At 38.1% G+C, this 72,089-nt stretch overlaps 4 protein-coding genes across 4 annotated transcripts; 2 read left to right on the top strand and 2 right to left on the bottom strand.

Annotated features, from left to right (window-relative positions):
* The first annotated feature begins 36,406 nt into the window (after nucleotides 1-36,406).
* Nucleotides 36,407-39,286, top strand: LOC139729192 (fatty acid-binding protein, intestinal-like). The gene is made up of 3 exons (XM_071640121.1): nucleotides 36,407-36,457; nucleotides 37,166-37,383; nucleotides 39,071-39,286. The coding sequence occupies exons 2-3, from the start codon at nucleotides 37,207-37,209 to the stop codon at nucleotides 39,284-39,286; spliced, it is 393 nt and encodes a 130-aa protein (XP_071496222.1). The 5' UTR covers nucleotides 36,407-36,457; nucleotides 37,166-37,206.
* Nucleotides 39,287-45,146: 5,860 nt separating this feature from the next.
* Nucleotides 45,147-46,481, bottom strand: LOC139729197 (4-galactosyl-N-acetylglucosaminide 3-alpha-L-fucosyltransferase FUT5-like). The gene has a single exon (XM_071640126.1). The coding sequence runs from the start codon at nucleotides 46,479-46,481 to the stop codon at nucleotides 45,147-45,149; it is 1,335 nt and encodes a 444-aa protein (XP_071496227.1).
* Nucleotides 46,482-55,272: 8,791 nt separating this feature from the next.
* LOC139729191 (3-galactosyl-N-acetylglucosaminide 4-alpha-L-fucosyltransferase FUT3-like) lies at nucleotides 55,273-58,213 on the bottom strand. The gene is made up of 2 exons (XM_071640120.1): nucleotides 57,915-58,213; nucleotides 55,273-57,247 (listed from the first exon to the last, which is right to left on the bottom strand). Exons 1-2 carry the CDS (start codon nucleotides 57,975-57,977, stop codon nucleotides 55,910-55,912), a joined length of 1,401 nt encoding a protein of 466 aa, XP_071496221.1. The 5' UTR covers nucleotides 57,978-58,213; the 3' UTR covers nucleotides 55,273-55,909.
* A 6,694-nt stretch (nucleotides 58,214-64,907) lies between these two features.
* Nucleotides 64,908-68,716, top strand: LOC139729213 (3-galactosyl-N-acetylglucosaminide 4-alpha-L-fucosyltransferase FUT3-like; the record flags this gene model as incomplete). Its single annotated transcript, XM_071640144.1, has 2 exons — nucleotides 64,908-64,979; nucleotides 67,571-68,716. Coding segments are annotated over exons 1-2 (1,218 nt in total), but the record flags the coding sequence as incomplete, so codon positions are not given.
* Between the last annotated feature and the right edge of the window lie 3,373 nt (nucleotides 68,717-72,089).

Raw genomic sequence — 72,089 nt, 5'->3', positions numbered from 1 at the left:
TGGGACCAATATTTAATTAGTGTTTCGCTTTCCACTCTACTTTCACATCAACATAATGACAATCATAACTATTACGCTGCTTTTTTCGTTAACGGATGTATATTGAGATATCGGATCTGGCTACTGTAATATACTTGTATTAAAACAAAAGTGTGGTACAAGTTTGTCAGAGGCAATTAGGGATAAGAGGAAATGAATGAAATTACGGTGTGTACAAAAAATAGATCATATTTATACGCATTTTATCTTTCAAGGTTAAGATTATGCTTCAATTATCGTTAAGATTATTGCAGTTGGTTTTGCGATATAAATTGCTCAAAATAACGCGCATTTGTTGGTGTGAGTCATGATGGCTAATAAGAAACCACGGTTAACCTAACTTTCAGACATTATAATTAGGATAAATGCATAATGGATAGATTAAACGACTTATGTTTCATGCAGTGAGCAATGAGGACGATATATATTAAAGTGGAGATGTGAATCCATAACCAAATATCCAAGCCCCTTCTTATACATAGACAATTCTCAATACTATTGTCCGGATTGGACATTGAAATTCCTACAATTTCAATTCTCCTTGTTTTACTCAACTAGGTATTATTTTGGAAACTATCACTTCTTGAAGTAACGGAAATATCACAATACAGATTGAAGCCCAAAAGGAAATATATGATGCTTTATACAACCTATATAAAACACTAGATGATTATATCATCACCTTTTAATTACAGAGCACAGTCTTTTGAGCTGAGACATAAACATTTAAGTATCTCGCCTTTCAGGAAGGAAGGTGAGAAATAAAGTATCATTCTTCCTATTTTAAGCCTACTCCTCACTAGAATTACGTGCTACGTGTTATGATTGTGAGCTACACCAAGGAGATAGCGACAGGAGCCCTCCTTGCTTGTACCTACTTAATCTCTATACTTGGCTATATACACCACTTACCGGTGGAGCAAAAATCACGCCTTTGGTGAACAAATTTTTGCAGGAGGTTGAGGAGAGCTAGCCTATTATTGCTTTTACAAATGTCTCGTCTAGTACCTCCTTATACCATGCAGTACCAATCGTACCAGGGAGGTGCCACCTCCCTTATACCATGAAACTATACGACACCAGTCCTGTGTTGTAGCTCCATATAGTTATACAATATGTACCTCCTCCGTTGAACGAAACATACCCATGCCCAAAATGGATTTTAGCAAAGGTCATACCTTTGAGTGCATTTCGAATCACAAAGCCACAATCGTCATCTGCTTCTTCTTCTTTTTTTCCTTGCGGTGAACGAGATCACCATAATGGGTATGGTTCCTCTGATGCGACTGGCTGGGGCACGACATTTTCATATGCTGCAAAGATTGTGAGAGCTATAAATTATTATAATATACGATAGGGATAGTGACGTATATCAGTTGCCCAAAACTCCCTGAAAGTGAGTTGATAACAAACGCATCACATCTTGGTGTCGTGCACCGACTCATGATAAAAGAGGTAATATACTGCTAGTCCCACATGAGGCTGCATCTGGTCCGAGTCAAGATACTGTATCTTCCCCCGTCATTACACTTTACATGTGATGCCTTATCACGATGAAAATGAACTACAAAATAATCATGATGAAAGAAGAATTTACATTAAAAAATCGCAAACATAAAATGGTGGTGATAAGCACAATCAGGGTATGCAATCATTACTTTCTCACTTTAAAAAAATTGTATTCTGACTTAAAAATTCACATGCAGCATGCTAAGACATTAGTAATCACATGTGGTAAGACAATAGCTAATTTCTTCTCATTTACTGTTAATTATTAAAGTTTAATTACCAAAAAGTCCCCCAAAACCCACGTAATGCGTCAAAAAAAGCGTTTTACAACTTACGTAAAATCAAGATTTGAGGTCCATATTTTAAGTCTACCCCTATGTGTTTGGTATCAAATTAATGGATTTTTTCCTGGCATTGCTTGCATGCAATAAAAAACAGTGGTTCTTTCAGCTGGAGAAAGTTATAAGGTCTGAAGTCCCATCCTGGTAGGAGTGTAATGCTGGCTTATTTTTGTGACATTGTGACCTTTTAACCCATACTGTACAGCTATACATGGAGAAACAGCTTATTTTTCTGCTTTTCCTGAAAGTATACACACTACAATATGGTGCGCTGTTTGCCAATAAATGTTCAGTCAGTTTTGAGTTTTGAGCCATTTTCAAATGCTGAGGAAAATAAGTGCAGCCGTTTTTCAGTATTTTCAGTGAGGTATATCCTAATTTGACTACTTAAAAGAATCTTTTCCCCTTATTGAATATCCTTGCTTTTTAACCATGAATTGTACATATGTAGAAATCTATTGTGTGAAAATTTTAGCAAATTTGAGCAATAGGAACTTATTTTTTATATATTTCTACAAATTGCTGAGGATAAAAAAGACCGATACACGCCCATGTTATACTGCATGAAGGTCATATGATAAGTCTTCAGTGTTCATATTTCAATGCTTGTTCAATTTCTAAAGATATCATCAGCAAAAACATAGTATTTTGGCTTAATATGTCATTGTTTACGTGTCACAGCTTGGCTATCAACTCAAGTCATCATAAATCTCATATTCATTCTTCTATCTGTGTTTACAAATATGAGAATTGATCCAAACACTGTGCGCACATTCAAGGTCAAACTGTACAGATAATATTATTTTTTGATGAAAAATATCATATCTTCCAAAGTACCAGCCCCAATTTCATAAAAATTTGTACTAATGGCCACTATATGTCTGTTACCTATTCCTGAAAGTTTCGCCTCTTCACTCTTTGGCAAAAATGAAATGTGATAAAATATGTAAAAGTGGTTTTATTTGAATTCAAAATAATGCCTACAAAATTGATCATCCATTTCGAGAAGTGAAATATGAAATTTATTCATATTTTGTGATATGTCATGGCTATATGCTGGTGGTGAATGAAAGGGATATTTATCAGGAATATCTAACAGCAATATCAGATGAAAAAAACATTCTCCTTTTTTTTAATGAATTTTTCCAATATATTAGTCATTTCAATGTAATTCGACACCCCTAATTGAAATGCTAATTTATGCGCAGTTTAATGCAAAATTTTGACTAGCTTTCTTTACATGAAATGAAAATTTGAACACTAAGCTACAACAAACAACAAAAAAAAAGCATTTTCAACAAGTTTTTTCATTTTTACCCTGTTACACAATTGCATACCCTGATTGTGCTATTGACCTGTTGAGAAAGGATATTCCGACTGAACAAAAAAAAAAGTGATAACCACGACGTTGATTAAACTAAAGATAAAAAGCGAACGTCCATTAAATGATTCCCAAGTGGATAAAATTACTGTTGCTTATGAATGCTCGATTGTGAACAGCGACCGCTAAAAATGGAAATCAAAAGTGCTTTAATTTAAAGTGCTTACCCCATCCACTGCACTTAATTGAATACACCATGTGAAAATTTATGGCCTAACACAAAATCAAATGTTTATATTCTATTTTGAACGTTGTGATTATTAATGTGGGTGACACAAAATGAATTTGAAAAAAAAATGTAATCATTTGACTGAGTCACTCCACCGCTTCAATAATACACATAAAACGAAAACGGTTGAAAACTGAACAAAGTTGACGAAAAACCTGTGCAATCGAGCTAGAAAATTCAGAAAAAATATTAACCGTGCAATATACTTGGTTTAAATGATGTGATCGATAAGCATTAATTTGATGTACTTCGCGTTGAACCTCAATTTGGTCTAATTTATCTCCTCAATCCACTTCTAGAAGTTGCCTAACAAACGAATAATAAGTCTCACACCTGTAAAACAAAATATATTTGCCGTGGTCCCTTCACGAATTCGTACCAAAAAGAATGAAGTACACGAGACAGATTCACGAAAAACTGGGCATATGAGTTATATATGCATTTTTTTTTTTTTGCGACTAACGAGGGAGAGTTCTACAACATGTCAGATGTTCCCATCAAAGAATGTGAACGAATTACATTTATTCAAGCTGAGGTACACTAAATATTGTGGAATTTCTGAGTGAAACAGCACGTAGTCTCGCTCTGAGGACTTCAGTATACGAGTGCAGTGTTTGAGAAGAAGAAGAAGAAGAAGAAGAAGAAGAAGAAGGACAAAACTGGACAAAACTTTGGAAATCTGATGACCGAACTAAAACAAGCTTATTTACTTGGAGACCAACCAGGAAAGAGGTTGAATCTTTTGTGTATATCATAGAAAATGTTATCATTTTCAATCGTAGTAGACGCCTCTAAGAGAATAATCATTCGGCGTGATCAATGAGACCAAAGTTCACATGGACTAAACAGTAATGCATGATTTTTTTTTTTTACATGAAATTGCCATCTGCCATGTGTACACTATAGGAGAGCGTCATGTGTACATCAAGGCGGGAAGCGAAGGCGGGAACCCTCGAACGAGGGAGGTACTATAGGCAGGCTCGATATCCGTAGTATATTACTACCATTACATGAATTAAAATAATTGACAATATTGGTGCAAATTGACAGCATATACTGTGCTACCTATATGTATGAGGGCACTATAGTCAGCTCGATACGCAACTATACAATCTTTTTTTCTCTCTCTATTAGCTACCATACACGCTAGAATCCACTTGGGCAGACACTATATAGTCGCTAATGTTTCAGCTGGAATGGTGCACAGACTTCCCCTTGAAGGGTATGGCAGAACAAAGAAACGAATGTTGGATTAAAGCCAGCTTCAATACAGAGCTGTGTGGATCACAACATGTAGGCAGTCACCAAGAAGGTGAAAAGAAACTTCGCCCCACCCACCTGCAGTCACACAGCGATGGTGAATATCAGGGAGAGAAAATGAAAGACAGGAGATAACATAATACACGGATAGATAGATAGATAGATAGATAGACAGATAGATAGATACACACAGTATATAATCATAAAGATATTACACGTATTATAGAAATACAGAGAGAGAGAGAGGGAAAGAGAGAGAGAAGGAGATCACTGTGCGTCACTTACACATTCTGATAATGATCATCGATTTTGACCGCTGACTAACAGTTTACAAAAGACTGACCTTTTAAACTCTTTCTGTATGATGGAAATATACTTTTTTAATAGTACATTTCCGTACTTTCCTCAATTTCGGGGATATCTTTATCTTGATATTTGCCCCCATTCATTTTCAATTTCTTGCAACCAATTTATTTCTATCCGTCTTGCCTGAAATAATATCCAAAGGACATTTCGAGCTGAATTATGTAGCTGGAGAATTACGAATGCATTCTAACATAAGTACATTGACCTTTTGAGAGGACTTTAACTTCCGAGTTATATACTTTTATGACTTTCATGCAAATAACTTCAATCTATTCCTTTTGTCAACAACTAGAATTATCACTGGACATTCCTTGCTGAAGAACTGACTAGAAAATACTTTTTTTTTGGGGGGAGGGGTGGTTCGGGTAGGGGCCGAGGAGGGTGGCGGGAGTGAAGTAAAGTTATCTTTGATCTTTAATAATATTTCATCAAGATCATCTCGGGGAAACAGTAATTGTCAATTTCTAGACAAAGTTAAAGTTGACTTAACCCATGTAAGCTAAAGTTCATTGACCTTTGACCATCATGCATCACCGTGCACCTCATCAGATAGCATTTAACCGGGCCAGGTACATGGTGACCTATCATATTAATTCAGCGGTTTTTAATCAAATCGTGAAAGCGAGATGTAAAATGGGACGGATGGACGGAGTGACAATATGCGTGTATACATACAGAACATAATGTCTTCGGCACCTCTTGCAGTGAATTTTTACTAAGTGTACACGACAAGTCTGAAGTCAGCAATATAAATGCAGTTGATGGATGTAATATTATCATAATAGCCCCATAAAACTGAAACAAGATACCGCAATGTTTAGGTACATATTAATATTGTCGGTCATGTGCCTGCATAATTATAATCATATTGAAAGGTTTGGCAAGATACACCAGTACTCATAATGGAGCTCGCATTTCCCTCTGTTGTCACATGATCCCAGGCAATGCAGTGCGATCTTCATCACCTTATATACAAAGCGCGTATTTATATGTCAGGAGACCATTGTTCAATAGTGTTTCGCTTTCCACTCTACCATGTTTCATATCAACACATAATCATAACTATTACGTTGCATTTTTGTTTTTGTTTTTGTTAACGGATATTGAGATATCGGATCTGGCTAATATACTTGTAAAACAAAAGTGTGGTACAAGTTTGTCAGAGGCAATTAAGGATAAGAGGAAATAAATGAAATTATGGTGTGTATTTCATCTTCCATGATGGTTGATATTTAATATGCTTGAATTATCGTAAAGATTACTAGTACTGCAGCTTAAGGCAGTTGGTTTTGCGATATAAATTGTTCAAAATAACATGCATTATTTTGTTAGTGTGAGTCGTTAAGGCTATGATATACCAATAAGAAATCCGCGGTTAATCCGACTGCTATAGACATAAAATGCAAAATAGATAGATTAAATGACTCATATTTCACGCAGTGAGCAATGAGGACGATAATAAGAGGAGATGTGAATCCATAACAAAATATCCAAGCCCCATCTTACATAGACAATTCTCAATAAATTGTCAAAATTGGATATTTAAATTCCTACAATGTTGGGACAAGTCTGTTTCCACAATGTACCAGGAGGAAGAGATAGGCAAGTTTAGTGTTGTAAATTAATTCACTTACAAACTGGAGTATCCATAGGCCGATGCATGGTTTCTTGTATGGCTTCGCAGGGAATGGGGGGATTCTTTATCTATAGGCCTAATGAAATTTAAGAGTGAATTTCACATGCTGGTAAAACGCATGATTCTTATTGAGTATCATTTCAAGTGACAAAAGAGAAAGAAGGAGAAATAGAAAGCAGACATTGGTGTTGGTCCTGGTGGAGGATATGACTGAAGTTTCTTGAAATTGTTTCTATGGCATATTGTAATTATGGATAAGCTGCATCTCATAATTCCACATCAGACATGTATTCAAAACGCACTGGAAATACCGGGATCTCAGTGGGATCACAGCACAGCTCCCCTTTATACGATAACAAACCGTGTAGCCTTCATTCATAATCGAACAACAACTGAATGTCCACGTAGGGCCTAACTACACAGCCCAATCGCTGTATATAAATACAACATCTGGTCGGGCTACGCTGCGTTCGGGCCTATAGTGTATACTCGTAATGCACAGCAAACATATGGGGTATACATAATTATTTACTTCTTCATCGCAGTTGTACTTGTACACCAGTTACAACGAAGTTCTCCCACCCCAGACAGCTATAGATAATCAGAACTACAGTCATATAATACTTTATAACAGCATTGGGAACAGACTGACATTGCATTGCTTTTAAAAAGAACGTTAACGAATAACGGGACTATGTCTATGGCCACGCCAAAGGACCATTGCACTAAAAAAGGCCTAATAGTAATACTCGTGAAATAGGCCCCACCACTGCATGTCTCCTTAGAGAAATATGCACTTAATGCAGCTCGAAAAACGGCATGTTTTATCCGCACAACATTGACAAAATTATGATAAACGGTATGTTCAGTGTGCGGCATATCATAATCTACACCGTGTAGATAGATATACCCGGTATACCCGCAGTTCTAAACGAACGCACAGACAATGTTATATTACAGACACTCACCCTTATGTTTGCTCGTAGACGACACGTGCGTACTATACTGTACGTACACTCTGAAGATGAACACGATTATTATCAATTATCACATCGCTGCAGATACATTGTACCGTCTACGTTGTAGAGCCAAAAATCAACGTGTAGATGAACTAAGAATTGTACGATATCAGGTTTAGTTTGACGTTATAGATCAATAGGTGGAATATAATAGTGGAAGATACACGGACCTATATCTCTTATGGATGGGCGTCTGTGAGCGTACAGTGCCTTATGGCGCGGAGCGTTGGGTGTGTATGCTTGGCAGTGCTCAGCATTAGCAAGCGCGATAGTAAGCAGCGTTGCCAGGTCCCAACAGAGCAAAATCACCAAAAGACAAGTGAAAAATCACCAAAAGCCATAAAAAAATTACCAAATTTGGAAAAGCGTAGGCAAGGCTTCAATTTCTAGACAAAATTATTTTAATAAACCTTTATCAAACACTCTGCGCGAATCTCGGTGCAATTTATGGCGCGCCGTATATAGTCACACACACTAAATGCAAAATGTGTACAATGTGTAGACTATGGATATATGAGTGTTAGTGTGTGTTGAGTGAAATAAAAGGGCACATGTTATGTTTCTACAGGAAAATCAGGGGAAAACTTTGGGCAAAATGCATTTTTATTTTCAATTAGGGTATCTAGTGCGGTTATTTTTCATTCGTCTCAAAGTCACCAAAAAATTACCAAAAATCACCAAATTTTGATTTGGTTACCAGGCTAAAATGTTGTCACCAAACAACTTCAAAAATCACCAGATTTCACCCTTTTTGGTTACCGAAATCACCATCTGGCAACACTGATAGTAAGTGCGCTGTATACCGTATACAAGCATTCCTATTCGTTCTTGTCGCGCTTTGAAGAATATTACTACGTACTGAGTATTCCCCGCTCGGTGATACGTGCGTTACGTACATGTATATTTAGGCCTGAATGGGTTCGCCCATCAGCGATGGGAAAAAATAATACTGTATCTGTCTCACAGTTTGTTTGTTTGTTTGTTTGTTTGTTTGTTTGTTTGTTTGTTTCCGGCATGTGTTCACTATGTACTGAGTCTCAAGTATGGAGGGAGATTCAAGGTTATACTTAATGTGGTATCGCCCCTAGGCCTAACACCTTGGGGTTTCCCCTCGTGTGTTAGCTTATCTCAGTTCAAATGGTGTTTCCTAGCTGGACGGTGTCTTCCTTACCTGTGCGGTACAGATAGCTGCCCTACTTTGGCAAAAGGAAGCAAGTGACATCGAGTGCAAATGCTACTAAATAAAGTAGATATGTTTTTGGGTAGGCCCTTCAACATGGAAATTCGTGATGAGAGATAATGTCTTTATTCGTGCAAGTTGTCGTATGGTGATTCATTTATGACAATTCGAAGAATTTTGATATTCCCATAGAAACTCATTATTATGTTCCTTAGGGCCTACTTCCTTTTGCCAAAGTATTATAGATTTGTAGCATAACTAGCAAACATGAAAAATCCGCCGAAGTCTTTTAGATTGTGTGCAAATATTGATAATTTGGCAAAAGAAAGCAAGTGACAATTCATATTATGAGGTTGTAACTTACTTCCTTTTGCTTAAGTATTTCAGATTTTAGCCAACAGAAATCTGGCAAAAGGAAGCAAATAATAATCAAATATCATGAGAATGTTACTTGCTTCTTTTTGCCAAAATATTAGCTATAAATTTGTAGCAAACAAAAATGGCAAAAGGAAGCAAGTGACAGTCATATCATAAGAATGTTACTTCGGCTCCTCTTTGTCAAAGTACATGTATGTTAGATTGTGCGCCGGTAAATATAAATGATTTGGCTAAGGGAAACAAGTGACAATGCCTCAAATATGCCAAAATCAATTTTAAAAGTCAATATTCGTAAAAGTGTCACTTGCTTCCTCTTACCAAAGTAGGGCAGATAAATTTATAATGGAGATGGACAAAAAAAAAAGGGGGGAGGAGAGCAGCGTGGAAGAGGTTATCCCGGCTTTCCCAAACGAGGTAGGTTCATGCATTTTTAAAATTGAAATTAAACCATTAGTGCATACTATGAGAGGTATATATTTCAAAAACTAACCTTTAGAGCAATGTACATGATTCCGTAGATTTTATCATTATCTCGACATACTGACTTTCGCTTGTGTTTCGTCATCTTTCGTAATTAACATGTTGTACTAAATGCTTATATTACTTCTTTGGAGCCTACATCCTACAAGCAATGCTTTTTAGTAGGTTCCTCATATCTACACATTATTATATTACATGTCCTTATACGTATTTTGTGAAATTATGTCTAAAATTGACTGTTGTATCAAACATACTTTACTCCGAAATCAAATGGAATATGAAAGCTGAATATGAAATGTGGAATATGGAACTTGAATTTAAAAAAAAAAATGGCTACATTGCCAGGTTCACTTTTTTTTTCTCGTCCGCGTCTTCACTGTGTACCATGTCTATGGGGATAGACAGAGGGTGGGGAGGGGGTATTCCACCTTGGCTGGGGAGGGTTACCGGTGCATTCCCTTGACCCACCCTTTCAAGCAGGCTCCCTCCCCATGCACACTTCAAAAGAAAAAAAAGTGCCACGTACCGGCCCTGTCATTATAGGTTATTTCCTTCTGATCATTCTTTTCGAGGTATAGGCCTTTGATATTAAAAAGTGAGTCAGAATACTCGTCATATTGTTGTGACAAGCAGTTTCCCGCACTCACCCACTTATGCTTATCTTATGATTTTTATAGGGAAAACGCAGAAGAGCCCCTCGCACAGCGAACTTTTCGGACACAGTCCAAGAATCCCATAGAGTTCGCCTCCCCCCCCCCCCCCCCCCCCCCCCCCCCACCCCGCTGTGCGTTCCCAATGGATATTTTGTACAAGATATTTTGGCACGCCGTATACTATAGTACTTTCATGATGACACACTGAAACTTGAGATAACGCCGCCCAGAGAAAGGACAAAAAAGTCCAGAAATAGAATTAGTAGGGTTATATAACATTCTAATGAATTTTGTTGGGTGATGGGTAAAGACTGCGTTGTTTTGCATGAAGAATTAATAATTGCTAAATAGAATTTAATGTGACGACACTCCATCGCACGAAGGAACAAACGCAGCTGGACAGTAGAGGGCGCGATTCCAGTCAGTTTGTACACCACTAAGCTGTGAGTCCAGCCGTGTAACAGACTGCAGGTTTGAAATTCTTTACGTAGATTTCACACTTTAGATTATTTTGTGATCAGTTTGGTGACTTTGGAATATACAAAAATGTAATTCACTGTTAATCCGTGGTGATGTTTATATCAAACTCATTGTAATTAGGCAATGTCTCTCTACCAGTTGATCATGTATAATGGTGTCGATTTGTCAATCTACTGAAAATGATAAACATGTACAGTGTTTGAGTGACTTTGACGAATAGTGACGTATTTACCCCCAGCATAATTATGCCAATCAGTTTTGTAGAATCCAAAGAAAAAATGAGTTCTGCAAGAGCCTGAAGAAAGTAATGTATTCGTCCTTCTTCATCTCAGCCACACAATCGACTTTGAAGTAGCCACTCCTATGAATTATAGGGTCTACCTTTGCTCAAATGATGGCTAAGACCCTGTCACACCTTTCCAGGCAAGCCTTGCGTGTGACTTGCGGAAAGCAAATTTTGCTACCATGAGATCCCCGCAGATATCCCGCATGTATGACATTACCTAGCACGTATCTCGCCCGTATTAAGCCCGCTGAAGGTGCGCAGACAATTCCTCTTTTCCCGCACACCTTTCCGGAAAAGCTATACTCGGGCTTGTTGCGAGAAGGGATTTTCCAGCACGCAAGAGAATTTCCCCGGGTGGACAAGAATGTTTGCGAGTTTCGCACTTGTTTCTTACCTACTAGACGCGTGAGCTACTTATCTTCTACTTGCGTGTATTCCATGTGACCTGCCTGAGAGCTTTGAAACCGATCGGTTTTCTGTTACGAGCGACTTACAGGTACCGAGAAGTACTTACGTTGGAGTTGATTGAGAGGTGCTGCCGGTAAGGGTCTCCTACTGGTGTTCTGCGTGTACGTCTTCGAGCGAATCCCCACTAGTCACTCGGAACAAGGTTTGAGCATGACCAAAACTTTTCCCGGTTGAGTCGCGGGGATGCCCGGAGAGGTCCATGCAGAACGCCATAGGAGGCCCAGAGCGGCATCACCTCGCAGGCATCTCCCACGCAGGTACTTTGCAGTCCCCGTATACAGCCAAGATAATGATATTCTGTGGGACTTTTGCCATTCCTTCAGAGGAATTCTTTCTCAGCTGCCAGCACCCACGCGACTAGAACACAGGTCACACGGTATACCAGCAAGCACTCTTTTTTAGTAAGACACATGCTCTGACTCGCCCAAATCCTTGTCCGCCCTCAGAAACTGTCCGGTATAATCCTGGAAGAGAGCCTTAACATGGTTGCGAGTAAAAAGATTTGCGTGCGCACCTCCAGGCGACTACGAGTGAGATACGCTCTTGGTACTGTCATGATCGGGTCATCTGCGGCGACCTCTGGGTAGTAAAAATTATTCTTCACAAGTCGCACGCAAGGCTTGCCAGGAAAGGTGTGACACGGCCTTTACTGCGTGTGGGGATTGGGGATTTTCCAGCATGCGGAACAAGTTCTGGGGGTGGAAAAGGATTTGGGTGAGTTTTGCATGCGTCTTACCTGCAGTAACGCGTGGTACGTAAGTTCTTCTTGTGGGCATTATGTGTGGCCTGCGTGTCAGGCGACGGTGAGGGCTGACAACTCAGTGAATCCTGATGAAGGACTATCCATTTGGCAGAGATCTCACAGAATGTCATTATCTTGGCCGCAGCCGACTCTCAACTAACCTGTCCGGCAGGAATTAGGCAGTAACTGAACCTAAGCATGCAGGCAATTTACCCTTATATCTCGCCCCGCGCCTGCAAAAATGACCAGGTACACGGATGTTGGCAGTATCGACACCTGTTCCAAGTAAGTCGCGGGGACTGGTCGCTGAGGTCCACGCAGAACACAAGTAGGAGGTCCGTAGCCGTAGCACCTCGCGGATAATTCCCACGCAACTTGCCCGCAGCTAGACCGTGAGTCACGAACCTAAGTAGCACACGTTCAGCAAGAAAGTTCGCACGCGAGGCTCGTCCAAATTCTTGTCCGCCCTCAGAAAATTATCCTGCTTGCTGAAAAATCCATACACCCAACAAGTCCGCGTAGCGGAAAGGTGTGACAGGGTCATTTAAACAATAACAAAGCAAGTGCCAAAATGTGTCTCGCCCATTCGCTAGAAGAAATTAATGTTTTTCTAACTCCCGAAGTTCATTGACCTTTGACCTTGTGGTGACCTGAAAGTTCGTTGTCCCCTGTCTGTGACCTTTGACCTTGTGATAATTTGCTTTTCTTTTTCTTTATGGTTGTCATTATGGTTGTCAATGTCAAAGTAAAGGTTGTTACTTGGAAGATATACGAGTAATTGTTACTGTGCAGGCCTATAGTGTAATACTTGCGGGCGCGCTGGTAGAATGGCTTATGTTAGTGGATTAGATTCCCAACTCCGTATTTACATATTTTTCTTAACGTAATCATCACTTTACAAGTTGTTGTTTGTTTTTTGGTTTTTTTTCTTCAAGTAATTGATTAAGGTAGATAGATGGTTTGGGCAAAGATGACGTCATGCTGTAGAAATTCGATTTGATTGGCCTTCAACATCTGATTTTAGGTCAATACTGCAACATTGTATTGTCTTCGTTCTCTCTTTTGTCTATCCTGAGTTTCCGTATTTACAGCTTCGGTTTGTTTTAATCACGTGTATTCTGTTTTCTTTCTTTGTTTATATAACTGTATAGGAAGAGTTTTATGGCAAAACAAGTTGAGATATGTGCTGTAAAAGCTGCTAAAAACAAAAACAAAGAACATGATGATAAACTATGAGATTTTCAAAATCATAATTTCAAGAAAACATTATTTCTTGTTATGTTACAAGTGAAGTTTCACACGAAAGACTTTAATTGCTATTTAGATGTTTAATAATGGCGCTTAAACTTTTTTTTTTTTGGCGCTCAATTTCTTCATAAATTTACTTATCTCTTTATACACCACATCTCATAAACAAAGAGGGAAGAAGAATTGAGTACCCACATACCCCATTGACTGAATATTTGTCTTGCAGTTTTTCTTATTGTGCGATGGTGGACCATTGGTTTACATCATGCATAATTAATTCGTCCGTAATTGCACTCCGTTCTCAAATATTACCTAAAATCTGTCATTATAAGAAAGAATGTACATAGCGCTCTCAATTACTTGAATAGAATACATTCCATTCATTTTAATTTGTTTATCATCATTCTAATGGTTTATTATTAATCGACATGATTATAGAAACGGGAAAAAAGCAAAACAAAACAACACTAACGGCTCGCCATCTTTAAAGACGAATTAACTATTCGATTAAAATGCTCATTAAAGGATTGAACGCTTGGAATAAATGGGAATAATGACCGTCATCAGTTTATCATCAGTCAGAATATAGGTCTTAAGGGCAAAACCAACCAAACAATACCAAAAGGTCATCCGACTTCAAACACGATGAAAGAGGAAAGAATCTATTTCACTTAGAGTGATGGCTACATATTAATGCAAATTAGTGTACAATAAACAATATAAGAAACAAATTAAAACAAACATACCATAGAGAGTCACATTTTACTTTAAACATGGAAAATGCTGTTTAGCAGTCAGCAAAATAGTTTCCCTAGCATTCAAAATGGCGGCTGTCCATTTATATAATCATGTCTTACACCTACGGTAAATTTTGCATGAATTGTGCACTTTTTTTTACGAGGAAGTCAGTATGTGCAGCAAAAAAAAAAAAAAAAAAAAAAATCTGACAAAATTAGGTTCCCTTTCAAAACATGCTTATACACGAAACGGTACCACAAAATGGTGTTGACACGAGAAAAGGCAATTTTAATTTATAATGGGCCTACTGATGAGAGTTTTACACCTTTAAAGTAATTACATTATTCACATAATTTCGAAAGTTAAAACGCTTTAATAAACTTGCAACATATCCCATTATTAGATAAGTACTGTAGATGAAACGTAATCACTAATACTACGTGAGTTACATTGCGATTGTGCCAAGATAGGGCACTGGGTATCTAGACTTTAAGACACAACCTCTTACTTCATATTTTTGCCCTTTCTTAGCTTTCGCTGTATAAGGAGCGTGCATCTCAGAAAGGAATTTGTTCATTTCCTGCCGGACACTAAAAGTATTACCATATAATAAAAAAGTCTTTAGTCAGTTATTCTTTTCCAAGGAAACTCAAATTCTGTTCAAGTTTATCTTAAACAGAGAAAAAACAAACAGAATTAAAGATAATATACGTATGATAAAAATCGAAAAAAATATATTCATGGGATTTAAAGTTTGCATATTTCGTCAGACTCATGAACATCAGGCCTACGTTCCTACAAACAGAACGGGGTGAGTTCATAGTTTCACAACTTTTACATACAAAGGATTACGTAATTTCGACCTCCTATGCTTTAGTGTTAACCCTTTTCGTGCTAGTGAGTCAAATTTCACACACAAAAACCTATGAACAGAAAATTACAGCGGGTAATAGATATACAATGTAAGTGTCGTAGAGAAAGAAATCGGCATGATATTACTCCTAATCGCGTAAATACTGTGTGGCTATACTTAATCTAAATTATCTTCTTCAGGTGCATGCACAGTGCAAGCTAACAACCTTTTATGAAGATCTTCTATACACACCATCCCCGCCCCGCTCCCCTCCCCTCCCCCCCCCCCCCCCCCGGCAAAAAAACAACAACCCACAACAACAACACAAAAATCAATCAACATCTAGGATACATTGAATACCACTACAGCTTCTGTCATGTATACCAGCGCTTTTACGTGTGCTTGCATTGCTATTCCCTTTCCAGTTTGTTGTGTTTGAACCTTACGATACAATGCTCCTCACATGTTATATCAAATATCCTGCATGTGCTCAGTTTTTTTTTTAGTGATTTATGTGAAATGTGGGAAATTACGTTTGTAAAACGGAAAATGTGAAAGTCATTTATGAAATAATAGTAACCTCTCCCCTCTGATTTCTTGTTTTTATGACCTTCTCGGCAGACGCAGAACCTTTTTCAGACCCTGACGGAAATTAGGATGCGTTGTGGCATAGAGAAATGGATTAACAAGAGAATTACAGTTTAAAACCCAATGCGTTTGTTTGATGACATCATGTGATATGCATGTAGGACAAATCGTAACAAGCACAGACGCGATAGCGAAGGGTAGCCAGAACACAACGACAACAGCAACATAGAGGAGAAGTTTGATTGTAGCCCGCATTGGATATCTTCTGGAACGTATTGGGGGCACTGGCGATGGGGGCACTGGTCCTGGGGGCACTGGTGCTGGGGACGCAGGTCCTGCGGGCACTGGTCCTGGGGGCATTGGTGCTGCGGGTACTGGTCCTGGGGGCACTGTTCCTGGGGGCATTAATCTTGGGGGCATTGGTGCTGCGGGTACTGGTCCTGGGGGCATTAGTCTTGGGGGCACTGGTCCTGGGGGCATTGGTCCTGGGGGCACTGGTCCTGGGGGCACTGGTCCTGGGGGCATTGGTCTTGGGGGCACTGGTCCTGGGGGCACTGGTCCTGGGGGCATTGGTCCTGGGGGCACTGGTGCTGCTTGGCACAGGATGCTCACTGGCTCTGATATGGCTTCTAGAAACTGGCGAGAGGTAGAACCTTGATGACCAGATACGGGGTGAGGAGTCCGTACCGGTCCTAAAGATCCAGTCACACGGGACGATTGAGTGGATAGCGAGTTCCAATTGCTGGAAGTGCCTGTCACTCGATTTGTGGACGGACGGGCGGCCTGTGCATTGTTGTTCTCTGGCGACACTGATGTTAAATTTCGCCTGACTACACAAAGCAGATCAACAGCAAGAAAGGCAAGGAGCGTGAAGGGCAGAAAAACCTCCAAACTTATCATGAAGTAGACCCAGGCAGGAAAAAAGAGGTATTCTATGATACACTGATTAATGTTTTCTATGACATTGGTAGCGGTAAATTTGGGAATGCCAAAAAAGACAAATGTGTACAATGCTGCAAACAATACCCAGCAGCATGGAAGGATTACTGAAATATGTTTAGTAGTGACAAAATTTCTGTATCGGGGGCTTCTCGATAGACTGAGTCGTTGAATAGATAACAGTATAATGCTAGATACGATGGTAATCATTGTGTCGAGATAGCTTACTGTGAGGACAAACTTGCACAGAGACGCACTCTGCCACCACATGCCCCGAGAAAATTCAACATAAACTAAGCATGGTACATTGACTATTCCCACCAAAATATCAGCATGGGATATATTAGCAATGACAGCGTTAGATATCTTGCTCCTGACATTAGCTACAGTCCAATACGTTGCTATGACAACTGAGTTGACGGCAACAATCGCTACGGCCAGCAGTACCCCGAGGACCAGTCGAAGCCTATAGAGGGCGATATTTATGTCCTTTGCCTCATCCAAACTGCCGGCCGCTGACATGCCTGATGAAGAATTCAACAAAGCCGTGCTTTCCATTTTTTCCCTGCAGATTATTACAAGAAGGAAAAAACACAACAAAACAGAGCCATGATATAAAAAGCAAAGACAGCATTAGCTTTAAAGCACAATGCTATTTTCAATGATATGGCTATCTATATAATAATTGTGAGTGTGAGTGATTTGTATATTATACAGAGCATATAAAAAGGTAATCCAACTTAATAAGGCTACCATGTCAGAATTGTCAGCTATGGAGAGTGCAATGTTGATTTTGAGGAAATAAGAACTCTTCCTCTTTCCATTGATACCTAATAACGTTGACAAATGTTATACATGGCTGAGAACGCGAACTTTAAAGACAACAATGACAAAATTCACTTTTGAGTGTCACATGAAGGAACAGTGAAAGTCTTACTGAAGGGATGGGATCTGTCAATAAAAGAGGTCAAATCAACAAGCCATCCTATATGAACGCAGGTTTGTGTTTAACCCTATAAAGCCCAAGGGGGGGGGGGGCACATTGTGCCCCCCTACCAGATTTTCGTTTGCCACTCCTTCGTCCTTAATCCGATTTCAACCAAATTTGGTGACTTTTCCTAAAATCTTATTGTGAACAGTTTGATATATAATTTAGCTATATTTGATGTTGGTGGTTGCCATGGCAACCATTAAGTGACAACCATGTCAGTAAGATTTTGCATCTTTTTTCTGTTCCCATTTCATTTAACAGCATTACAGTGTGTGAAATGGGTGTTTCTTGGCTGAAATTTGTTGAAGAAGCAAAATTTGAAGTAAACATGGTCCTGGAAAGTTTTTCTTATTATTTCCTTTGTTTTTATGTGACAAAGGCATAAAACAATAGATATAATAGAGATAATTGAAAACAATAATATTTTCTACAGATTACCCTTAAATTTTGAGTTATTTTGATTCCTTCACCCAAGTTATGCCTCTTATATCACTAGTTTATCATATTATCAATTTGCAATCTCAAAATTCCACTATTATGCAAATATGAAATGTCATAACTATACATGTATCCATCCCAAACATTTCATCTCAGGTCTCATAATGTACCACTATGTTGATATGAATAGCGCCCCCATGTGGTGACCTTGAGAAATTTCAAATATAACAAATAATAAAATTTCACTTGCTTATCATTTGTGGCAAATATGAAAATGATTGGTCTATAATAAGACATATATAATGGGGATAAAGGAATTATACTGAAAAATCATGTTTTTAGCATATTTCCTATGTATTTCTTTATATTTTTGTAAATAGCACCTTCCATGGGTGACCTTGTGAAAATTCACATGTACGGTCATGTAGAGTATGAGTTACTCTACCCACGTACCAAATATGACGATGATACATCAAATAATAAAAAAGTTATATAGGGGGGCACAATGTGCCCCCCCCCCCCCCCCTTGGGCCTGCGAGGGGTCAAAATAGCTTGGGCTTAATAGGGTTAAGGGTTGTGTATGGGGTTTCTTTTAACATTTTTACGGTCCATAACCTTTAACATGGCCACCTGTCAGATAACATGGTCTGGTCACTCTAACTAAGGCCAACCCACGCAGTAAAAACAAAACAAAACAAAATACTGCAGTCCTTATGCGACCTTTTCTAGGTATTTGAACATGCCAATGTTGAAGTCGCCAACAATATAACATGTTTTGTTTTCCATGGTAATAGCTTTTAAACACGTTTCTATCTCTACGCTATTGAAATCACATGGGTTTGAATTTGAAGCCCTGTACATCACACCAACTATGATATTTTCTGCGTGCTTCAACGCAATTTCAATGAAAAAAAGTATCGTATCGGTAGACACGTTACAAAAACACCAAATCATCTCAATTCAATTGAATTGAATTCACTTCAATTAAATTCAATAATGGTTTAGATTTCAATCGTATTGCAGTCGGTGACTAACTTACACAATGTTACAGTTAAAAAAATATCTATAATACACATATACAGTACGGTAAAAGAATGATAAAATTACAAAAAGCATTGCCATTATGAACACACCATATTTAACCAGGATATGGACTCGAGAGGACGTGAGGGAGGGAAGAAAGACAAAGGTACTAACAAGGGGTTAGAGAGGCAGAAATGAGGGAAGGAGAAAAAGACAACGAAAGGGAAAGCGGGAGTCCTCGTAAGAAAAAAATTATCAAAAACATAATCACAATTAAGATATGATAAGTTCTGTCATTTTTATTCATTTCCTCCAAAAATTCAATAATCCCTTGAAATTAGTCATGCCATGATAGAATAAAAAGTGTACACAATAATTATAGGCACCGGAATGATAAAATTATCAACTGTTTAAAAAAAATGCAACAGATTTACAAATTCTACCCCTTAGCAGCCCCTCTCACCCATATATTTAATTTATCCTTACTTAACGGTGAGTTTCCAGACTCTTTTAAAATCGCCAAAGTTATCCCCATTTATAAAAGAGAAGATCCATCATTGGTGAAAAATTATAGACCCATCTCATTGTTACCTGCAATATCGAAAATTTTAGAAAAATTAGTTTATAAGCGTCTCTCCTCGTTTATGATTGAAAATGAAATATTAAATGTGAATCAGTTTGGTTTTAGGAAAGGATTTTCTACCGATTATGCTATAATTAAATCTGTTGATAATATTATTGATGCGCTTATTAAAAAGGAGCACATAATTGGAGTTTTTATGGATCTTAGTAAAGCATTCGACACTATTGATCATGACATTTTATTTGAAAAATTACATAATTATGGCGTGAGAGGGATTACTTTGTCATGGTTTAGAAGTTATCTAAGTCATCGAAAACAATATGTTGCATTTAAATCCAGTCATTCGTTCCATTTGAACGTGTCATGTGGTGTCCCTCAGGGATCTATCCTCGGGCCCCTACTTTTTTTGATTTATATTAATGATATCATTAATTCCTCTCCTCGTTTAAACTTCATTTTATTTGCAGACGACACCAATGTTTTTTATTCCCACAAGGATATTGTAACATTGGTGGATACATTTAACATGGAATTAAGTAATATTTCGAAATGGTTTAGAAGTAATAAGCTTTCATTGAATATTGATAAAACATGTTTTATACATTTTCATACGCTTCAATCTCAACCCACCCTTCCTCAAAGTATTTCTATTGATGATATAAACATTGCTGAGAAACATTCAACCAAGTTCCTAGGAGTGACCCTAGATAACAATCTAACTTGGAATACTCATGTCCAGAATATTATAACAGCAATATCTAAGGCAACTGGTGTGTTAAGGAGAATAAAATACTTAATTAATGATCAAACTTTAATGATGTTATACAACACCTTATTTCTACCATATGTAATGTACTGTAATATTGTATGGGGCAACTGTAGCAAAACCAAATTGAACACAATTTTTCTTCTTCAGAAAAAGGCTCTTCGTATATGCACATACCACATTCAAATTTTTTGGCTCACACTGATCCCATATTTTATCGCCTAAAAACCCTAAAGGCCCATGATATACATTCATATTTAACTGCTATATTTATGTACAAACACATTCGAAATTTATTACCATTTTTCCATAATGCCCTAGTTACTAATGATTATATTCACTCATACCCTACCCGTCGTTCCCATGATTTTCATTTAAGTAATCCAAAGCTTTTACTTGCTCAAAAGTCGATTAGACATCACGGTCCGGATACATGGAACACTCTTCCTGAAGAGTTGAAACAGTGTGCCTCCTTGTTTTCATTCAAAGCAAACTTAAAGAAGCATATTTTATCACAGTATACTTCAAATACGAATTAAGCCCGAATAATTTATATGACTTATGTTGGTCTCCCGATAGTAGCAACATCGTAAGTCATTCCCTCTTCCAGCAAACCAATTTTATCATTCCAAATCCCAGCCTATCTGCCCCTGTGCACTCTCAAGCACTCGCACGCACATTCACCACCTTCACACATCAGAGTTTATTTTCCCCTGCTATCCTCGCAGCAGAATTTGTATTGTTTACCAATTTACCTACCTACCTTTTCCTCGGGCCGGCCATCTTTTCAAGCAATGCTTACAATGGCGGCCCTCTGCATTATCATTTCCTAAATATAATATTGTTATTGTAATCCCAGCTGCATAGACATGCATACTGTAATATCATTAAATTCCTTTTATATCATTGTTTATGCAAGTCAAACGACTCTGTTTCAAATATACTTTGTATATTTCCCATGTTCACGATTATTCAGTTTATGTACAATGTATATTGATTTGCAGAAAATAAAGTATCTATCAAACAAAAAAAAAATTACTTAATTTCATGAAATAAAATTTTAATTCCTTCATAAGATTATACGCTCTTCCATGCATGTTACACGAGAATGTCTAATTACCTAAAAAATCATCACAAAAAAAAAAAACCATTTGAAACCTTAAGCCTTCTCAACCGGAACTGCACCACCCCTTTTATAAAAAAGAAATTTACGGCGCATTTAGGAAAGAAAGGGGAAAAAGAGAATAAAAAAGAAGAGAAGAGAGAAAGCGTGCAAAAGAACAGAGGGATAACCAAGGGAGAAAGAAAGAGAGAAAAAGAGGAGCGGGGGGGGGGGTGTTTCATCGACTTTTGTCAGCGCTGACAATTTCAGCAAAATTCTTGGTTTTGATTGGCTGAGATGCTCTGGTCACTGACTGTTACTATGGTGATTCAAGTTGTCAGCGCTGACAAACGTTGATGAAACACCCCCCCCCCCAGGTCTGGTGAAGAGTAAGAGTAGTCATTGTAAACAACGACTAAGGAGGAGTCAAGGGAAGACATGAATGACTTTAGAAACGGAGACAGAACAGTCTGCGCTGTAACCACTCACATGATATCAACATAAGATTCAAATATTAGCACTGACGTAGGGAAAACAGTCCGTGCATAGGGAGAGAGAGAGCGAAAAAAAAAACCACCCGCACATATGCATATCAAGCGTAGGCCTATACACACACATACATATCTACACGGACGTATTGCTCAAAAGACATTTATGAACATAGATGCGAAAAAAGGCAAAAGTATTGCAGAATAAGAACAATAAGCATTTGTCACAAAAAGGGAGAAAATGAGAGAGGAGAAGAGACGAAAGCTTTATCATAAGTGATTTCATTGTAGGAAGCGTAACTTAAACACAACAGGGAGAGAAAAAAGGCCAGTTGGTACGAAAAATGCGTTGTATAGGACATATTATTTGACAGTTGTAGTAGATCATACTTGACATTTCCAATGCATTTAGATTCAACATAGAGACAAACTCCTCCTTCTCTTCTTCCTTCACGTTTTCCATGATACAAAGATTAATCTGGCATTATTGTAAAGAGATGACACATTTCAGCTTACATAAGGTTTACGGAGCCGTTTGTGTTGCATTCTGAAAAGCCGGCCGGCAAGTTAGCGTCCATAGCAACTTCGTATTTAAGCAAACGCAATAATTTTTATCTACGCTTACAATGTTCCGTCCAGTCGTCATGTGAAGCAATCGTGCACACATTGTTGGCAGTTCTAATTTTGATTTTGCCTTCCTGCGTCTATATCTTGTTATTTGGTGGAGGATATTTTGTTCTCATCTTTCTTAGCAACTTTTGTCTTTCGATGATGAGATTTTCATGGATGAAGATGCCCGTGGACTTGAGCTCTGGAAGGCTTTCCGAAGTATTCAAAATGTCAAAAAAACGACCTCTGATAGCAAAGTTTTTCGACTTCAGCTTCAGTAGTGAGTATATGGCCATACGCACTCATTAAAAATACTAATTCAACATTTTGGGCAGATTTTATTCAGAGTACACATGACGTTCAGCTCCGTCCAGATTCGGCTTATATGGCAAGAAAAAGACGAGAAACTTGAGAATAGATTTCCGGCAAGGCAATCTCTCTCTTGTTGTTGTTGTTGTTGTTGTTGTTCTTCTTCTTCTTCTTCTTCTTCTTTTTTTTTGGTCAAACAGACATTCCTATATGCATTTCAGTGTATGCATTCTTTTCAGTAATGATCGTTAGCGATATTGTTAATTACCTGTAACTCAACAAGTTTAATTAAAACTTTAATATCAAATCTAAAACAATTAAATATCATTTCAATACTATAGTTGTTTATCAAAATTGTATGTCAGAGAACCATCGACAAATGTCTGTACAAGTAATCACGACGGAAAGTTGGACAACCTATGTCATATTTGTGGAAATAATACTAATGTCTGCAGCATAACAAACAAACAAACACACATACAAACAAACCAAAAGATTCATATCAAAATCGTCCTACTTTACAAATACACAAAATAATGTGCGTGAAGTAAGTAAAAATCCTTCCAAGCTTACTTGTAGTTCATCCGAAGTCGCCCTGGAGCTACTGCTAGTAATGTGGTGACGTAGAAGTCTATGAAGACGATGGCAATATCTGTCTTTTATATCGAGACAACCGAGTCGTATTCGTCTTTCTTATGAAAGAAGGTAAAAAAATTATAGCGACATCAAAAAGGAAGACATCAGGTCTTCACGAGATCCGGTCTGTCATCCACTCACTATCGCACATTTCCTCAGAATGATGATGACGGCTCAATTTTCAACTCTGTCTCTGTGTGTGTGTTTTTTTAATGATTCCGCGGCTTCATCAGCTGGTATCAGTGATTCCGTTGACATGGTAACCAAACTCCGTAAAATCCCTTAAATTGATACCTGTGGATTTGAGGGAAAGGCCAGGAAGTCATTTACCTCGCTCTCTCCCAAGTTACTACCAATTACATGTAGCTCTTCATGTCGACAGAGGAGATTGGAGCTAGGGGAATAACGGGATGGAGATGGAGAAAGTTAATCATAATAAAAGGGGTTCATTTTTTCTATTTCTTTTTGTTTTGGTAATACTATGTCCATATGGGTGTGTGTGGCAAAAGACTGCATTGTATTTCAAATAGGCATTCCAAGTAGAGATGTCAAACATTCAGCATAAAATTATGTTCAGTAGCAACGTTCATGTTAACCTTGCTCGTATATAGGCGCATAATCCCTTTACATAAAAGGGCCCTAAATCAAGTGAATATGAGAACGGACCAGCTTACAATGCCTGTTTTTCTGAGTAATTTTGATAATGTCCGGCTAATTGTCTCTATAAGCCTACAGAAGTGACAAGATTTTATGAATGTTAGAATAATTGTTTCTATCATGATCCATTTAAAAAGACGCCTCTTAACATTGATTTGAATTCGCTTATCATAGGCCCTACGCTAAATGCGTAATGTTAGAGTATATATCCATAAAAATGACTCTAATGTTACATGGCCATATATCATTGTCTGTAGTATCTCTAACCACAAACTTTCTAATTTCTTTCTTTGTGACTCTCTCTTTTTCTCTCCCTCTAAAAGAAGAAGAAGAAGAGGAAGCCCACTCTGATTGACACTGAAATTGGCAGACCGACAGATTCAGATTCAGTTTCATTTTTTATTTCTCCACTCTTGCAAGTGAAATCATTATGACATAACGGACAATCTTCATGTCGAAAACTTAGAAAGAGTACTAAAAGGAAAATGAATTTTATTACGTGCATAACAAATATACGACAGAGTACATTTTAAAGTATACGTATGCAGGTGTAGGAGAGAATTATAAATGAACAGTTTTCTTGACTGGGATAACGCCCTTTGGTTGATATGGCATCTTATAATTGTCCCTCTATTTTTAACTGAAGGAATAAAACACATAAACACAAACAAGCTACTTGAACTTCAAGTGTTTTTGACCACGATTTAGTAGAGGATAATAACAGAACGTGAATATAACAAGACAGATTGAAGTGAATCTAACATGTCAAAGGGACAAATAGCCTACCATAAGGGGATACCTGAATGGGGGAAAAGATGAGAGAAGAGAAGGGACAGTAAAAGTGTTTAGTATAGCTTGGAGCTACACACACGCACGCATACACACACACACACACACACACACACACACACACACACACACGCTCGCGCGCGCGCGTCTATGGTGGGAACCAAAGATAGTAGAGTTAGCGTCTTTGGTGTAAACCGAGGACCTGTTTTATCCACAAGAGTTTTACCACATAACCGAGGACTTGTGTGTAAGTATAGGACTCTTGTCAACAGATGACTCATTCGTATACTGTATTACCATACAACCGAGGACTTATTACAATAATGCTAACTGAGGACCTACAAACATGTATCCCTACATGCAAAAGCAGACCGTTTGGAATGGCCTGCGAACCGAGGACGTCCTCGGTTCTCTGTGTGTCCTTGGTTTAAATGTAAAGTTCGGGCGTGTGCCGTCGTTTTCCACCATGGGTAAGTGCACACACACACACACACACACACACACACACACACAAACTTTACCTAAGGATTGTTTGTCAATATATATGATTATATAATAGGTCCTATAATTATTATACTGTAGACCAGTGATGATCATTTCTATTATGAGAATGAATAGGTGAGCACGATTTCTAATTCGAGTGATACATTTCAAGAAGAATATTACAGGATTATTTCATATCGGATTATAAAGTAAGGACTGCGTCTAAGATCACCAGACAATGAGTTACACATAGTTAATTACCTGGTCCATGGTGTTCTATAGATTTTTTCAGCTATGTTAAAGCTAAGGATTTTCTCAACGAGAGTCTGTTACATGACGGGTATGATATGAATGAATGCTAAAGTTTGAAATGAACGTATCTTGATATTACTCAGGGAGCTGGTAATTAGTACATACATGAATATTGCGGTGTGCCCTGTATGTATGTTACTTATTCCGAGTCTTTTTTAGTCATGAGACAAACAGTTAGTTGGTGCCAAGTTATGATAAATAGCGATTATCAATACGGAATGTTTTTGTATAATGATAAAATAGAGTTGATTTTGCTTTAAAAGAAAATACATGTACCACAATTTACCCATTCAATATTGTCACAATACAGGTGATATGAGGTAATAATAATGTGTGCGTTAAAAGGAATTTTCAGTGTGTATTCATTTAGACATCTCTAACTTGTCCAGAGGACCTCGATATTTCTAGCAATAGTTGAATGAACCCTGTGTACATCATTGGACCGTGTTAAGTGTGAATCAATGGTTATTCCCAAAAATGTATCACTGTACTTTTGATCTAATTATTTAACATTTCTATACGTGAATAATCATATTTGTGTTGGTGTGTGTGTGTGTGTGTGTGCGGTTTTTTTTTTAAAGAATATGATTCGTTTGATCAATATCATTTAATGACATTTTATTTCATTTGAATCTTGTAGTAATTTTAAACAATTTTAAGGGGATTACTGTGGCCAGGGCATTTCAGTTTTATGAGAAAAGGAAAATATTATGCAAATAGAATAGAATTGATTAAAGGAGATGAGTGTACTTGATCATTTAATGTAAAAAGAAAAACAATAGATGTCCCGGAATCGATTCTTGCGAGACATCACAGAGGATATTCTTTTTTATTATCATTATTTGTGTGTGTGTGTGTGGATTTAGTTGATTGATGAAAGTTATATCGCTTTCTGTTTTGTAAACAGTCTCAGAATCAGTTTGGAGTTTGGCCTTAATACCGTATTTTTCTATTTTATGTGATAAAATATCTTGATCTATGGTATCAAATGCCTTACTCAGGTCCGTTGAGATACTAGTGGCATTTTCTCCTTGGCTTAAGATTTAACTATGTAATTGCATAGTTATAACATAATTAGTTGTGTGTCCTTTTCTAAAACAAAATTGGCTAGGGAAAACTTATGCATTATTATACAAAAACATATGAAGTCAATTATTATATACAATCTTTTCCAGGACTTAAGATAGGGCGGATAGTAGAGAAAATGGACGATAATTCCTCATCTGCGATGGTTAGTGTTATTATTCATTGTAGATTGGTATAACCTTGCTGACATTTAATGAGTTTGGGCATTGAACTGATAGAAAAAAGTTCATTGAACATATGCGATAAGTCAGCTATATGTAACAAATTATATGCTTCACAAGATTAACATTCAGCCCATTATGCCACTTCACACTGCCCTTGCAACAGATAGTTTGAAGACCCCTTACTGTTTTGATACTCAGTTATTGCATGATGATTGGAAGGTGTTAGAAATAAGAAACTTTCTGGAGATGTTGGTGAACACTGAGTAAAATTGGGCACCTCCGTGTGGTGGCGGCTAGACGACAACTCCTCTCAACAAAACAATATTACGTTCTTCTGCAATGTTAACTAAATCAGTTCCCAACTCATTCTCAACGTGAATATCACATCTAATTTCATAAGATTTTCTTACACAATGTTTACAGTATACCAAAGAGCATCTATACATGGTTCTATTTTCGGTGAGTAGTTAAGTTTCAAGAGAGTGGTATAACAGAGGTGAGTTTATTTTTATTGCGTCTGTATTTTAAATGATGTGGTCATATCTGACTCTTTAAAGCAGGTTAACATAAGAGGGAAATTCCGGCTGATTTTCAGACTTTTACGTTGGAACAACTATCTAATTTGCTTATACTTGGCTTAGACTTTCAGAATTAATAGTGATTGAGATAAGGAATAAGAATGTTTTCAAAATTTATAACAAGTCACAATGAACAAGGATTATGACATAGCAGCTTCACCATAAGAATGCATGAGCAGGGGCTCAAGGAAGCAGAACTAAAGAAGAAATCATGCATTTTTTTTCCTACACAAGTGACCTTGTTAAGGCGGGATTGCATTGCTACATTTTTAAAATATGTTAGCCTCTGCTCATGCATTCTTATGGTGGAGCTTCCATGACATTTATTTGGATTATTCAAATTATTGATTTCTTTGCTCAAAGACAACAATTAATTCCATAAATCTAAACATGGAACTGTCGATTTATGTACTAAATGATTTGAAATTACGAATATAGCCTGAACTTCCCCTATAACTTATTACGAGTATTTATGGATTCCATTAGGGCCTATACCATTATCTACCTAAGATTTCATATTTCCTGTTGGGTCTTTTTTTTTTTTGAGGGTCAACGGTACAATTTTCTCATATCAATCATTAAACCTAATCTATAGATATACTAAGTAAGCCCAGTCGGCATTGGACTCGTGAAACACCTCTGACCAATCTTCACTGGCCAGATCGGAAATCAAAAGGTCGATTTTCGAGGAATTTCTTTCATATACGCTCGTTTATGTCATGTTTAAGGTGGAGCGATCTGCAAATTATCAGTGATAGCGAATATTGGTTATTGGTCCTATATGTCATAATCATACAAAATTCCATTATGAGAGGTGTTGTGGGATATATCACTTGAGTATCTATTTTCAAGGAACTGTGCGATGTAGTCGAAATGTGAGTTGCGATGGTGACGTGCGAATGAACGGTAATCAGACTGAGGATATCTAGCAAATTCTGTGTAATATTCGTATCCATTTTCAAGCCACCAATTAAATGAGCGTGTTTATTTTGTCGTGACAAGTTCTGATTTTATGAAAGAAATTATACTTTGGAATATATACAAAAAGTTTCAGGGCTCGACATTGACTTCTTATCCTCTGGTTGCCCGTTCGGTCTACTGAATTCTTTAAATCTAAAATTTTTGTAGCTCGAAAAATGAAAACATATTGGCCCGAAACAAAAGAAAACGTAGCAAACTAATTGATTCTTTCCCGATCAGGCCACTAAAAAAAAAATAAATAAATAAAAAATGAAAAACAGATAAATGATAATAAAAAATAAAACAACTTTGAAAAATCTGATTACCCCTTCGCTAATGTCGAGCTTTTGATATATCTTTACCTTTGGATTATTTCAATAAATAATGAACTGAGAATAGACATAGATAAATATGTACCCCCTGTCGGTGATCCAAATGTACAAAAACACTGATAATATGTTTGAATTTGCCAGGTTTCAGTAATTCCTATTATCAAAGATTCATTATACTTTACGGATGACCAGATAGCTCAACAGAATCAAAGTTTTTATTGAGACTTCTCGCGTTTTTGTGAAGTAAACTAAATAAGCTCAAACGATCTTTATTTCAGGTGTTAGCACTATCTGGATTATATCAATGACTAAAAAGATGAATTGCATCTGCCTATGAATTCTTCTAATGTATGACAATCACTCGAATACTTTGATTGGTGACATGACATTTGCTCGGTCTTATTTTAGGGTCAGGGTTATGATAGGGTTTTAGGTTTAGTTTGATGTGAGGATTAAGATTAGGGTTTAGGGTTGTATATGTTTTTAGGTAGAATGTATAGCTTGCAGATATTTCATGGGGCGATTGTTGATTGTAGCAGAAGCAATGTCATGCCATTTTGATCATAATTCACTTAGTGTAAAGTGTAATACACTGATGTGTATCGGGTAAGAATTACAGAAAAGAACAAGTTGCTTTAAAACACTGCTAGCAATTATATTAGAAGGAAAGCAGAAGGAAGTTCTGAAGTTCAAAAGAGAGTCGAAAGCAAAATGTTTTGCAATTACGCGTAGCAAACATTGTAAAACAATAATTACGTAGAACCATTCGATTGTAGAAAAAAAATACAATGGCACACATAAATTTCTCGTAGGAATCAGAACAAAGTGAACAGAGCTACTGCTGACGGACTAAAAGTTACACAAATAATGAACTATTTTCCAAGAAAAATGCGTTAATTGCCAAACAAGGAATGCAATTATCCAGTCTTAATCATTGTATTGATCTTCACAGGCTTTCATACTGACAAATCGACGGATAGTAATCATAATCCAGGGTTATGAGTTATGAGATATTCTATAGATCCATATATATCATTATCTAACAGGCGAACGTTATGACTTTGTCGTTTATGCCACAGATTACTGTAACTCTGAAAATGTTTATACTTTTGATGCCTTCTCGCCCTCACACACACCACTTAAAAGGAAGTGGAGCCAGAGAAGATGTGCAGCACCATTTACTATCAATTTTTTTATCATTGGCATATAAATAAAAGCAAAAATGCATATGTGTAATTTGTAGGGCCATTTTCAGCAATGAAACGAAGACGTTCAAATCAAGAATGTCAGTTTATTGTACTATGATTTCATCCTTTTTAGAGATCCGTCTTGGTTACCAAACAGTATAGTAGGGCAGATATGTAGCAAAAATTGGTCGAGATGCTCATATCCGGCGGAAAGTATGAAATTTTGCATATAGTGGTATTTTGGGGCGCTGATTTAAAATATTGCCGGATCCAAGAGATCTGACCACGGGGTCGGCCGCCATTTTGAATTGCAATATGGCCGCCATCACAAAACAAATTTGAATGACTGAATGACCTGTGGCACCAAAATTTGGTACACATGAGCGTTTTGACATATTGAATTTGATGACAGATTGATTTGAAGTGTCTGACAAACATCGAATGGCCGCCATTTTGAATTCCAATATTGCCGCCTCGATTAAATATTCAAAATCCCTATTTCGATTTCTAAGTAGTGAGTGACGATGAAATTAGGTGTAAACAAGTATTTCAACATACTGAGTTAAAATATTAACTAATGTGTCTGACAAACGCAATACCTGCTATTTTGAATTCCAATGTGGCTACGAAGACAAACCACACGACTAACATTCACGGGAATGTCAAAAAGTGCAGCAAAAAGGAAGCATAATGCACCTTTCACTGACGTCACAATGTAAATACAGCAGCGCGCACTCAATCAGTTACAAACGCGCACTCAATCAGGTAGCCTAATTTACAAACCCGAGATAGAGATTTTCAACACTCCAACATGGTAACTATGTATAAAAATTCAAATTGGCTGCCGTGCAGCTTGTCAGACATATCAAATAAGTCTGTTATTGAAGTCATCATATCACCATGCTTTTATGTATCAAATTCCAATGGCTTATGTCATTCAGAACTGAAGATAGGGATTTTTGACGGCGGCCATATTGGAATTCAAAATGGCCGCCGACCCCGTGGCCACATCTCTTGGATCCGGCAATTTTTGAAATCAGCGCCTGAAAATACAAATGTGTACCCCTATTTGGAAAATTTCATACTTTCCGCCGGATGTGAGCATCTTTTTCACATCTGCCCCACTAGTAGGGAGCTTTAGATTTTAGACGCGCGGACGTTCAAAGGGAAAAAACATATTCTGAGCGTGCGCAGAAACACGCGTCAAGTCGAAACGAAATATTCCGTGCGACACTTGGCGCTCCATGGTTTTTGTCCATGGTTTAAACCATGGTTTCATTAATTTTGTACCACCTTCGTGAATTCGGGCCAATACATCGTAGATAGCCGCAATAAGATATACCCTACAACGACATCATGTAAATCAGGACCTACAGGAATAGATTACGTAATTGAAAGAGTCCAAATTATGCGAGTGAGGTTTCATTGCTCAAATTTAATTGCAGCTCGAGGGAGGTAAGATAGTTATTTGACGCGCAATCTATCAGAAGTGCACTGTTGGAGATGAATGCACCCCCTTAGACTGTTGATAACGGCCTTTGGTTATACATGCATCAAGTATTCCATTCATAGTCATTGCTAATGATTGGTCTAATAACATCTCTTGTGGTATAGACATCGAGCTTTTCCGCTTAGAGTCATTTTCAATGGTTTACCTAATACGATCCCTATGCACGATGTAGGCATAAAGTCTTTCCCATACAGTTTGATCGCAAATGTAACGTAAGCAGTCACTTTTTTTTTCTTCAAAAGAGATTCTTGTCAGAGAACGAAATCAACAACTTGGTATTTGTAAGGCGTGAACACTATGGCCAACGCGTCCCCTTACCGAACTTAGAGGGAAGGGACTTCTGACATGCTTGACAAAGATTCCCATTTCTCTATGACCACCACAGTAAATCGAATGGGATTTGTGCATGATGTAGGTAATACTTAACAGTTTCAGACCTCGAAATTGCATATTGATTGATTAAAGACTGCTTTTAAGATTATCGTTATCGTTTTCATCGATACACGGTACAAACTAGGACACCAAGGTGAGTGGGTGAGTATTTCCGATGTTGCAAAAAATCAACAAGTCTTTCTTTTCCTTGCACTTTGGGCATAGCTTCATCGCTAATCCAAACATGCCCTGTCATAAAGGGCTTCTAATTGCCGACAACCGTGTGTATACAAGCAATTATTTCCTCTCGACATTATCGAAGATCGGCTGCGTGATTGAGAGTATCCATAACCATAAGCAAATCGTCTCAAGTGGCATCCGATGTAATTTCACCGAGGGACCGGAATTAAAAACATTTTTAACCCTCTTCAAACATTTACTTGTCATAAAAATCACAATTTATTATTGATTGATTGATGAATTGGCCTGGGAGGTTTTTTTAAATTCTCTCTTTCTCTCTGAAGTGTGTCTGCCTAAAGTCTGTGTTGACGATAGGATAATTATGTCCATCTATAGTTTTATATTCCAGAAAATGTTAACCAAGTCTTTATCACCTCCGCGCAGACCATTGGAACAATCGTAGACAGTTCAGCTTCGATCATTATCTAGGGATAACAAACTACTTTGTATTGCAATCACTAAGGTAAAACAATAAGGCCTACAGAACAATTGAACTTGCCCATTAAATAAGATCATATCAAAGACGTGAGAGATGATAAAGCAGGACTTCGAGTGGGTTCAGCAATGTTCAAGCCATTAAAGGTATTGTTTACCATGGGGAGCAGTGATTTAAAATGTTCGAGTTATCACGTTTTGATGCATATGCGTAGGTCAGTTGTAGCCCCAAACATCCTACCATATAAACATTTTGCAATAAAGCATGAAATATAAGGATATAGACCTATTACTATTTTCCCCAATAAACCATAACTGTAGGCGGTTTATTCTAGAAACAATTTCATTATAAATATTGTTCACATTTTGTAGACTTAACAAAACTTAACATCGATTATACTGATTATAATTTTTACATTGGTAGTTTCTATCCCTAACTCACATTTTAGAACTATTTTGAAGCACTGCACTGAAACTGGGTTTTTGTTTCATCTGCAAATGGTGACAATGCCTTTAGTCAGACGAGAGTACCAAGAAACAAAAATGACAGAGAGAGATAGAACCAAGGTTTAACATCTTTGTAACCATGGTAACTTGTTACTGAGACGCTAACGGAAATTTATTCGTTTTTTTTAACGATAATTCCACACTTGTGGAAACCATCATGGATCTTGGTATTTTTTTGCATACTAATAATATCTGATACTATTCAGATATTACTATAGGTAAGAAAGCACATTGGTAAAATGTTCACGATGTCGAGTGATTTAATGGAATGGATGTCGAGTGATGTCGAGTGCTTTAATAGAATCTATGTCCTTGAAGACTGAATCCAGACAAGACAAAACCAATCTCAAATCAGCTGCACGACTCCCCTAGAAACAAACAAACAAACAAACAAACAAACAAACAAACAAACAAGAGAGATGGAAGAGATGGAGAGATGGAGAGATAGAAACAAGGCTTAGGGTCTCTGTAAGTTGTTGCTCACACACTAACACTGACTAAGCAAATTTGTTCGGGGTTTTGTTTTTTTACCACAATTCCACACTTAAGGAGCGAATGTAATGGACCTTGGGGATTTCTTGACGATATTAACATTTGATATGAATCAGATAATTTCTGTAGATAAGAAAGCACCTAGTGACTGTATTGGTAAAGTGTTAAATGTCAAGTAACAAAATGGAAACAATATTCTTGAACACTGAATTCAGACAAGACAGCGTCGATTGAGAATCAGCTGCAAGAAAAGTGGTGGCTATAGATTATGTTGTCATCAACATTAAAATTTAAAATGTAAAATGCTCGTTTTATGGTTTGAATGATTTCGATTCTCACAAAATGTAACAAAGATAGTACTACTCATCCATTGTAGAATAGTGTTCAAGAATGATTTTCTTTTCAGACAACGAAAGAAAAAAAAGTCTGATACACAGGGTCCAAATCTTTCTGTAAAAGTTATAATGTTACAGTCTTAGTTCTGTTCTACAAGGTGGTCATTTTAAGAACTCTGCTCAAGTTAATATTTTCTGTGCTGTTTCATAACATTAAATTTTCCAATACGACAGATCGCCATGTTTGGTCATTCTTGACAAAGAATTAATTGTTGATGTGCAGTCGTCATCCTTTCGACAATCTTGTAAATTCAGTCTAACTCTACGTAGTCTTCAATTCTATTTTCAAATCCCTTCAGAAATGACCTTGAAAGCTTCACTCACATCAGCACGTCAAAGCACTACATTGATTCTTTTCGTCTTTTCTGGCACCAAGAATTCAAAGAAGCAAAAAATGGCATCACGCCTTCTCTGCTTTATTACAGAACTAGAAGGAAGTTGAAATGAAGTGAGATCCCAGAACCTCTCGCCTTCTCGGACACGAGATGTCGAGAAGACTCGACTTCTCGGACACGACATGCCGAGAAGACTCGCCTTCTCAGACATGACGTGATGACATGCCGAGAAGACTGATCGCCTTCTCGGACACAACATGCCGAGAAGACTCGCCTTCTCAGACACTACATGCTGACATGCCGAGAAGACTCGCCTTCTCCGACACGACATACCGAGAAGACTCGCCTTCTCGAACACGACATGCTGACATGCCGAGAAGACTCGCCTTCCCGGACGCGACATACCGAGAAGACTCGCCTTCTCGAACACGACATGCTGACATGCCGAGAAGACTGATCGCCCTCTCGGACACGACATACCGAGAGGACTCGCCTTCTCGGATACGACATGCTGACATGCCGAGAAGACTCGCCTTCTCGCAACCGAGATGTTGAGAAGAAGATATCTCACATCTCGCCTTCTCGCCTCCTCGGACCCGAAAAGGTGATAAGAAAAGATCACACAGCTCGACATTTCGTCCCCTTGGAACCGTAATGTCGAAGAGACAATAATATCACATCTCGGCTTTTCGCCTCCTCGGACCAGAAAGAGTGAAGAAAGTAAGGCTCGGTGGTAGAGTGGCTCATTTTGTTTTTGTGTGTGTGTTTTTTTTTAGTTAACACATGCATCAGATAGCAGCATTTTGCTGATTGAACTTCAATAAACTGTTGGGTTGACCCAAAGTTACGTAGATAGTGTAAATCGGATACAGTGTTTCTACTTAATGTAACTCTAAACGGGACTACGTGAAAGAAATGAACGGTATATAATGTATAGACACACTCTAGTAGTCATAAAGCATATAATAATTTTTAATGATTATTACAAGGATGATTACAGACAATCATGTGTCAATATTTGTCAAATGAATTTTGATTGAAGCGCATACATTTCTTCAAATCAATCTTCCCGAGCCATTGATTACAATTAGACGATGCCTACAAAGTCTGCGAAAGGTGTGTAAAAAAGGATCCCTGATTCGAGTTTGAGTAAGACTAGCGGGGGCAATTAAGCGCACTCCCCTCTTTTTAGATGTAAACCCGTGTCATTCATATTCGAATATGAAATAGTTTTAGAGTCACAGCCACATGTACGAGGAATACACCACTTCCCTTGTGTTGTACTAAGAGCAGTGAAACCCTGCTGTCGACTTCACACACATTACGGAAAACCGACGTCTAAAACTAACCAGGTGACTGGAACCAGAAGCGACAGGCACATAAATTAAAAGGGAAAGAAAGAAGGATATACATGGTAACTGCAAAGGTGCATATGAAGATGTTAATGCAAAAAAAAAAACAAAACAGTAGAACAAGGTCAAATCTACATCGACATCACGGTAACTTAAAGCAGTCAAAAAGAAAAACTTCTGGTAATAAGAAAAATTTTATAAAACTTAATAGTAATCGATCAACAAATATTTAATCCAGTCTACACAAACTTTTTTTTTCTCATGAAACCCACAACTGTTAGCACATACTTATTTTTAGGGGGACAGGTTACAGGAACACTTCCAAACGACAAGGTGTCATAAAGATCACGTGACAAACTTTTGCAGACGCCACTTGAGTATGTCACGTGGTGCATTGTTGAAAGGTTGGCCTTCGACGGTATAAAAGCGGGAGAATCAGATGAGCCAACTTCACCCCGTCACAGCTCAGCAAGGCCCGGACCAGCTCCTACCCCACACTTCTATCTTCACTTTGTAAGTTGATAGATCTTCTTTGGTAGGTCTAGTTCTTGCAGAGAGTAAGACTTATTAGCTTTAAATCAGCGTTTCCTCTCCTATTACTTTATAGATATTGCATTCAAAGAATTACGTTTATTTGACGCTTTGCCTAATTCCTTGTCGAGATTATCATTGTCGCGCATTCTTTGTTTGTGTACTAGTAAGCAATACTTATATATTTGGGTATTTTCTTGTATAATCTTGTATGATATAGGTGTGCACATGATAATGGTTATAAATCATTTAGCAGATCTGTTGAGAAGGAAATCAGGATTCGAGGATTATCCGCAGCGTCAAATGGTTTTATTCGTATTTCTGCATAGAATCAAAGTTCAACCATCAATAGAGTTACTCTGTGAAGTTATTTATTGTATAACTATAAATTGCATACATATGTAGATACGTTTGTTTGTTTGTTTGTTTGGTTTTTTTTTTGGGGGGGGGGAGGCCTCCTGAATTGCAAGAGTGACCATTCATGTAGGCTGTCCGGAACTACTTCATTTTTGTCATCATTTACATAATATCATTTAAGAGCCATTGAGAAGTCAACTTTGAGAGAAATGAATATCATATTTTCTACTGTATTTGCTTACATTAATGTAACTTCGTTCCTGACCTTTCTTTTACTGCAATTATAATTATTCTGGGCTTATAGTAAAACCTTGATGTGATATCTATTTTCAGCGTGGTTTGGTTCCTGACTACGTCAACTCCAGACACCAACAATGACCGACTTTTCCGGAAAATGGGTTTTCGACCACGGAGAAAACATGCAGGCCCTGGTCGACAAGCTGAACATCGATCCCGCTAAGATCCCGAAGGACAAGAGTACGACCACGGAAATCACGCAGAATGGTGACAACTTCCACATCGTGTCGGTAGGAGGAGGCAGGAAACGCGACGTAAGTTCTTTTTTTTTCTTAATTTGTTTCTTTGTTTACGAGTATATTATTGGTTTGCTAGTGTACAATGCATCTCATATCATGTGTACCCATCACATCTATCAGGTTCATGTATTGATACCACGGGATGCTTGCCAAGATTATTGTAACCTTGCTAAGTAGTGAAAGAAGCTACCATGACAGAACAATAATTTTGATAAGGCAGAAAAAAAAAAGCACACAAATAATAACACAACATTTTGACAAATGCTCTCGTAGCTTGTCTTGTATTGAAGTTAATTTCACAGATAAGAATCTGGAATTTTTTCGTTTTTTTTTTCTTCGGCTTACTCGAATTTTGTAACAGAAATTTACTCTTTGCAAGCTCAACCACCAATGAGTCAAAAGAGCATCTTAAAAAACTCAAACCTGGAAGAAATAATGATAAGAATGCTTCATTTCACCCATAATCTTGCAATACAGTTTTTTATTACTCTCCTCAACCTTGACCTTATAACGATAAATCTCACAGTGAACCGCTCAGGTTTTCAAATAAAATACTGGGATGTCGTCACTATCCTAAAATCTTGCTATTTATTACGTTAAATCTAAAGCATAGTACAGTACTCGGCAGGACCTTAACATTCATTTTTCATACATTGGGATTTTGCTTGTTATATATCAGAAATAATGTACCAAGACACTTGTCTGGCTTGTGTGATTTGTCAGGATATTGAGTTGTTTCGTACTAGTATTTTGAGATAAAAGAGTGTGAAATACTAAAAGTCGGTATGCTTATTCTGGAAGCGCCATTACCCGTTCAGTAGTGAGTGTGTCGAACGCTGCTGTTACGTGATGATCGAACCATGTCTTTGAAGTGGTATTGAACAGTATTGAATCACAAACTGCCAGCAATTCATTCCTTCGAGCGAGTTGAGTTATTTGGCATGAGGTCGAGGCTTCATTGAATAGTACACGTGGACAGTGACGAGTTACTAAGTGTTATTCTATTATGAAATAATACTCCTGTAAGTAACTCACTACAGCACTCACTTAACGGGAAAAGATGGTTAGTGAGAGAATGCGACTAGAAGACAGGGCACGACCGGTTTTCATTCTTTTGCACAATGTGTTTCGATGTACAGTTTCCTTTTAAAAGATGCATTGATGGTTAAACGCACAGCAGATTGTAGCAATCATTTCTGGAATCACGTGACAGCTCGTCATAATATATCTACTGTACATTGTGCAGGATCAACTGTCGTGTTTTACGTTTTGGTTAAAGTCCCGAATACTGAACACTTTAATAGCGAGAGAACGACGCTGCCCTTTATATGATAGTCCTTACTCAGTGGCCATTTCACTTTTTTAACGTCGTCTATGTTAAGTATAAACTAACAAGAGCTGTTCATGTTTACTCAGTGTATTTCATTGAGATGTTGGGTTACCTAACTTACAACTTCGTATACATCATGTTGCGTGTTTCTACGAATTGAACGTTACAAGCCGCACACACAATTTTTCCCCCCAAATCCGTGCCTCTTTACTGTATACTTCTCGTGTCTTTTTGCAACCTAAATGAAAGCCCTGGAACGACAACGATAACTTAAAAAAAAATCTCGAGTTTTGTGCCAAGCAAAAAGAAAAGTCGAGTGATCTGAGTGTCTAAGTTTCAAAAACCTAGTTGTGATTTAATGTTCGTCGCCAGGTCACTTTTACGATCGGCAAACCCTTCGTTGACGCCGATATCTTGGAGCTGCGAGGCAAGGAGATCTCGGTGACGCCATCGTGGGACGGGGCCAAGCTTCGACTGACCGGACCTAAGGGAGTCAACGGGGCCACGAGGGAGATCGTCGGGGGACAGATGGTGATCACCTACGATTGGGAGGGCGTGACATCAAAACGGTTCTTCAACAAGGCGTAACGTGGCCAGCAGAGTAATGGCTCTCCAACTCAACCTACCCTTACCGGCCTTTCAGGGCTAGTTCAACTTTTTTTTTTCACCCTAATTACACTTTAGCAATACCACCCTCTCTTGCTATCTCTAGTTAAGACCGTACATCGCCTGTAATGTATGAAATATCTCTTTCTTTAGTGTTCGTTTAGCGAGTTGCGATATCGGAGGATTAAAATGTGAGTATTCGTCTGAGGGCGAAATAATCCAAAACTTAATCCACTCATGTGATTGCAGAATCAATCCTAACCAAGTTCACAAATACCTTGATTTTTCAGCATGCTCAGTCTTTCGCCACTTTCCAAGATTAAACACAGCTGCATTCCCATCCACAAAGCAGTGGATTGTCTTCTGTTTTTCCCAAAGCAGTGACACGATAATTATGCTTGAGGTAGACGTGAACGTCAAAAGACAGATAGAATGTCCGTTAGACCCGAAAGAATATTTCTTTTTCTCACCTTGATAGTTATCGGTATCAATTACTGTGCACCACACACTGACAAAACTCTGAGATAAAAGCATACTCCATAGGCATATTTCTCTGTCCATCAGCTCGCACAGCTTATCATTGTCTCTCAGCCCGCTGCGTCCGAACTCAGACCCTGTTACACCAACGAAAATTGCCTTGCTCGAAATAAAACATACCTGAACTTAGTTGTATCGAACTGTTTCATTGCTTGATGTTCGTGTTTCACAAAGGTGTGGAGTGATCATGACTTTATTTTCATCTTTAATTCGCTTGTCTTAGTGTCATCAAGCTGTAAGTATTAATCAAATCCTGATCTATGATATTTTCTCTGATTTTTTTCTCTTGCTCATAGTATTCGAATTTTCTCTACAGCAGGTGGCTTTATTAGCAACATACAAGTAACTCATGTGGCGATACACAGGCATTATATTGATCGTACAATTTTGTCCAAGAAAAGACAGTAACATTATATAGGTGTGCTTCACACGAGGTCTCGGCATATTTCACGTCATCTGAAATTGACACTCAACAATGTAAACACTTTAAACACCTAGTCATATGAAGAGTACGACCTGAACCTGAGACAGCTTCAAATGTACAGAACAAATGATTACTATACTAGTCAAGATAGTGCCTGTTTGTCTTAATGGTGTGTGACAAATCACGATTAAACTGCATAAAATTCCAAAGTAATCGTCCCATTTGATACTGAAGAAGGGTATATCGGGGCATAAAAACATATAAATGTATAAAGAGAGATAGAGAGGGGGGTGGATGATGTAAAAGGAAGGGAGAGGGAGCTAAGAGAATGGCAGAATGTGTTTGTTGGATTGCGTGTGTGTGTGTGTGTGTGTGTGCGTGTGTGTGTGTTGTGTGTGTGTTGCGTGTGTGTGTGTGTGTGTGTGTGTTGTGTGTGTGTGTGTGTGTGTGTGTGTGTGTGTGTATGTGTGTGTGTGCCTGGTTTGCTGTTTATCATATAGTGCAGGTAAAATGTTGAGAAAGACTATACAATATCATATCACAATAAATATGAATGTGTACCAAGTCGTCGCAACGCACATTTAACGTTATTTCGTCAAAAATGTCCAAAACAACAACAATGAACGACACGTACAGAGATGTCCAAAACAACAACAATGAACAACACGTACAGAGATGTCCAAAACAACAACAATGAACAACACGTACAGAGATGCGACGCATCGCCAGAGCAATTTCTACAATTTAGAGGGGTGGTCTCATTGCGTGAGCTTAGTGTTGAATGGAAATCTGCAAAGAGGACACTATTTAAACGCATAATTTACCATTTGCAGATGAAACAAACTCCAGCATTAGTGCTTCAAAATAGTTCTAGAATGTGAGTTAGGGATATAAACAACCAATGTAGAAATTTGAACCAGTATAATCAATGTTAAGTATTGTTAAATTCACAAAAAGTGAACAATAGTTAAAACAAAAATGCTTACAGACTAAACAGTTTTCAGTTATGGTTGAATGAGAAAAACAGTGATACAGTGTATCTCATTATATTTTAGGCTTCATTGCAAAAAAAAAAAAAAAAATATATATATATATATATATATGTGTCAAATGTATTGACTTGACAAAGCCCTATGGGCGAAAATTCGTCAAATTTACGTCTTCAACGGAGTTTATATTGACCTACTGTTGTGAATCTATATATATATATATATATATATATATATATATATATATATATATATATAGATGTTTTGTGATACAACAAACCTAAACATATAATGCATCAAATGTGATATCCTGAACATTTTTTAGATCACTGCTCCCAAAGGTAAACAAGACCTTCAACAACTTTTCCCCTTCCCGATTCCGCCCCATGCTACCATGGATCTATTGTATTACAATGATGCTGCCAAGGTTGCTAAGGTTTGCTTATGATAAAAATTAGGTCTGAAAATAAACACTAAACTTCAAAAAGAGAAAGATGGAAATCTTTGAGTGACAGGTGATGATACTCGACAACATTCTTAATTTTCTCAACTTGTAATGAATCTTCCATCATTCTGTTTGTTTTTAGTCTATCCATCAGAGGGAAATTGTACAACGCAGTTCCACAGTGAAGTCAGCTAATATTTAGGGTACCGTTGAGTGTATCAATTAGTTCTCGTACGTTTTTCCCTTTCGTATCTTAAACCGATTACTCGGGAAAAAAATCCAGATTATTCAAAGAATTCTGAATGACAATAATGTCATAAAAGGCATTATCTACCATTTGCAGATGAAGCAAAAACCCAGCTTTAGTGCTTCAAAATAGTTCTTAAATGTGAGTTAGGTATAGAAGCACCCCATGTAAAACTTTTAATCATTACAATCGTTATTGTTGAATATGCAAAATAAGAACAATAGTCACGATAAAATTGTTTGTAGACTAAACCGTCTATGCTGTAGATTAGTGAGAAAAATTGTGAAACCTCTTTATATTTTAGGCTTTTTTACGATTCTTGTTTTTATATGGTAGGATGCTTTCTGTACAACTGACCTACACATATGCATCAAAATGTGATAACTCGAACATTTTTTTAAATCATTACTCCCACTGGTAAACAATACCTTTAACGTACTCAGCTAACTCCGATAATTCACCACAATTCACCAAAGAAGCTAAATCTAGCGTTGTAAGCATATTTACGAAAAGTATGGATAACATTATAAACAGTAAACATCTGACAAAATGAATTTATTGTCGAATATATAAAATTGCAATGAATACAATCGTTTGACATATTAAGAACTTATTCTCAATTTCATACAACACGTGCTTGAAGAGTACAGGGTGATGACAAACAATCATAGATCTTGCGGACGAAACTTTCAGTTATATACAATTTGTATTCTTCTTATTTTATCAAACGCATGCCAAGACTAATCTGCGATGAGAGCTACATAACAATTTCTATTATTCCGGTATTAAATCTGCTGAAGAATAAAAAAAGAATTACATTTACGTCAACTCACTGGGAACAATATGCAAAACCTTAAATGTCAATAACTACTTTCCTAGGAACCTATATTCCTTCAGATCTGTCTACCTTTGAATCAATTCATTTTATAGATATATTTATGCATATTGTAACCACGAATCTATCAACCTTCATCCCAAGCTTTACATAAATCATTTCACCTTTTCCGTAAAAACCCACATTTCTTCCCTTCTAAAGCCCGAATATCCTCTCTCACCTCCTTTAAGATTGATATCAGCATTAGTAGCTACAAACTGAAAGAAATACTCGCATAAACCTATAGCAACGAAAACAAAAGGCCAATATAATATCTGAAGTATAGGTAAGTACTCAAACATCTTATTCAGATTATAGTAAAAACTCGAGATTCTTTGACAACAGAGAAGCTCAAGGGCAAATTCAGTTTTTTATGCATAATCAACACTTTCCCACGGAATCGTATGATTTTGGCCATGCCTAAAGCCCAAGTAACATTTAAGTGTTACAATGCATTATAAAAGAGATGAAGCCGCAAGAATTGATTTACCAGGTACTCGAGAATTAATTACATTGTGAGTTAACTCGGCTGATTCAATGTTTTCATTCGGGTTCTTTTGACATGTCTGACAAAGTTACCCTTTTTCATTTTATCAGCATTCCATTCGACATAGGCCGTGATTAAAATTTTCAACATAAAAAAAAAAATGATCATTTTTTCCCAAGTCTTGTTTTCTTTTCTGAATTTTCCCCACGTGAGATTAAATTTGTGAAAATCTACATGGAACCTTTCAGATATCTAACAAAAGAGTCAGTAGTAGCTTTGATACTTTGATATACTCGTATAAATAGAATGTTATTAATAAATACACAAAGTGTTTGGTTTTAATAATCTAATAATTCCTTCACGGTAGTGGCCATGGACTTTAAATCATTTTCGTCACACAATGAAACATCACTTAGAAAGACCCTTAAGTTTCAAGTCTCTTTCTTGAAAGGTATTGGTGGCAGGATTCTTACATGTTTACTTTCCGGCTCGCATGCAGGTGGGTCTAACCTATCCACCCTTTATGAGTCCCATATCAGTTCAGATATGAGAACGTATTATTTTAGAATCTAAATTTTGTCAATTTGTGTTGTTTTTGTAGGGTCACAAATAACTCTATACAATCTAAATCACAGCGGGAAGTAGTAAAGTGCATCCCACTTATCGAATACCATCCCCAAAACTAAAACCTGTCTGAATTTGTAGAAATTCCAGCTGCAGATATTGAATAAATAACATTGGTATAGAAAATCTAATGCAAAGACAGGATTAAATGATCAACTCCTGAAATTGAGAAATGTATTCGATGAGCTAGTTCTTAATGTATCCATATGCTCCCTTGTATGCAGTCACCAGGGCCCCATTTCATCAAAAGTTGATATGATAGCAACTCTTGCTGGAATGGCAATTGTCATGGTAACGACAAGAATCCAGCTTCCTGATTGGCTGTTGCCATTGGAAGTTGCCATTCCAGCAAGAGTTGCCATCCTAACGTCTTTTATGAAATGGGGCCCTGGACTCGCTTCCTTAAGAACATTTTACCTCACCAAGACCCTCCCTCTAACTCACACCTGTGTGTGATAGCTAACCTTCATTTCCTTGAAGCAGTCAACTTACAGTATACCAGAGAGCAAGCAAGAAATGGACTTACATGCCTGTATATCTGGTAGATTGTAAAGTCTAAGGCAAAAGCTTTTCGGCTCCACAGTATCTCTTATGAACAACAATCATCACTCTTAAAACATCCGAGTCAGAACTGACCCGGAAAGGGTCCATTTGGGTCACACCCCGTTCCGGGTCAGAAATGACAAGGAATTGGGTCAGATAATGACCCCAATCAGAGTCATGAATTGGGCCAGGGTGACCCCATTTGCTGGTCTTCATGACCAAATTAATTCCAAGTCATTTTCGACCCGGAAGGGGGTGTGACCCCAACGGACCCCGTTCCGGGTCAGTTCTGACACGGATTTTTTTTAAGAGTGCAGATTATTTTTGAGTTCCAAGTCTACGACGGTGTTAATACTTCACACACACTTCTTTTTTATCTGTAATGAAAAATGAACTTGTTTGTGGTTTTCCTGATGTTGGCTGGACCAAGCAACAACAAATGCAGGCTGATTTTAGATTTCATTAACAGTGAAAGACCAGATAGTCCCAATCCACTCATAATTTAAGAACGAATATAAGAAACAATTGGTTTTCACGACTTGGTGTCATGTACAGGTCGGTGGGATGTAAGGGGTTATTGTGTTCCTAAGCGTCATCTAAGATGCATGTAGACCCCCAGAAAAGTGGTGATTGACATCTGTTGGTGGTGTAAAGTGTGTATGTGACGCCCTCCTACCAAGGTTTCCAGTTGTCAAACTGGTGCAGTGTGGTGAGGTTTATTGGAATACCATGCTGGAGTTTGTTTCTGCATGAATTGTACCAACCAGAATCTTCCAGTTTAATCATAGTGTTTGGGACATTTTTCATGTACGGTAGCAGTTTGCAGAAGTAATTTAGTTGCAGCCTCGGATACACCTGGACAACCTTGCCTTGTTCCCTCCAATAGAAATAACTATTGTACAGTTTCTCGTCTTCTGCAACGCGCTTAATGTACTTCGCGAGTTCTTCCACAGTATCGAAGTCGCTGATGTGAATGAACGAATTCGGGGGTGCGAGCTTTTCGTAGTCAGCTTTGCTTGGCCCATAGACAACGGGAATGACGTCATTTTCAAGGGACGAATTCCAAATCTTCTCCGACAGGTAGTCGTTACATTCCGAGTTCTCCAGTGCCAGATAGAATTTATAACTTGAAAGCATCTCACTGCAGTCAAGAGAAAGGCGCGGTTGGCATTGTAGCTGCCCGCAACGACCGTAAGTGTCGACGTCAATGTGCCGCTGCAGTTCGGCAACAAACTCGTTCCTTGGCCAGAAAGTCTCCTTACAATTACTAGCCATCCATGCAATGAGTTTGGTTTTACCTGCCAGTCTGTTTTTAGGTTTGATGTCGGGCACTTTTCCAGTGACTGGCTGGTAGTAACCGTACGGCACCGTGATATTAGAATAATAACCATATGTCAGGTCTATGTGAAACTTGAACTTCCCTAGCCTGCTTTGCCAGTGATGCATTCGCATTACGTTCTCCATACTGTAAAAGACCACAAGCTGTCCTGGTGGCGGTTCATAGTTTACAACGGCCTCCAGAGGGCGATTCATAGTGTAGGGCGACAAACCGACTATCACAGCGTCCTTATCTCTGGCTTTGTCCAGGTCGCTGTCCATAGTGATTTCCAGTCGGTCCCCGCTCGGACACTGGACAGGGCAAGGTTTGGCTTCGGTCTTGCTTCCGTCCACCCGGACACAATCTACGAGATTCTCCAGCTCGCGCCATGTCAGGATGGCCTCTAGTTTGCTGTGGATGTAGATTCGCTTGGTCTCTCCAGTCCGTTCCCCGTTGCGATTAGGCAACCCAAGACTAAGGTCATCGATCTCATCAAGATCCTGGTGGTTTCTGAGGAAGGTTCCACCGAACGAGTAGGTCTGCTTCACCGAGTACGGGGTTATGCCGTGTTGCAGGAGTACAAAGCAGACTGTGATAGAGACTATGAACGCAACAAGAGCGTAGGTCGCGGAGAAACGGCGACACTGCAAATCAAGAGAGAAATAATATTCATCATTTGCCTTAGTCATGCAATCTGTTATCCACTTTAAACCAATAAAAACTCTAAGTTTGCTAGGTCAAAGACAAGAGGTCTGCAAACATTGACAATGTTACTTTTATATTGTCTGGCATATTCTAATTATGCTTGACATAAAAGGAAGATATATATAAAAACGACAAAGTTATGATCAATTATATTGACTCAGTGAGTATTTGTAGGATACACTTGCATATGAAGAATGTTCAATAGAACATGCAAATTAGGTAACCAGAAGGCGCTATTCAATATTGTGTGCGGATATGCCTTGTTATAGCTCTGTACGAGCTGCTTAAACGGAAAATCCAGACCCAATATAAGTATGCCTGATAAGAAAGATTAAATTATTACGATTTCAACATTATTTTTTTTTTCGGGAAACAGTTCTTGAACGGTCAATATGAAAATGCAAACGGCAAAGTGAGTATGTCGTCATCCTCTCACAATTTAACCTGCCATATAGTTTGTTAAAGTACATAAAATTGTGCGGAAATTTCCCGTTTTTCATTCAAACGCGATTATGGCTCAAATCCTCATATTATATCCAACTGACCATGATTAAGTTATTCAACCAAAATTAACATCATGTTTCAGACTTCAATGTCAGAAACATCAAACTTACGTCATTTTTTGTTTGTACACGATCAATGGAAAATTGTGAGGTTATGACATGGTCACATAGCTCACTCATTTGCTAATTCATATCCACTGTGCAAGAACTGTTTTGCAGAAATTAGTAAAAGTTAAAAATGTCATAACTTCCTTATTTTCCCTCCGATTTCAGTTAAATTTTTACCGTTGAATTCGTACGATTTTACTCTTTTTTTTTTTTAATCAGAAGAACTTAAATTTGGACTGGACTTCCTTTTTTAAATCTAGAGTTCCAGAACGACACATGCCATGTGAATTTTCTGTCATATGATGTTGGCTGTCAATGCCAAACTATCACCCTGTAAACGATTTAGGAAGTCACAGAAATTACCATGCTTGTGTTATGACAGATTCAGTCATGTAAGGTCAGTAGTCATCAATATAACTTCGATTTCAAAGGTAATTAAATCGTTCAAAAACATGAATAAGCGTACCAGCAACCTTCTGCAGCGTGGCATATTGTCCCGTTCATGCATTCCCCTTGGCCTCTGTGTAGATGACGATGAAGTAGTCCTCAGTCCTGAAAGAGGAACAGCGAAGTAAGGCGGATGAGAACAATTTCAAATAAAGATAACGAAAGATAAACTCCTCTCCATCTCAGCCTGACTTGTATGTAGAGGAAGCTTATAGGTTAAAAATATGGAAGGACGTTTTGATAAATTGTAACAAAATTTGATGATAAAACAGTCAACAGTTGAGTATTAAGTTCTTCTCCTTGTTTGGACAAAATGTAACTGAAATAACAATGGCAACGACCAAGACGACATGCAAAGATAGATGTTATGACGTTATCACCTGATGTATTATATTGTTTCCTTCCTTTAAACTGCTATTAATCTGTGCCGGCCGCACAGAAACGTTGTTAGCGCTAACAGCGCACTGACAGTACAATGCTTTGGCTGCACAAAATCTGTTACTAGTAGTCGAATCCACTAATATCGCTGTTAGCCCACCATTTAACCCTAAAAGGACCGGGCTTTTTTGGCTATGCTCAGACGGGGGTGGGGAGGGGGTGGATTCCGCCCCCCCCCCCCCCCCCCGAGATCTCGGCCATTGGTGGTGCGATCGCGATGAAATTTTGCATGCGTGAGACCCACGTCATAATCTACAAGATTGTGTCATAAGATTTTTTGAAACAATCAATTTCTAATTTTAATTAATTGATTACGCAAATTAAGCTCAAGATCGTATTTCAGGCTATTTTATTGTTTTCAGAATTTCTTATATATTTCTTTGTTTTTCAACTTTTTTCTTTGTTTTTTTCTTTGTTTTTTTAGTGGAAATTGTCACTGACCACTTTTCTACCATAATTAGCACAAATTAATCAATGAAAGTGATTAATTGTAAAAATAATCAGGTTTTTATGACTTTCATGACAGAGCACTGTTTTCCATAGGAAATGTACACAACATCACAAAATTGTGCCCGTTTTGGGGCAACATTCCGTTACAAAAATGGGCGTGGCCTCGCAAAAATATGCGCGGACGTTGCAAATTTGGTCTCAAAAGTTGCGCGAGACTTGAACAAACAAAGTCAAGAAGCCTCGCGACGAGGCCTTCTCGCGTTACAGGATTTTAGCGCGAAACGTCGGGGGGGGGGGGGGGGGGGGAGGGGCGGATTCCGCTCCCGGCCCTTTTAGGATTAAACGCCGCACAGAAGCTTACAGCAGTGGTGATGTTTATCAACTAACTAACAGTGCCATGAGTTACTGTGCTGCTAGCTTGTGTACGAACGCTTGTGAATTTTTTTCTCAGAGTAAAGGCATAGCAGTACTATCGCGTAAAACACGCAAATATTCGTAAATTTGCACTGGATTTTTTCGCAAAATTCGGGTAAGCTGGACCCGATACTTCGTAAATAATAGGGCTCTGACTCTCAAATGCACCACCCGACCCTTCGTATATTAGGATATGTAATCTACGACAGGTCGTGTTGTAAACGCGACCACCCGACGCGAATGCGATCATCTGATGGAACGAAGTAAGCCCCAACTTACATCGTTTCTGTGCGGCCGGTACTATTTTTCTTTTGATAACGGTTTTACTCTGTTCATTACAGTTAGCTAAACTAGAGTGAAATTCCTCTTTAATGTCTTGCATTGTACTGTTCGCCACAGATGACAAAGTGCAATTTTCTTAGTTCATTTTAGAGATACTTTTTACAACATGTCATGGGAGTAAATACTCCCATGGGAGTAAATACTCCCAACGACGCCAAAGAGAATAATAGATGCTCTCTGCTTTCGAAATTATAAAAAAATGTCTGAAATCATATACATAGTCGTAGATTACATTCCTCAAATGAATCACTGTTTTTATTTTCATAGTCTTCACAACACTTAAAGGAAAAAATGATTCGGACGATTTTTGTTCAAATAAAATAAGAAAGAAAAAGAAGATCAAAAAATAAAACTGTACAAAATAATGTTAACTAACCAAACAGAATTTGAATTCCTGAATGTAGGTTCAGAATGGGAATTTTGTGTGAAGTAATTGTCAGTGAATTAGTTTTGGATATTTTGTGTGTGTTTGTGTGTGTTTGTGTGTGTGTGTGTGTGTGTGTGTGTGCGTGTGAGTGTTTGTGTGTGTGTGTGTGCGTGTTTGTGTGTGTGCTGTGTCTATGTGTGTGAGAGATATCGTATAGACATAACAGCCTTAGCAACTGTTGAGGGAAATCAGTGGCGCAGCCTGTATCTTAGGCCTATGACTTGTATCAAAGGATCTTTCTGAGAAGTAATTCTTGAGCTCCTATTAACACTAGAGCTTTGGATTCATGAGTTCTGATACGTTACTGACGGTTTTTGTGTTGTTTCCCAAATAATTATCATATTGAAATCTCCATATAGGGATATACAATTTGAGACAAACCACATGTGCTAGTCTGGACCGCAAACCTACGAAGACAGTCTCTTACAGAGACGGACATACAGTATGCATAGTCGTGTACTCATCATCCGCGTCCTGCACCATCTTATGGCTGGTCTTTACATCATTTTTACTCGCCCCTGCAACTTATGATGCAATAACTAATACTGATCACGTAGACAAGTGCAAAGGAGCTACGTGCAGCTATTGATCTTATAACATTATACTGAAAACAATGCTCTGTTGTATTCTAGTCTAAATTTCAGACTAATAATCGAGGTTATCATACCCATCTCCACTGTCCTGCTTGGATCAGTCTGAAGGTGTGAGAAATCACAAAGACTTTCTTTTATTCGTCTGATATATATATATATATATATATATATATGTGTGTGTGTGTGTGTGTGTGTGTGCTTTACTATACAGGTACATGAGAACATTCAATTCCACATATAAACATTCAGGACAAAATCTGGCATTTACACCACTTAAACTCCAACAAATATAGATTTTTTACGGTGCCGTTCATCACGAGTTGAGATAATGCTGGAAATAAGAACGACAGCAACAAGTAAAACAACGTCAGTGGCGTCACTGCTGAATCTAGCAAGCATCCAAATATGTTTGATGAAAGTCCGCATTTAACTTGTATGAACATGCGGCCAGCTTACAAATGCTAATACACACACACATAAAAAAAAGAAAAACACACACACTCAACAATTACTGGTTTCTCCTGACTTTCAGATATAATAAGAAATTGAGATTTTGGTCAGGGCAAACATAAAGAAATTGTTGTCTTATACATACCTTATATTTGCCTTCTCTGTGTGATGCTGTCACAACGATAGCTAACAGGAACAACAAAGATTCCGCTCATCACACTGTGGGCCGTGTACACGTACTACAAAATGGAGTCACCGTGCCATTGATCGCCACCTACAAATCCCGTGTAACAAACTCCGTATCGGTAGCTTCAAGATACCAGACGCGTCCAAGCGTGGTGAGAGGGACGCTCTAGCACACGAACGACTTTCATACTATGCTATTTCACGTACACTTTGTAACCCTTATTCAAAGGAAAAGAATAGGGGTGCAGGTATAGAATTTTCCCTCCGCCCCCCTCCCCTGCCACGTAGTAATACCCACACACACACACACACACACACACACACACACACACACACACTTACACACACACACACACACACACACACATACAAACTCTCTCTCTGTATTAATTTTTTCTGCATACCCATGTATTTCCGTTTCATGTACATCTGGTTACAACTTTTTGTTTCGATGGTGTGTTTTTTTTTTTCAGATATTCATATTGTTACAAATGAGGTTTGTTAATGCAAGAAAAAGGTTTATCGGTTTGAAAAAGGAATGTGGGTTTGTTAATCCAAAAATGAAATAGATTTGTTTGGAATGAGATTCGTTAATGCGAAAATGAACTTGAGCTCGTAACTTCAGAAATAAATGCATCAACTTAAGTTTATAGTAGTAGTAGTAGTAATAAAAAATCAGAAGTGTAGGCTATGAAGCATTTTAGTTAAAATATGCATATTTGGGGATATTTTAGTTTATATATGCACATTTTAGGATGATTATTTTAGTTTGATAATACTATTGTAATGACGATATTTTCTCACTCATTTTTATCATACGTGTGTAAATGCTATATTCTTAACTGTCTGAAGGTCTGAATTTGTCTGTACATAGGATTTGTAATGTTGTACGCAATTTAGCCCCTGGGCTATACGAGGTATGATACGAATCAACCGAACCTTTATATATATAAATATATATAATGAAGAAATAAAAATGGTAATGCATTTTCGGCAACATGTTTATATATATATATATATATATATATATATATATATATATACATATATATATATATATATATATACATATATAATAAAATGTATGTATATGTATATATATCTATATATTCTTTGTTTAGATTATATAGGTTGGACTTCGCACTTTTTACGTTTAGCTGTAAATTTTTGCTAATGAAATGGGCTGTTACTTTGCTACAAGCTCTAGCTACATGGGTACCCGATTCAGGAATGATATCCAATCTCAATTTATCAGAATCAGGCGGAATCAGGATACGGCATTGTTGTTTTTCAACAAAATTGGCATTACAATTCTAATGCTGGTTTATGTATAACTTTACTGCAATATTGATTGAGAAACAAGTCATGGGATACAAAGTTATCGTTCTCACATACACATACATACGCACACACACGCACACACACGCACACACACGCACACACACGCACACACACACAAACACACATAACTATACATAGTTACGTATGAACATACTCATCCATTGCAGCACATTAACAAATTTTAAATTGTTTTTCATTGTTCGCCATTCTTTGGAGTACCTTGTTATGCAAATGCATACTATACACGCTTTTATGACAGTAAAGACAATGGACACTCATTTTTTTTTTTCATAGACTGCAGTTTCTTTGGCCGGTCGGACGGCTCATCAGTCGGAATGATCTGTGCCACAAAATTGCTGTCACTTATACGTTCATGATTAACACGAAACCACAATTGTTGTTCCTGGAAGTCAGGCACTATCATGATAAGACGTGCTATTGAAAGTTCAGATTCAAAACATTGGCTGTAAAGTAACAACTTAAAGACAATGACATTATTATGCGAATATCCTTTCTCCATCGACCGAAGTCTCATATTGTAAGCACCAATTGAACAATTAAATGTCGAACAGGAGAAGAAACTGACATTATTTTCAAAGTCGTTTGGTTTGAATGATTGTTTACCTCTAAGATTTACAAGCTTAAATGGACCAGAAGAAGGAGACAATTTCTTACATTCATTTTACATATTATTGAGATCCTACATAATACGTGATTTTTTTATGTTAAAAATGTTAACAGTATACTGCACTTCTATAATTTTAGAAGATCAGAATAAAATCATTGACCAGCACAAGCTTCTCGTGTCCTTATGTCAGTGTTCAGATTCCAGAGAGTCCAATTTCATTGATCCCATGATAAGTCAATAAAACAAACAACATTGCAGGTAATTGTAGGAATTGCGTAAAATGACATGCCTCTAAACATTTCAGTATCATCGAGTTTTCTTCACATTTGCATTTCATACTTAATGCTGCATAAACATACATGTCGTGCGAAAAAAAAATATCAAAAACTCCATCTTCGCACTCAGAATCAATCGTGGATTGTCAGAGGTTGCTCTTTTATGGCACTGCTATACACCCAATACCATTTCAGACATTTTATATAACGCTTTGTTAATTTTAGGAATTCTTATAATGCAATGTAGAATCACAGGGAATGGATTCTTCACATGAACAAATAAGATTAAAAAATGAATATCATTGAGTAACAAATGACTAAAAACAAACTTTGACATGCATGCTGGACATATTGCTGGACGTCTACATGATGAAATCTCTTCATTTATAAGACTTTAATCATGTTTATATATGGAAAATTAACTAGTGACGAGCTATACTGCTGAAGATTGTCTCTAACATCATGGTTGTTCATTTGTTCATGGTAACACAACTTTAGGAGTAAGTTGATGACTTTTATGCAGCAGATATCTTGTTAAAACAAACCGTTTGAAGCAGTGTGAGACTAGTTGATACCACTAAAGTCTTGCTCAACTTGTTAGGGTGTGTAAATGTTATTGAAACACGTATCACTGTTTTTGTACAACATACGAAACTTTTAATTCCCATGTAGTTCATGTTTGTGCGATAGAAATGGACCCGTTTCGTTTGGTTACGTTTATTCTTTGGTTGATCCGTTTGGTTACGTTTATTCTTTGGTTTCTATTGTAGTCTAACTTGAGCGGTTCCATGACCTTTTTCTCCTGCGGCAATTGCTCCCATTCATTCAAGCGTATGGCACAATGTGTCTGCTGATACCGTTTGCTGACTACTGCTAGTCACTTGGGGCGAACCACGAGGGGTCGGCATCATTCGCCCGTTTTCTTATGTGGGTGGGTATTCATGGCCCCCAAAGTACAGCTGAATTACAGGCGCACGCCACAACACCCGGCATTGCTCCCATGACATATCTGCACTCTAAGCCAAACATAAATTCTACCGACAAACATCATAACCCTGACAATAATCCTTATCCTCACATCAAACTAAACCTAAAACCCTATCACAACCCTAACCCTAACCCTAAGTTCTAAGACCAGATTCATTTTCACAGGAGCAAATGTTGTGTCACCAACTTGAACATGGTGGAGTGAAGTGGAGTGTCCCTCTATCTAAACCTTTAATTGCCTCTACACACTGCATGCATTACAGTATATCATCTTATACGACTGCAACATCCAATGATATTTCCAACCTACAGTGTATTTAGTTGACAGAAACTTTTAAATATTGGATAAATCAATGATAAATGCCAGCAAGACGTTTCTTTGCATCCCAGGCAAACGACTCTCGATCAAATAAATAGTAAAACTTGGACATCTGTGCACATGCACGTTAAAGTAAAAGAGAGAAAAAACCAACAAAACAAAGAAATAAAAAACAGGCCACATTGGATTTTGAATAACACTTTATAGATAGGAATGACGATGATATTGTGACCTAAAATAGCTTGGGTAGCCTCTTTATTGTTATCCCTTCTATTGCTATGGCGCCAACACTGCCCACAAGTCAAATAGCCAACGAGTCGTTAAAGGGATTGTATAGTTTCGGTTGAGACCTAATTTCAGGTTTCTAACATTTTTTGGTGAGATAATGAGAAACCTCTTATGAAATATGAAAGAGCATGTAATTCTATGAGGAATTCAACGTTTATTTGATGAAAATTGGTTTTGAAATGGCTGAGATATCCAAAAAAGAGCGATTCTGATAAAGTGTGGGACCCACACTTTATTACGATCGCTTTGTTTTACTTTGTTTTTGGATGTTTCCATCATTCCAAACCCGATTTTCATCAAATAAACTTTGAATTCCTCTTAAAATGGTATGCTCTGTACTATATAATAAGTGTTTTCTTGGTATCTCGCAAAAAGTTAAAAGACCAATTCTCATCTCCACCAATACTGTACCATCCCTTTAAGATACAGCCCATGAGGTCGACACTATACGCAAAAAAAACAACAACACCAAAATCTTACCAACTTGAAGATAGGCAAACGAGGTAAGGCCCATGAGTTCGACATTAGGCAAAAAAAAAAGGCCTACGAGCCCGGCACTGTGTTCATTTAGCCCGGTAGTGTCATGTCGGTCTGTTTCGCCTATAGTGTCGGGCTAGTGAGCCTTGTTATCCTATCGTCAAGCTCGTGGATCTAGTGTTGAGCTGGTAGATCGTATAGCTCGTGATACGTATGATTCGTGGACTTTATGACTCGTGGATCGTACGGCTCATAAGTTGTATGACTCTCGGGTGTCGGACTTTTGACGTGCATCCAATGAAACACCATGTCCAAGGATAACATGTAATGCACTGGGTAGGAATCGAACTGTAAACTCTGTGTGAGGATCTCTAGAGCTCTCCACAAAGACCTTGTACACGTTAGGTTCCTCTTTGAACATTTAGGCCTTCTGAGATATTTTCACTTGTTAACTTGGCCACTTCTTGTTTTACGTTTCAGAGCCAACGCTGGTTTGGGCTCTTCTGTAAACGATACCTACTTTAATCCAAGGGTACCTGAGAAAAGTTTGAGGATACCAACGCATTGAATTGCAGGTATTGGAGGTCTTGCAGACTTTCAGTTTTTCATCGGAGTTACTCATGAGACAGTTATTAAGGATGTTCGAATGCATATTGGAAATGATCTCTGGAAGTACTACGCATACTAGCTTCTTTCTACTTTATTAGCATGTTTCCTTCAAATACAGGCCCATTTACATCTACTTCCAGGGTTTCCATTCGCTCAGCCGTTGGATTTCAGTAAAATTGTGTCTTTTGTAGATCTTGATATCGTGCCTGCAAGAGTTAAACCACTCCGAGTCCTTCAGCTGCGTTCTGTGATTTGGAACAGAGTCCAAGTAAGGTAACACGTCACAAAAGTAATGCGTCTGCAGCTTGGGGTATTTTTGGAAGACTGTTCCATCTTCCCGCCATCGGAAGTAGCTGTTGTACAGCTTGGCGTCGCCTGCCACGCGCAGGATATATCGAGCCAGCTCCTCTACCGAGGAAAAGTCACTGACATGAATGTACGACTTTGGTGGAGCATACTTCTCATAGTCAGCCTTTCGTGGACCGTACACGATAGGGATGACGTCGTTTTCGAGAGCCGACGCCCAGAGCTTTTCTGTCAAGTAATCGTCACACTCTGAGTTCTCTATTGAGAGGTAAAACTTGTACTTTTTCAACATTTTAATACACTTTTCAGATAGGCGCGGAAGGCAGGTGAGGTTTCCGCAACGACCATACGTGTCGACAGTGATAAATCGTTGAAGCTCGGTTATGAATTCATTTCGAGGCCAAAAAACCTCTTTGCAATTGCTGGCCATCCACGCAACAAGCTCTGTCTTTCCTTCCAGCCAGTTTCTATTCACCATGCTAGTATTTTTGTGCTCGTATGGTTGGAAATACGCGTATGGGATGCTGATGTTGGAATATGAACCGTAAGTCATATCTATATGATACTTCATGATACCAAGTCGGGAGTTCCATTTATGCATGCGTAGCGCGTTCTCCATGCTGTAAAATACCACCAGCTGGCCACTTGGTGGTGTGTAGCCAAGAACCTTTTGAAAAGAATGAACCATGGTGAAAGGAGACAGACCAAACAAGATTCCATCCATGGTCCTAGCTTCCTGCAAGTCTGTTCCAAGGTTTATCTCTAATTGCTGATCATGGTTTGGACAGCGCACCATACAGGGCTTGGTATCTGGCTCGCCTTCTTTCACCCGTACGCACAAAACCAAGTCCTGGAGTTCGTGCCAAGTCAATATTGCTCTCATTTCGCAGTAAATGTATAAACGACGCGTAACATTTTTAGGCAGTTGAGATTTTCGAGACACCTTGCTTGATTGGCGTTTTCCAAGATGTGTTCTCGTTTCATCGCCGTTTTGTGTATCACGTAACTCTGGCTCCTGGTTAGTTCGAACGTTGTCTCTGCTGGCGCCATTTTTGTGATGCCCCGTGCCCGGTACTGCGATGTAAGTATAGGTCAAGAAGCTAAAGATGCAGACAAGAATTATAGCTGTGGCCTTGAGGTGGAGGAGACTCACTCGCCGGCACTGCAGAAATCAGAACAATGACAATCATAATCTAACGATTACATATCATCAACAAAATGTTTGTTTGCTGATTCTGAACTGATAATCAAAAAGAATCATGCTAAATATGAAAAGAAAGGAAAGATATATACGTCTATGTATACTTCTACGTGTCGGTATGTTTTTCATATTGGATATAATAAATGTAATGTTTGATTATGTCATGTTGTCTTAAAACGTAAAATATTACATGTTATCTTTATGTTTTGACACTTATGTCACCTTTATGTCATTTTATAGTATGTTGTCGATGGTACTCTGTTTTGTCTTAATAAATGTACCACAGTATGTCGGTGTATGCTCAAACAGGACCCTCGAAAAACAATCAATTAAACATGAAACGGCTTCGCAAGCCTTGCCATATTGAAGGTGTTCTGGATAAAAATCGAAAAATCGAAATAAAGACAATAAACGATTGAATGAAATAACTCAAATTATCTTGAAAATTATTGAAAAGTGAGTTTGAAAATTTTAGTTTCAATAAACATATAGTCCTAAAAGTTTTTATTCAAATGTCCGATACTCAAGCACCAACAATATCAATTGACATTTGACATTCACATGACTTGATCATACCAATGCTTGTTTTATTGTCTGTAAAATGTAGACATGTAAAACAAAAAGTTACCAGTAATCTTTTACACGTTCTGCTGGCTCCCATCGTGTCTGGCTGTCTAGACTCTCCGTTCATCAGGTCACGTTAGGAATACAGGAACGGTCTCCGGTCAGAATAACGTCAATATCTGAAATCCAAAATAACAAAAGATCAGGATATTTCAAATGAAAACAAAACATATTGATTCTTTAAATCCAAAATAATCAATGAGTAAGATAAAAACACAACAAATTATACTGGACAAATCCCCTTATGTTATTTTCATGGACTCTTGGAGGAGAAAATTGCATGAGTGAAGATCCTCGGAAGAGTTTTCATTTGTTGTATATGCCGTCAAAGCATTTTCACTTCAAGCAATACTATAAGAAAGTAACTGTCACTGAGTCTGTGGAACCGTACTTGAGAGTAGAATATGCCACGGTTAGTGTTTATTGGTTCAAACTTAGACATCAACTACAGTGGCTGGAAGGAACGTTCTTCAACACATCTGTATCTCAATTCTATATTTTGGCTATTTATTTTCCCACCACAATGCATTTCATTATCGCCTTGATATTATTCGTAAAGGATACAAATATTTAAATCTTCCAATATGGTACCCACATTAAAACGACAGGTCATTATACACTGCATAATATCACATTGCATTACATCTTGAGTAACCATACTCTCCTTTAGAAACCTTTAATTGTGGAACTTAATGTTTGCATGGGTGAAGTGTATACATAATAGACCGGTGAATACATACGCCGTTAATCATCCGATTCACAGGTCGTATTGCGATCATGCTAAGAAATACACATGTTCTATTTGAAGGGTTCCCTTCATACCCCGACACGATTATGAATACCTCGGTCTACGGATCTGAGAAAAAACAGTATGCATCCGTACTAGGTCTGATATACTACTCACGGCGCCCTGCATCTTGAAACGCCTCGCCTTCCGCTTTTTACACTTCAGGGAACAATCTGTACAGCGGCGCTAAAGGCCTCGTGTAGAAAACACTTCCACTGCCTACTGTGAACAATTATGTTGTATAGCAGACATAGGCCTATCTGTCGGCCATTCTATAGAAGTCTTACGAATACATGCCCGAATATTTACAGCGCCTGTTAGCTGTACAGGCATTATTTCTCCGGTTCGTTGAAAGGTGATTTGGGGAAACAAACAAGTGGTTCACCAGTATTTGCCCTTTGTTATGCGCTAAGCCAGAGTAAGGACGGTCTGCTAATTACGTAACGGTAGGCTGCTGTCTTCTTGTCACTTGATGATCACGTTTACCAGGCTTCTTGAAGGAGTTGTAAGGCCCCTTTCTCAACCTGCCTACGGTTGTCATTTATGAATGGGCACACGACTTTTTTTTCTCCATTCAATCAAGGGATATCAGCCCTACGGGGGAAAAAGCAAACAAGAGTCAACAATACGCCTTACTTAAAATATCTGGTGAGTTAAGAGATGGGACTCGAGGAAAAGATTGACGGTAGGAAGGCGTCCGTAGAAACAGGTGCCCACATTCTTTCATTTTTAAGTTAGAAAGGCTGCGACATGACACGATCTACGTAGCATATTGGTTGTTCCAAGACTAGTGTGATTTGTCCAGTATTACTAGACATGGGAAATGAATCAAAGGTAAGATAACAATACTTGGCTTTAAATCTCAGATTACGTTCACTTCTAGAAGAGCTTCTTATATGTACTGTCAGTTATTCTTCAACAGCTCTGTTTGACTGTGATTTTACGCTGGCTATACTTCCCCGGGCCTGCTGCAGTGTTTATGTACAGTGTGTAGCTTTGTCTCAACCTGGATGTGACGGAATAATTGATTATTGATTTACTTTGACCTTCCATGTTGTTGTTTTTTAAGTACAAGAAAAAAAAAAGAACTCACCTTAGAAGTGAATTAGTTAGAAGTGAACTAGACTAAAGCTATTGGTTGCTGTCGAGTAAAATTTGCGTTTTCGATCACAAACTTGGACGTCGTCATACGCACGCTAGCTAGAAGACAACATTGGTTTCCTGAGAGTAGTCATTATTCGATTAATTATGTTATTTGGGTACGGGAAAAAGGTCTGTAAAGCTTAGACCAAGCATGGACACTACTAGCATTACATGTTTTCAACATAATAAGTGTTATCTAAAGTGCTATTCTTTAAAGTGACGACAGCGGTCACTCTTTGTAGAGACAAAGGAATAGGCTTACTATGAAATTCAATTCTACGCGACATTTGAACTTTCATAGAGTAAATATCAGAAAAAAAAGATGTAGAAGTTTCATCAAAATCGGGCTTAGGATATGAAAATCAACAAATGTTAAAATTTAATGTGTTTTCACCGACAGGCAATGGAATATAGTGATATTGCTTACAACTCAATTCTGCCACTTTGCAAATTTCCTTAGATGATGCCATCACCTTCTATCGCTCCCGTCGGTTTGTGCAAAATGACATCATAAAATCGTGCTTTTGATCAATGATTTAACAACCCTTTCCCTCAAAAGTGATGATTTATGCAGCTACACTTGTAAGATGATACAGCACAGCGGATTATTATTGCTACGTAAACAGATATTCCGATTTACCAAAATAAAATCTCTATCCCAAGGCGTGATGGCGCACATTATTTAGATGTTACTTGAATTTTCTCAGATATCGAGGATAGAGGGTTTTTACATTCAATAATCCACATAACTACATCGTCCTTACAACGCATTTAAAATAAACGTGTAACTATTGCATCCAACGTTTCAATCTAGGCGTAAATAAACAACTGAATGATACGCCCCTCAAAAATCAAAATGATAATAATGATGATAATGATGATAATAATAACAACGACGACGGCAACAATAAAGAGTGTCATGACTGAAATAGTATCCCTGCATGTATTCGTTTCTTTAAAAAATGGATTATCAACCACATGCTATGAATATGATCACAAACATATAGATGACCAATGCCAGCATCAAAAGTGTTATAAGAATGTCAGTAACATGAGTATTTTGAGTATTTGTTTCCAATAGGATCGATTACTAGTAATAGGCCCTATCTATCTATACTTCGTTCTTATCATTCGCATACTCTGGTACACCTGATACAGCATGCATACAGCGTGGTGCTTGATATTTATCCCGCTTCCCACAAACGCATTGGATGGTGAGACCATGGTTTCCAACGTCATAAGTGGCGGGTAAACATTCAGTTGAGAAAAGCTATGACACTTGACTCCGATTGCAGGACAATGGAACGGTGATTGTAGAAAAGATAAAGGCCCACATAAAGAAAGTAAGGGGACGAGAGTGGAAGGGCTGGGCAAGAAAGATATAAGGAAAAATGGGAAAGGGAGTTCAACCAAGAAGACAAACAATGGATGCAATTCAACAAGAACGGCCTGCAAATAGAGACGGACGTTATAATAGCTGTTGACAGACGGATTTTAACAGATATGATGAGACACGATAAAACAAAGAGACTGCCTAGAGGAAGAACGTCTTTAGACTGTGTGGTTATTGTTTCTGTTTCCCGCTTGCAGCAGAGATTAGCTTGTAGAAAAGAGAAGGATAGTACAGTATCGACCGTCTCTGTCATGTCTGTTAGCCAATGGACAAGGCTGCACATTTGAGTTGAGTTGTTAGGTATACAAGCGTGATCATGACATCACAAAGTAGTTCTAGACTCGATCATAAATCACCGCAATCACCAGTTGTCGGCCATATGTAGTATCAAGTAGGCCAAATTTAAAAGGAACAGTTGACTGCAATGCTCAAATGCATGAATCACATCAATGTTGCAACTATTGCAAGATTTGTGGTTAATCGTAATACGATTATTCTAAAGGGTCATGACGTCATATGCATTGGAATCGATGTGTCAGCACTGAAAATGAATAGTCAGTATGACATGATTGTGCGCAAAGAGGTGAAGTGGGTTTTATATTTGGATCAATCATACATAAAAACCACTACTCATACATTTCATTGTAATGATGCGATAAAAAAAAAATAAACAGCAACACACAAACAAATCGTGCGCATTATTCTAGTAGCATTTTAAAAAATCAAATATCAGATCTATGTAATAATACAAAATAATGAAGAAACGTGAGTTATTATGAGTTTAGATAACAATGTGTAAACTTGTTGTTTTTTTTCCCTCTGGAGTACCAATATACGATAGATGATTACATGCCATCTGCTTTCATCGCCTCAATTTTAGCTCTCACCATTCAAATGCAAGATTCAAACGATCGAACTTTCTGTGTGCAGTAAAGGAAAATTTAACCCCTTTTAAGTGTTCAACAGAAGGTTTAAGTCCTTTCTCCCTGGATAAGTGCCAGTCTTCTAGGAAAATGGGTTTAAGTCCAGAAGTGTATTTTATTTTGTGTTGTTTCTTTGTTTGTTTTTGTTTTTTTGCATATTCATTGGGCAATGAAAAATGAGGGTCCATCGGAATTGCCTTGTAGCGCTGATATCAACACGTTTTGAGTACTTTCATAATAATATAGCAACACGCTATATTTGCTGTTCCAAATAGCCAAGAAAGAGAGTAGTCACGTTGCAAGTATTCGTGGTTTAGCTAGCTGTAGGCCTAAATGACATATTTGTTTTCGTGAAAACATTCAAATGACAACGCTTCGTGACGCTCTGTTAAATGCCATTGGAATCCCCGGCTACAGTGCAAAGAGTAGACTCGTCCTTCTTCGAAACAACCTTGTTCAGCAGAAGGCATGGTCCTAATTTACTTTGCTATACAGTGTGTAATAATGTATCATCACTATCATACTGACTTTGGTATATGCAGAGGTGTGGTTTTGAAAATCAGTGGGCCTCCATTGACCGGACCTATATTATCACTGTATAACTTTCTTAAGGCAAGATATGAAGTTTTATTTGATTATTATAGGTTGCCCCTGCAGTAATGGGATTGATAGCTAAGTCGCTATGTGTACTGCTTGTATAATATCGTTTTCAATGTGACATATTATGGAGATGTTTTATAACTATTATGCCAACTATTTTCGTCTTGCCTCTTTAAAGAAGGTTTGAAGTAACAGACTGATCCATAACATGTCGACGCAATCTGGAATAATGGACATTATACAAGACTTACAAAACAGAAATAGATCAAGGAATTAAAAAAAGATGCGTTTCCGTAAACGGTAGTAAGGTTGCTTGACGAAACCATGGCACATGATATCAATATCATATGACATAATGTCTTACGATATGCAGAGAGTGAGGGAATATCAAAAAGAGGGACGTTTTCTTTGACAAAATTCATTACTAGTATTCAATTCTTGACCTTACGAGCTCGCATTCAAAACGGCCGAATTAATTTGGCATTTTACCAATGCCAAATAACTCTTTCCTGAGACTGCTCTTTATACGACACGGTCGTAAAACTCACGTATTGTGTTGCTCATTCACGCCTTAAAGCAGTCCAGGCACTAACTTCGATGAAACCTACTCAAAAAACGTGAACAATAAACGAAGGTCAAAACAGTTTCTTCATACTCACAATAGGATCATGGAGTTGTTGATCGCAGAAGGACATCGCATAAAATGGGTGTCATAATAGCTTCAGGTTGAGGAAAGAGTTTAGGAAGACTCGATCATAAACGCAGCACACTATAAGACGGTTATCCCCACTTCTTTCTAGGTGTGGAATAGGTATGTGTGCTAGCAGCCGTGCATGAATTTGCCCAACCTCTCGATCCAAGCAACCACTTCTACGAACTGAAATGTCGACTTTGGTCAACAAGTTATGTTTGCCCAAAGGCAGGTTGGGTTTCATAGGGGCCAACAGGCCGACAGGTTGTCCAGTACAGGTATCATTATTTCTTCATGCCTTGGTTCACAGCGGCAATATTAAGAAGGTTGCGTACCTGTCGATGGGGCATCGATGTTACGAATGCTTTCTACTTTCTGTGTGGTCGATCATCAGTCATTACATGAATAAATGAATCACGATAACTGATGCATTTTCTGTAACAAATGCGAGACACTGATTAAGAAGTTCATAATAATTTCCTGAGTGTCTCATGCGGATGACTGTGTACACGTTATGTGGCTGCATATATTAGGTGGTATCAATTCACACACACACATAACTGAATGTTCGATCATCATGATCATATTGCATGAAGGAGTTTCTTCTTTCCCCCGATCTCCATAATTGACCAGTTTAGTGTTATGCACTTGTTGTGGCGTATCTCTGAACCTTTGGACGTTAATCGTAATGTCAATGTGGCCACACTGTTTCACAGAGAAATCAAACTTTGATCCCATCTTATTTGCATGTGCACTCTATTGCCGAGCAATTACGTTAATTGCATTACAAATACATTTAGCTCAGTCCTTATTTTCGTGTGGGTTTTGACCCAAATTTGCAGCGCAACCATGAAGTGTGACTTCAGAGTGGAAAATGTGTGATTGGAATTATAGCTTGCATTGAAGATCTGTGAAAAAGATCTGCAAAATTTAAAAGGAACCACAAAACAAATTACAGCAATGTATCTTTTATCGTGTAGGGATCATCAGGTAAACATCAAGTCAGAATGCATCTTAGTAAAGAAACACTGTATACGCCATGTTCTTATATTGCTGTCTTAAAGGCCTACGGTGGCATTCAATATAATTATTGTTTCCAAATTACAACTAACTAAAAATTGTAGTATAATTCATACTTACACGTATATGTTTGTTAGTGTATGAATACGTTTGCGTTTGAGTGCGTGTGTTTAATATACGTGATTTTCAATACGATTTGTCCATATAGCGAGCCTGGTGTGCATGATTTGATACCGATAATGGACAAAACCTGCAATTGTATTTGAATTATTTGATGAAAAATATTGATGGCATTAATGCTTCCAACTTTTGTTTTATGACGTCTATGATCACAGATCCTGATGTTGGTAGACACTCAAAATGTTCTTGATGAAAAGCCGCGAACCGATTTCGGGGATTCCTGACATCCTGACCAAGTCTAATTTATCCCCTGCATCATGATGACAAGCGCCACCAAGAGTGCGAGATGGGAATCTTTTCTGGAGGCGCTCAGACGGGCAATGCAGCTATTGGTCAGTTGTGTGACGGTAAACATCCATCTGTCTCCTTTTAACTCAATCCGGAAAGTGGGAGACTCAGGGAGAGAGTGACCAACTTTCCTATTTCACTTCTAACATGTCTACATCTACTGAAGAGAAAAATGTCTAATGAGTTAATCGAACCATTATGCTGGGTATATATAAAGCAAAGCAATATATTGGTAGGAGCAATGATGACTGTGAAGGAAGTATATTTTGCTTTACTATATACAGTGTAATACTGGAACTAACCAGAGAGATGGGAAGATCTCTTCCCACCTCTCTGAACTAACACACGTGAACGCTTTCCATGTCATTCCTAAAATCATCCTACGATACTTCATGAAGTATACGAATTTAACAATCCGTGTTCAGATATGACACTAGTTTTCAAAACAGATTGAATATGATACTCTTTCAGAGAGAGGTATAGTTCAATTTCCCTTTTGATTTAAAACAACAAAAACAAACAAACAAACAAACAAACTAACTCTCTGCCTCACTCCAAAGGCTGTTATCATGCTAATCTGCAGTGACATTCAGCTCCGTCTCTTGTCTGTGACGTCACTAACACTTGCATTTCCTAATTTTTGTGTGCTTATGGTAACATTACTTTTACCTTAATGAAAACACGAAGATATCATTAAAATCATTGAACTATCACCTTGTATTTTCTGAGAAAATAAATAAACAAACAAACAAACAAACAAGAAGTTGACTGATTGCCGCTATATTGCTATAGTTTGACTTTTTATTAAACACAACGAATAATGATTTCTGCGTAAGTTACGCCATGGTCATGTTGTCAGCTATTCAATGTCATTACAGAATGGTGGTAAGCTAAATTACTTATTGGTAAATAATATGTCGTAAATGTTTTTATGCCTCCGCCACGAAGTGTCGCCGGAGGCATTATGTTTTCGGGTTGTCCGTCCTTCCGTCCGTCCGTCCGTCCGTAATCAATCTTGTGGGCAGGGTAACTAAAAAACCGTTTGAGGTATCCTAATGAAACATGGCATGTATGTGTATGAGTAGGAAAAGTTGTGCCTATCAACTTAAAGGTGCACATGATCAAGATCAAAGGTCGAAGGGTCAAGGTCAATTGCTCAAAATTTCACTATTTCCCCCATATCTATGTAATGCCGGAGGTATTTTCTTGAAACTTAGTGTATACATGTATTACCCAATAATTCTCTAGAGAGAGTTTCGAGCTATGAGGTCAAAGGTCAGAGGTCAAAGGTCAAGTGAATAATTATGTTAAAATTTCACTTTTTTCTCCATATATATCGGAAGTGGTTCACGGTGTCTTCATGGAACTTGGTACATAATTATACATGTACTGACTGGCACAGATTATCTTGGGAATTTTGGGGTCACCGGGTGAAGGGTCAAAGGTTAAGGTCAACTCCTCAAAATTTCACTATTTCCCTCATAGGCCTATCCATGCAATGCCTGCAAGATTTTTCTTGAAACTTAGTGTATACACATATTACCCAATAGAGATTTGCTTGGAAAGGTTTTCGCCAAAAGGTTAAAGGTCAAGTGAACATGCTAAATTTCATTTTCTTCCTCCATATCTCGAAAATCGCTCAAGGTATCATTATCATTATGAAGCTTTGTACATATGTATGCATGTACTGCCTGACAGTGATTCTCATGGGAATTTAGGGTTATAAGGGTGAAAAGTCAAGGGTCAAATGCAATGTTAAAATGCTAAAATTTTACTATGTAATACTGAAATTACACTTTTTCTCCATACCTTGGAAATAAATCAATTCATAAAGGATCAAAAGTCAAGTAAAATTCTTCAAAACCCCAATACCTGCTCTTTTTGATAGACAATAGCCAGTCATCAAATTAAACCTGGTTCAAGGAAAGTGAACAATCAACACATTTGGGACAAACATGTCATTTTAATATTTTCCCAGTTATGTCAAACTGCCATCACGCATTGTCAAGTCATTCTATACGTAGACCTAGTGGAGAACCATGCATTATGGCGGAGGCATTCCAGTCGCCACAGCGACATTTCTAGTTGTGTTTCTATTTTACGACTTCTGATTCAACAAGGATGCGTGGCACGGCTAATGTGGAGACAAAGCATGAAAGAACTGTACATAGAGTGGTTACATGATATCACTGCTTATGGTGAAAGTGCATTATTTAGGTGATGGGGGAAAGGGTTGACTACGTGACAAAATGATGCTTGTCGGAGAAAAATCTAAGGACGTGAATTAGTAAATGGGGTAGAGAATGGACTGTCAGTAGACCACGAGAAATGTTAAGAATGATGGCCACAAGACAGTGCAAGAAGTAGAGGTATTAATAGGTTATTGACCGGGCATAAACTTTCAATCTGGGCATGGATTCCCTACAATTATATTATTAAAATCCATTGGTTCCGACGAGAAAGATTTCGCCTCCAGCCTACCTGACAGACTAAGTATGACCTATAGGACTGTTTTGAGCTTACATTTCGCTGTACTCATTACCTGAACGATAGATTACTATTCGATTGTATCACTTGTTATCCTGAACAGTTCTTAGCAATATGATAGACGCACTTTTCTGTTTCCTGCACACAGGCATGGGTGTCCAGGTCATGTCTTTATCCCTACGCCTTCTTCTTGGGAATCGTCACCGTCGTAGCCGTCTTCCAAGTCATCAACCTCATCGATCCACCCTACGTCATCAAGTTCCAAGGAGCCCTGGAAGACAGAGTGGCCTTGTCAGCTCCGGACGGATCACTTCCGGAGTGCGTCTATGACGTCCTCATCTTCGCTAAACCAATTTTGCTGAGTCGACAGTCTGAGTTTGTTAGTCTGACGTCACAATTGAAGAAAGTTGCCGGGCATAGACGTGATATCAAGGTTGAATGTGATGCGGAGCCAAAGCAAGTACAATGCTCTCTCCAAGTTAGTGTATCTGCCAATGAGACTGACCTCAAACACAGGGATGTAGTTATCTTTGGTCTGTCTCCTTCATCGTTGCGAGGAAGGATAGACGGTCTGAAATCAGATTCCCTACATAAACCCAACCAGCTCTGGGTTTTCATGTCGATGTTAGCACCACTTAAAGCCATAAAACTAAATCCCAAGCTTGGAAGCTTTCCCGTTCATCTCTCTTGGACATATATGTCTGCATCTGAGCTGACGACACCGTTTGGGTATTACATTCCAGATGAACCAATGGACACCAATGTGGTCATTCCAAATCATTCAGGAAAACGTAAAATAATGGCGTGGATGGGTAATAACTGTGGGACGGACACATATTGGCCTCGAGACGCATACTTGAACGAGCTCTCCAAACACATTCATATCGACCGATACGGCCCTTGTACCAATCTCACTTGTCTTCCCATGGATTCAGAACAATGTGGAATGCTAATGGGTCAGTACAAGTTTTTCATTGCCTTTGAAGACGCAGAATGCCAAGAGTACATCACGAACCAGTTCTGGCAAACTGCCCTCCTTCATTACACCATTCCTGTAGTATACGGCGCCAGAAAAGTCAGCTTCCTCAAATTCGCTCCACCAGGCTCCTACATACATGCTGCTGACTTTGCTTCACCCAAAGCGCTCGCCGATTACCTTAAGGTAGTTGCCAAGAATGACGGATTGTACCTCAAGTACTTTAAGTGGAGGAGCTTGGGATCAATCAAGAAGGCATATCCCCCCTTTCGAAGGGAGTCACTGTGCAGATTATTGCCTCACATCCGGGACGTTAAGGTTGGGAGGTTACAGAGAAAACCCTTGTCTGAAACCAAGTGGTATCAGAGTTGCCGCAAAGGACAAAATACTTCTCAAATATCATCATTGAAAACATGGGTCCCATGGAGATGATTAAAAACCAGAAAACAATTTGGCTGCACATTTTACGGCCACTTAATATCGTCAATAAAACACTTCAGAAGCAGTAACACGGTGATGAGAAAAAAAACCCACATTCTGACCAAAGTTCAGAGATAGAGCAGATTAGTGCTCCTCTCTTTATGTTGCTCATTGCTAATTCAGGAAATCATCAAAATATAATCCTCATTTTCTCGTCCTGGAAACTACAATCCATATTCTACGAAAAATGCTTGTTATCAATGCTGAGGCTTAATTATAATCATTATTGTTATCGCTGTCATTACCATTATTGTTATGATTCCATCGCTGTCATTACTACATTGGAGGTGTGTTGAATTGTTCTTATGTAAGATAAAATGCAATCTGTATTGTGTAACGTGTGTCAAGAGCAAAATGTAACCGCCATGTCGAGGCACACGATATTATGCTCCTGGGTTTTTGAGAAATGGCTACCAGGTGCACTGGTCATAGTTATCTCCTGTTTAATCCGCTGCCTCTGAGCTCTCTGCTATAGACCCACATTGTGACATACAGTGTAGTGTGTTACTTGCAGGGCCGGCGGAATTCGAGGGGGGGGGGGGGGGCGTAAGTGGCACTAGAAAGAAATACATGTAGATAGAATTATACCTTTGAAGTGAAGGCTTTGTTTTTACGCTGAATACCTTTTTTTGTGACTGACACTATTGAAATGAGTATCTTGAGTGAAGTCTATATTATATAGTTGTTATCAAAGACAATGTATAGTAATAATATGATCTTTTTTTTTCTTTATATATAGTGTATACAGGTATAGCTGTTGCCACTCATTGCTCATGGATATTCTATCTGACATTAATGCACCCTTCAATAATTTGTCATGCTTGTGTATAATTAAAGCAGGGTCTACCCATGATTCTCTGTTTAACTTGTTTCATCCTGGAGAATTTTGGATGATAATACAAATAAAATTTGCAATTTACATTCTGAGATGAAAATGTGTAGCTTGTAACTGTCGGTATAGAGGGAACTCATGGAATGTTTTATTCTGTGCACACATTTGAAATAAGTATGCTAGCATTAGATAGTATTCTAGCATTAAATGAGTATTTCAGATCCAGAGGTTAGAACATTATATTACACGTCCTACGATAATCATCTGTTGCATCATGAGGATAAGTCAAAGTACTTTTAAGAGCAGATACAATTAACTTGTCAAGAAACCGCTAAGCTTTAATTCAAGATTGCCTTCAGTTTGGCACTTCGAAGACCTGGGGGGCATTTCATCAACGAGTTCGTCGGAGTTTTCACTGACAAATTTGCTATCAGCCAATCAGACGCAAGGATTTACACTGACAACTGTTAAAAGCTAATGAAATCCTTGGTCTGATTGGCTGATAGCAAATTTGTCGGTGAAAACTCCGACGAACTCGTTGATGAAACGCCCCCCAGGGCTCACTGTAATTACGTGGATGGGTAATAATCACAGTCATTCCCGCATGTGTTGCAAATGATCTGTCATTAACTAATTTTCGTTCGTTTAGCATTGCATCATAGAACACAAAACTCTGTTTTGTCGATTGCTTTCATTAATGATTGTTCTCTCATTTGGTATCGTTTGTCATCATTGTTTACACAAAGTTTTATTCCACTGTCAATCTACGTATCATGCCAAATCTAAATTCGAGATACCGACATGACCGAAGAGATTTTGACAAAATATCGACATGACCCTGGGCTCTGATGCATCTGTATTAAATGTTTTACAGTTGCTTGATATGGAAATGTCTTTCTTTTTGATTACGGATGTTCCTTCATGTTAGCGTACCATGAGCTTGGTAGTAAACAGTTCATTTTGATATTATTCCCATCGTCATGGCTGCAAAATCTACAACATCAGTGTCCATATCATTATCATCTTTTGTTTGTTTATACTGTGTTTTCATGGACGATATAGAAACTGGTCACCTTCAAACATTTATAATAAGCGTGACGCAGTAGAGGTACCATACGATCTTATTTCTGCTCCATAGTCACCCGTATACTATTGATTATGAGCTGGAAAAGCGCAAACAGCAGTGAAGCCTTGCTCAAAATGATATTTTATATCAGTATTGCAATAATACATGTATAATATACAGGGGTCATCCCACTAGACCGACACCCACGAGTTCGACATTGAAAACAGGTCCATGAGTCATACAGCTCACGAGTCATACAGCCCATGAGTTCGACACTAGGCAAATAAAGCCCATGAGTTTGACACTAGGTAAAAACAGCCCACGAGTTCGACACTAGGTAAAAACAGCCCACGAGTTCGACAGATACAACACGGCGCTTAATGTGTCGGTCTCGTGGGCCTTGTTAATTGGCTTAGTGTCGAACTCATGGGCTGTATGACTCGTGAGCTGTATAACTTATGGGCTGTATGACTTGTGAGCTGTATGACTCGTGGGCTGTATGACTTGTGAGCTGTATGACTCGTGGGTGTCGGTCTCGTGACGTGAACCCTAATGCTTGCTTACACTTTTACGCACAGAACGCGATCAATTTGCGCAAACCGAGTGCAATGAGGATAAAATGGACAATCAGGTTTAGTGGCAATGTGAATAAACAGATTGAATAAAGATACTTCATGGTAGTCTGCCGCTTCCTCTCCTTTCTCTTTCTCCTCCCTCCGACTGGTTCCCACTTTTTTGAGCAAACAACTTTTAGAGACAGTTGTAAACTTTCGTTGGTGCCCATGGTGTACATGTTTGTATGTGATGCATGAATGGAATGGGTGTATGCGCGTTTGATAATTTCAGTTTTCATGCGTTTGTTATTATTGTTATTATTATTATCATTATCATATTTTTTTATACATATTTTTTTTGTGAGTGGGGGTTCGGTTGAAATCCGATTGGTTAAGCGTGACTATTATAAAAGTCGTGACTATATAGCAGATTTCATATTAATTGATGCATTTTTGTAGTATCGACCTTTTAAAACTATAGTTGGCGAGCCATGCAATGTTTCACATGGGTATTACGTCACAGCTCATGGATCCCGCGTGAGGAGGAGGGGCGTGATTTTAAAGTGCGAGCTCTCTTGGAAGATGCAGATTCTGTGATTAAAAGGAAAAACAAAATCAGGAGAGTAATGGTGAAATAAACTAAAGCAGAGCTAATGTGGAAACTTGAATACACTAATGTTATTATAGCTTACACTCCACACACCAGTTTATAGCCAAGAAGTCAATAGACAACGAATTTAATTGCCACCTGATAGCAGA

This window comes from Diadema antillarum, unplaced genomic scaffold (assembly GCF_040938485.1).
Source record: "Diadema antillarum isolate AM-2024a unplaced genomic scaffold, OU_Dant_1.0 seq00000225_RagTag, whole genome shotgun sequence".
In the NCBI taxonomy this organism is placed as follows: domain Eukaryota; kingdom Metazoa; phylum Echinodermata; class Echinoidea; order Diadematoida; family Diadematidae; genus Diadema; species Diadema antillarum.
The sequence above is the reverse complement of the archived record's forward strand: the minus strand, read 5'-3'. Positions and strand labels throughout refer to the sequence as shown.

What these genes read in the sequence shown, in the direction of transcription:
- LOC139729192 (XM_071640121.1), top strand. Translation starts at nt 37,207, where the DNA reads ATGACCGACTTTTCCGGAAAATGGGTTTTCGACCACGGAGAAAACATG. An exon ending in GAGGAGGCAGGAAACGCGAC is followed by an intron (nt 37,384 to 39,070) that starts GTAAGTTCTTTT and finishes GTTCGTCGCCAG; the next exon opens with GTCACTTTTACGATCGGCAA.
- LOC139729197 (XM_071640126.1), bottom strand. Translation starts at nt 46,481, where the DNA reads ATGACTAAGGCAAATGATGAATATTATTTCTCTCTTGATTTGCAGTGT.
- LOC139729191 (XM_071640120.1), bottom strand. Translation starts at nt 57,977, where the DNA reads ATGAACGGAGAGTCTAGACAGCCAGACACGATGGGAGCCAGCAGAACG. An exon ending in GAACGTGTAAAAGATTACTG is followed by an intron (nt 57,248 to 57,914) that starts GTAACTTTTTGT and finishes TGATTTCTGCAG; the next exon opens with TGCCGGCGAGTGAGTCTCCT.